This window comes from Spinacia oleracea, chromosome 2 (assembly GCF_020520425.1).
Source record: "Spinacia oleracea cultivar Varoflay chromosome 2, BTI_SOV_V1, whole genome shotgun sequence".
Lineage (NCBI taxonomy): Eukaryota > Viridiplantae > Streptophyta > Magnoliopsida > Caryophyllales > Amaranthaceae > Spinacia > Spinacia oleracea.
In genome coordinates this window covers 15,263,622-15,335,710 of record NC_079488.1, presented here as the reverse complement: position 1 = coordinate 15,335,710, position 72,089 = coordinate 15,263,622, and the positions used below count along the sequence as shown (strand labels likewise).

Genomic DNA, 72,089 nt, shown 5'->3' with positions numbered 1-72,089 from the left:
TTTCTGAGAACCGTGACGCACCTCTCAAGGGTGCGTCGTAATGTGTCCCTTTTCTATGATTTAATTGCTTTCCTCGCCCTTTATGTGATTGTTCTATCACGCCGAATAAATATGATATTTTTGGGAAATTGGATTATCATGCTAGGTCCCTTAATACAATCTAAATCAGATAATCGCGCTCGATCTAGTACTATATGTTGCATATTGCTAAAATCAACTCAGATTAGTTTAATAGTTAACACATGTCCCTTCAATTATTTATGTTGAGCTAGTAAGGATATCCTGCCTCTGGAGTTATCAAAGAGCGAGTACTCCTCTCGGTAGTTACAGTCCCCCGAACCCTCAATCTCTACCTTGCGGATGTATGTTGAGAGATCCCCACACCAGGAATCACAAGGGAACCTACGGCCGTCGTGGTCAAACATAATTGCACTCCCTTTATGTCACGATAACCGGGTTTTGTCAGTTTTTCTCATTGTCGTTAAAAACTGAATGGCGACTCCTATATTACTAGTCAATTGGGTGTAAACTCACAGGATATCCAATTACACTTGATTTGACAAAAAGAAGCGTCAGACCCACGAGGGACGAGGTCACGCATTAGCCTCGTGCTTTTTCGACCCCCTCACAGCTAGGCATTCAGCCCACTTGATCTCACTGAATTATTAACTTGTTAATTAATACTGAACCGCATTTATTAGACTTAATATTATATGCATACTTGGACCAAGGGTATCATTTCCTTCAGTCTCCCACTTGTCCTTAGGGACAAGTGTGCATTTCCTAATTCCTTTGTCGCTCGATGCTTGCTCTTCAACATAAGGTAAGAGTTGTCATCCTTATTATGTCCAGAGGTTTTCTCGGTTTCAGAGTTCAACTGATCAAATAAACAGATAATCATAGCCTATGATTCATCCGAGCACGGCCATGCATTTTACAGTTTCTAGCTCTCCGAGTGGCCTTGTACAACTTTTAAGCATCTCATCCCGATTTATGGGAGGACAATCCCAATCTTGCGATCTTGAGATTAGACTTCGTTTGATAGGTGATTACCTGAGCGTTGCCTTTATAGCCTCCTTTTACGGTGCGTCGGTTGGTCAACGTCAAAGTAACCAGTTCTCAAACAAGTAATCTCAAATCACTCAGGTATTGAGGATTTAGTGTCTGATAATTTTAATAAAATTTACTTATGACAGATTTTCATCTCTTAAAGTAAAGTTTCATAGGTCTGTCCGATACTAGTCTTCCCAAAGTAAGTATCTATGCAAATGATTACGACATTGCCATGTCCACATAGTTCAAGAAACAGAACTACTAGTCATCTTGCATTCTAGTCGTCTAACGTTTTCTATGCGTCCATCTTTATAGAAAACTCCGACCAGGGACCATTTTTAACTTTTGACATTCAAGTTCACTTGATAGACATTTCTTAGTCACAGGACTGGTCCTTACAGTCTATCTTGAATATATCTTCAAATTGAAGGGACTCATCATTTAATACTAAACCAAGATTAAATGGAATATGAAAATACATTTCATATATGATAAATGTTCAACCCCAATGTTTTACAAACATGGGCCTCAAACCCATCTTTAAAACAGTTCATGGAATTCAAAGCTATGCTTTGATTTCCAGTGCTACAATGTGAGTGTTGCTTCTCACTTGTTGCATTGGTTTAGTTATCATGCTTTGCCAATCTTAATATTCTTTTCATCGAATGTCCTTCGAGATATGATGATAAGATCTTTTGAGTATGTTTATTTTGTGATCTAATCTTTCTTGCTACAATAGTGGTTCTACGCATTTCTTAATGAAGAACCATCAAGCCAGCAGATATGTGATCTACCCAAGTTCAGTAAAGAACTCTTTAACATAAACAACCCTGTTTAATTGCTTCTTAGGCAATAAGTACTTCTACTTCAACTGTATAGGTTGCTAGTGATGCTTTGTTTGGATTTACTTATCCAAGCAGTTCACAAATATGTGGAACACTTTCCAGCTGTATCTTAGAACATAGAAATTAATATTTTAATTTCCCACGCAACAACTCATGGTCTCCAATCCATGTTGCCATTTTCAAAACACGATTCTCTACAGCTCGTCCTTGTCAATGGTTAACTCCAAAGGAATCTTGCTTGATCCTTTGCCAGTGTTTATGCGTGTAGATCAATATTTATCATATCTTTATTTCCTTGAATGAAGAACTATTCCTATGTACATTTTCAAGTACCATAAGTTTTTCTTGATCTCGATCTAGTTGATCTTCACTTAGATCGATAGAGATTGGTATATGTTCGTTATGCCTAAAGTCATACGATACGTTTTTGGCGATCCTCATATTATATCATACATGATAATTTCTTTTGCAGAATAATTCCCAATTGAATTCTATTCATGTAACTTTAGCCCATTCAATTTCAGCAGATACTGAATCCAGCTAAATTCTTTGACATATAATATAGGTTTAAGAATCTCACTTAGATCCTTTGATGTTTAACTTAGTAAATGCTTATACATAGTTCAAACATCTTTTACTTAGATTTATTCATATGGATCGAATATCTCCAATGGAGTCTTTCGTATTTGATTTAGTAAATGTCATTACTTAATCCAGAACAATATTATAAGATCTTTGTGAATGGATCTTAATACCCAGTATGCACTAAGTTTCGCCTTGGTCCGTCATTGATGAATAATTTTCAAATCTAAGTCATTAGCATTTGAATGTTATTTCACAATAGAGAGATATGTGTATGACACACATAGGACCAATTAAATTTTTATGTCCTCCCACTAAACTTCTTATATATCTATAAGAGTCATGTACATTTTATGAAACTAAAATACTTATTAGCTTCACTAAAATACAATTCCAATTCCCAATTGCTTGCTTAAATCTGTACTTAGATTTCTTAAGCTAGGATTCATTTCAAGCATTATTTGGATCCACAAATCCTATGACATGCCATGTACATAGTTTTCTTCCAACATTTGACTGAGGAAGATGTTTTGTCATCCAATTTCCATATGTACCAATATGCAATCAGTGCTTGAATTATAGACTTAAGCATTACGATTTTGCATGAGGTTTCAACACAATCCACACCGTGAATTTGCTTGTAACCTTTAGCAACAAATCTAGCTTTGTGTGTGAACACAATTTCATGTTTGATGGTTTTTATCCTTAAAACAAACTTGCAACCAATAGGTGTGAAACTATTCTTGCAAATCAACAAAATTTCAATTTTGTCATCAAAACATTTAGTATGTTTTATGGCCTCTAACCATTTAAAACATTTGAGTCTATATATGGCCTCTAACCATTTTAGGGAATCTGGGTTTCGTCATAGCTTTCTGACAGGTCACAAACTCATGATAATAGTTTGACTGCAAGTTGTAGGTTTCTTCACTATCTAATAGAAGAATCGCATAGCTTCAGTGACCTGAACTCCATGTTTCTTCACTATCTAATAGAAGAATCTCATACTTTCAGTGACTTGAATTCTATGCCTACTTGGGTATAGAACATCAAACAATAGAATATCAATAGCCACTTGAAAGTCCTTTGAATATTCTGTTCTCCTTGAAGCACTTGTAAAGTCTTCTAAGAGATGTCTATTCTTTAAAGCCACTTCTAAAGTCCTTAAAGAATAAGTTCGGATTTTGTGAAGCACTTCGAAAAGCCTCCGGAAAGTCCGTTTATGTTTGTTGTTCGCCTCGAAGACTTTCGAGTTCTATTTTCTCCCACTTGTCATTTTGGAAACGAATCTCCAAAAAGACATTATTTCGAGCAAACAAACATTATGTTCTCAAAAATTCGTGGTAGAAACAATACCCTTGTGTCTCATTTGAATAAATCACAATGAAACATATATCTATACACGGGCCTTAGTTTGTTGAATAACAAACACTAAGCTCCCACTGAGTTTAGGAACTCTTTTAGATACATATTATGAAAAGATATTCTGAAATTGCTTTTCAATAGCTTTGACGAATTTGGTTTAGTTTGGTGGTAGTTGAGCATTTTGTTTTAGAAATTATAGGAAAAGTCTTTTATGATTCATCATTGATCGAATCAAGTACTAATTGACTTCGATCATTCCACTTAGATATGCCATATCTCATGGAGCTAGATTGTGAAATTACAACACACAATCATTGATGATCATTTTTGGTCTCAAGCAATCATTAACATGATCTATCCTAGATCTTTATGATTTCTTACCAAGTGGGATTTATACTTCTGAATGTTTGAACTAGCCAAACAGATTCAAACTTATATCACATTGAGTAAATAAACCTATATTCACTCAAATCTGTGTGAAATAATAAAGTCATAAAACCTTTCTTTAACTTTGAACTCTATTGTCTAGGCGTTCTAACAATAGTTCATATCTTTTGTTACTTTCAACAAGTAAGACTAGTTGTCTTAAATTTATCTAGAAATCAATGAACTTTCAAAAGTCCATCAAAATAGAGCTTTTGAATGTTAACTTGTTGATATGGTCTAAGCAACAATGCCAAAGATTAGTGGAACTCAAATCAATGGGCTGATTTGAACCTAGTAAAGTTCTTATTGTTAAAGAGTTGTTTGTTTTAATCAAGCATATTGACTCAACCCGTAATTGACCATTTCATTCAAACAAACAAACATTGTTTTTGTTTTTCTTGAATGTGTGTCTTTCTGTGTTTGAAAATAGAAATTTAGGTATGCTGATTATGGAACAAAATAGCCATTAAGTTCCAGCCTTTGAAAGGACTTAAAACAAACTAGATGACCCTACAACTAATGTAGCATTGCCATGCTTCATTTCCCACTTGCAGGCCATTAGTGTATCCTAGCTTCCATTGTTTGAGTCATTACCGAAGTAAGAACCTCAAGCGGTATTATAACCAAGGAAGTTTGATTGCTAGGTCACTTTTCTTTGAACATAAACTTACAGGTAGAAACGGAATTGTAAATTCCTTTCATCTGTTCCTTTGTTTTCCTATTTCTTGTACCTTTTCTTATAGCCTTAAGAATTGAATTCTCTAGTGTTGACTTTTATACTTTGTTTACACATGTCTAATGTCACTCCAACAAAGTTCTTACCATTTATGTTGAATATTAAGTTTCAATTAGATGATCTTACCAGAAGCTTCTAAAGTTCTCTAAGCATCGATCTATTCGAATGTCTAGGGAATAGACTCATTCGAGAATTAAATGGACAAAGATATTAGGTTGTTAACCATTGGTAAAGCTGAGCGTTTAAACTCAATGCTTTATGATCTCAAAACTACATCGTATTTTTGAATCCACAAGCACCAATCGGTTCGCCATTCGATTTTGATATTCGAAAACAACCATAAAAGTCGATATAAGAAACGTACATTTTAAATTGCTCACTTTCTCTCATTTCCGTTAATCGTTCTTGGATTCACTACCAATCGAGGAAATTTACTGTTACCTTTCTAAAAGGATTTATTGCAGTGCAAGATATTTAATTATAAACAATACTTAAAACATACATTGAAGCATGCAAAGTCTAAACATTTATCATGAATAATAACTTGAAATTAAAGCAATCGTGCAATTCAAACAAGTTATTAGCATTTTATTCGATTTTATTGTTCCGGTAGGTATGAATAAAATGATTCCAAGACCCTAAAACCATTGAAGAATTAAGCACATTATGTATTTTGAATCAATTCTAAAATATTTTAGGTAAGCAAAAGCCTTTTGCTAATAGTCTAGAAACTACTCTTGGTTGATAGGTACGTCTAAGAACTTATTAGGTAAACCTATCGATTTTGCCACGACATAAAAGGACTCCTTACTTATATCGTTAAGTTTCACCAAAACTAACATGTACTCACAATTATTTGTGTACCTTACCCCTTTAGTATCGATAAGTAACACCTCGCTATGGCGGAAACCTATTACTAAGATCGATGAAAAAAGGATATCCAAGTAAGTGTTATTTTGGCATGGCACCTTTTAACTCAATTTTTAAGTTTGGAACTTAAGGCTCTTACTATGTTGGTTAGATTTTAAGTGAACAAAAATCCTTAATCATGCAACATAATCAAGCTTCGATCTCATGCATATTTAAGACATATTTAAAAGCAATAAATAACTTAAAGCATGTATAAGATAAATGTGATCTAGTATAGCCCGACTTCATCTTGAAGCTTCAACTTCAAAGTCCGTCTTGAAAATGGATTGGAAACTCCGTCTTGAATTTCACCGTGGGAGGTGCCATTTTCTTCAAATAGGATAAGCTATAATTAAACTAATTACAACTATTTGATGGTACGCAGACCATATTTGAATTGAAAAACAAATTTGGTGCTTTAGACCAATTACATTCAAATTAATGGTACGCAGACCATATTTTCTATCCTATTTGGGCCATACTAGTCACTTCATAACCTGCAAAATAGTACATATACAATATATATCATTCACCCATTCATTATCATGAATGGCCCACATAGTTGGTTAGTAAAAACACGTTATGCATCACATAAATATTTGCAGCAATTAATCAAGGGCACCAATAATCTACCAATTATTCAGTCCGTATTAATTCTAATCAAGTTGTTTAACCTTAAAGGATTTGTAGACCTAATCAAGAGTTTATGACTAAAATTGCTCCCACTTAAACCAATAAATTCATATGCTTTACTAATTTTAAACATAAAAATGTATTTCTAGTCTAACCGGAAACATACAAATTTAATTAAAATTTAAAGCTCATATAAATTTATAATTGAATCCACTTATTTAATTTATTTTCAGTCGAATTTAAATTAATTCAAGGTTTTTAATTTTAGTAAAATAATTAGAATAAATTAAAATTTATAATAATTATAATATTCAAAATTAAAATCCAAGAAAACAATTTATATTATTAATTTAAAAATAATTAAAATTACTCGAACTGAAAAACTCAAATTAAAATTTAAAACGATTTAATCGTAACACAAGGTACGCACATCACCACGCAACGCACAGCCATAGGCCACACGCACACGCAGCCATCGCTAGCCACGATGCACGCAGCCTCTGTGCTGTGTCGCGTCTGCTGCTGCTCACCCTCGCAAGGCACCGCTCGCTGCACGTGAGCCAGCACTCGCTGCGCGAGGTAGTGCGCGTTGTGGCGCACCTCGCTTGCTGCCCACACGCGACTGCTCGCTTGCCTTGCCCCTCGCCCTCGCCCATCGCATAGCACACACGGCCAGCTCCTTTGCTTCGCGCGCACGCCACGCTATGTTGCTCGCTGCATTCGTACCGCACGGGCGACGAGCTCCCTTGCTCGTCGTCGCGTGCCCGCACTATACAACACCCCTTAAGGGTAACACGTAGCTTCCATTGCTTTGTGCGTGCAACATTCATGAGCTTTTTAATAAAAATTTAAAATTTTTAATTTAAAATTAATGACGAATTAATAAAACATATTATTTTCATAATTTTAGGGCGAAAAATCGAAAATTTATTAATCAATTAATTTTCGATTTAACATGGATTCAAATCTAGGTCATAAAAATTAAAAATTTAACATAAATTAACAATTTTTATGGTGGATTTTAATCATGGATACCTAATTAAATTATTAATTAATTATGAAAAACAAATAAATTCTAAATTATTCGAATTCCAACAAATTAATCATAATTACAAATTAGGTTGTATAATTAACAAGTCTAGGCATTCATAATTGTTAAACATATACAGTAGGTCAATCAAAACACTCAAGATTTATCAACAAGAATCGCAAATACTTAATTTAACATCTTAAATTTACAAACTTTTGCGTTCGAAAAACTAAAACCTCCGAAAAGTCATAGTTAGGTTTCGAATTTGGGAATTCTGGGTTCGGCCGAAAAATATTAATTTGGTCAAAATTTTAGAATGCCTTTTACATGCGGAATTGACACAAAAATCAATCGATTTGGATGAGTAACGAAGAAACTGCCGAAAAACTGCGTACATATATTTAAATAAACGCAATTTGCAATTAATTACGAAAATTAATCACCCCTTTAATTCTTTGCAAATTTGTAAAATTTAACCATGTTCATGCAATTTAGATTATGAAAATAATAAGAGGCTCGTGATACCACTGTTAGGTTATGATACATATGAATAAACATAAATCATGCGGAAAAACATAAAGCCAGGAAACATATTATTTACACATAATCATTTAGCATAATTCAGATGCATACACTTTGTAGCGTGCCCTCCCTAGCTACGCCCGAACCGAACAAGAACAAGTCTTTAAGACTCCAAGTGTCGTCCCTCCGTAGATAGTCCACAGCACGTCCGGATCCGCCTTAAGATTGACCAACTAGAATCGCCCTTAAGGTTACTTAGGATTTTCGGCTATTTTGGGTTGCAAGTGTTTGGCTGATTTTTGCTTAAAAATCTTACCTTTGAATACTTCAAAATCGTCTGTTAAATATGTGACCCTAGGCCTATATTTATATAGTTTATGGAAAGGAATTATAATCCTACTAGGATATGGATTTATTATTTAGAATCCTATTAGAACTCTAAATAATAAATTTAATCTCTTAGGATTAGGATTAGGATTTAATCAATGCACGAATTCCAATAGGATTAGAATTCGTTACGAACACGAGTGTTGCACGACCACGAGGAACGCACGAACCCGCACAGGCCTTGCGGCCCACACGAGCAGGCGCTGCCTCGCAGCCCACGAGCATAAGCCCGCACGCGCCTATGGCCTTGCTGGGCCTGGCCTTGCGCTGGGCCTGGCGAGGCTGTGGCAGCTCCGTGTTTGGGCGCTTGGCTTGCTGGGCACGGGCCTAGCTTCGTGCTGAGCCTTCGTCTAGCAAGCCTCGTCCGATGATAATTCGTACGATGCGCTTCCGATTAAATTCCGGTTCCGGAATTCATTTCCGATACGAACAATATTTAATATTTCCGATTCCGGAATTAATTTCCGTTTCGAACCACTTTGACTTTGCTATTTCTCCTTTTTATTTAACGAATCTCAAATTATGGGACAGGATACGTTCTGTTCGATTTATGGATCGATTGCAACAGAACGCGTGAACAATTTCGCAGCGTGAGGCTTAGGCTAAGGGTTGGAGTCAATACTCAGAATATGAATTGTGTGTTGTGTCCTTTTCACGTCGAATTTGGGGCTGTATTTATAGGGAAGAGTTCGTGGAAAGATAGAATTACAGAGTTCTAATCCACAAAGAATTAGGGAAAAACACGTACCCAGGTATTTTCAGCGCCCAGGCCTGGGCGCCGAAGATTTCGGCGCCCAGAGCCAGGTGTTGAAAATAGGGTCTGGGCTGTTTTCTTAGTCAGATTCGGATTCCTGAAATCCGTAGTGCTTGAGACTTAATCGAGTCTTTTAGTGCGTATTAACCTTGTGACGGGATGCGTCTGGGCCCGTTACGAACTCTAGGCTCGTTAGGATTTTAATTAATACGTAACTCTTATTTCCGAATCATATTAGGAATAGGATTCTCTCAGTTTTCTATCTCATTTAGGATTTATTTTGGAATGCAACACCTAATTCTGACAGGTTTCTATCTTTTATGACTTGCCACTTTTAGAAGCTACCCTTTACGACAGTTACTATTTTTAGCAGGTTTCGGGTGAAATGAAGAGGGGAATTGAGATTCGTTATTTTATAGGAGATGCGTTGTCAAGTGGAGATTTACGCTTTCATCATCGAACCTTCCCTTTCGGGAATGGGGACAAATGTAGGTGTCTACAGTTAGCCCCCACTGTGACTGAGTCTTGGAGTAGGACGATGGTCAAAGTATTAGACGGAGTGCGTCATACAAGCCATGGTGACCTGTTTTGGCGAGGGTCTCACAAGCCCTCGAGTGATAACATTTGACTTAAGGGTCATCACTTGAAGTGTCGACATATCCCTCACGTGTCATTGGGATTTGTCAACGAATAGTATAGAAACTTCCTCACTTTGTCATTGGAAGGATCTAAAGAAGTGTAGAAACTCCCTCACTTTGTCATTGGGAGTAGCTACAGATGTTTTCGAAATCAAAGCTATTAAGTGAAATTGGGCCTGGCCAATCCCAACCACGAGGTAAAAAATGTTTTTAAAGATTCTCATTTTCAGGGCTAGCTAAACGAGAAAACCCCCTTGTTTTTATGGGACGTAAAACGAAGGAAAATCCAGCACATCGTTCTTTTTTGGAAAAACAGAAAACCAATCCTTTTAATTTTTGGAAAAAGGGAAAACCGAAAAAAGTTTTGCTGCAGCGACTAAGGACCTGCGTGGTTAGTAACGCAGACCCCGCCGGCTAAAGATGGCGAGCCTGTCCGCTAAGGGTGGACACCCCGTCCGATAGAAGTGGACGAATCTGTTTTTGAAATTTGAAAATAAGGACCTACGCGGTTTGTGACGTAGACCCCGCCGGCTAAAGATGGCGAGCCTGTCCGCTAAGGGTGGACACCCTGTCCGATAGAAGTGGACGAATCTATTTTGAAATTTGTTTGTGCTTTTTTAAAAATAAGGACCTACGTGGTTTGTGACGTAGACCCCGCTGGCTGAAGATGGCGAGCTGTTTCATATTGTTTTTTGAAGATTCTATTTTTTGAAAACTGAGGACCTGCGCGGCTAGTGACGCAGACCCCGCCCGCTGAGGGTGGGCGAGCCCATTTTGAATTTCTTATTTTGCCTATGTAGAAGGGCTTTTGTGATTACAACCTGTTGGTGGGCCGCAATATTTCCTGATCAGGTGTGTCCTATAAGTGGGTCCACACTGTGTATATTTTTAACGATATTGCAAAATACCGTTCTTGGGAAAGAAATATCAAGATAACAGATATTTTACACAAAATAGGGGATTGAGCGTGCCCGACAGCGAATACTCGCTGTCTGGGAAGCATTTTCAGCGCCCAGCTCTGGGCGCGAGAATTTCTAACGCCCAGAGCTGGGCGTTGAAAACGCGAAGGGGAGACGGGTCTTTAAATTCACGGACCGTCTCCTTCCGTTCCCATTTCCACCTTTTTCGCTCAAGCTCCTCATTTCTTTCAACTGATTTCTTGCTCGTTTCTTCACTTTTCTTTACGAATTCTACTCCAAATCATTTCCTAATCTTCCCAATGTAAGTAATTTTTAGTAATTTTGAGCTTTTTTGTCAATTTCAGTATTTTTGTCAAGCATTTTTATGCATGAAATTGATTTGGGGGTTTTTGATATTGTGCCCCTTTCCTTCAATTAGATGGTTGGAAATGTTCCTCATAACATGTTAATTAGTTTGTGCATGTTAATTTTCGCAAGTATGTTGATTCTTGTTGAATTTGGGCATTTTCATGCTAGCCCCCAAGTATACCTACGACTCTAGTGTTTTTTTGCAATGTAGGTGTTCTTGGTATATTGCTTGCGTTCCTCATAATTCATGAATGACAAATTATGGAAGAATTTTCATTTTGTTGGAGTTAATTAAAAAATTTTCACTTAGGGCGTTTTTTGCTCGATATGAACTTAGTATCATGTCTTAGGGAACAAAAATTGTATGACTCCATTTTACGAGCGGAATGCACTCCTTTAGTGATTGGTGTGAGTGCCAGTTTTGTTAAAGGTATAATGCCTTATTGTATTATTGATCAGCATGCCTGACGAGTCGTCACCTCCTTCTGGTGGCCACGAGGAGCGTTGCATGACGCGTCAGTCTACTGGCGCGGGTCCCCTATGGGTGGGCCCTGAGCTCTACGACGGTCGTGATCTGCACTACGACCTAGAGCACCACGTGACTTCCCGCCTTCACGCGAGGAGAGAGACTACGGTTCGCAGCTATGGCGCAGCGACGAGTGAGACCGTTTTTAGCTTCCTGAGCTCGGACGCCCAGGCTTTGGTGAGGGCGAGCTCACTGTTTCCGGTGGTCAAGACGTTCTGGGAGATACTGCGGCTTAACATCTCACTGTCCTTTCTGCGGTCGTTCATGAGGTGGTGGTGGGATACCACCAACACCTTCCATTTTCCTTGGGGCAAGATGACGATCACTCCCGAGGACTACACGGCTTTGACGGGCTTGACCTTTACAGGGAACCCCGTTCGTCTGAGGTCGGATTGCCCATCGCCGACTATTGCTGAGGGTACCAGGCTCCTGGGCTCGTGGATGGGTAGGAGATTGCCTTCGTACCAGCCCCGTGGGATACCTTTCGCTGACCTGATGTGGGCCTTAGAGCATGGGGTAGAGGAGTCGCCTTCGAGACAGGCTCGGCTGTTCTACCTCCATTTTATTACTTCCACTTTTCTATCGGGTCCGACTGACACCTTTGACCCGAGGTGGATAGGCATGGTGGAGGACGTGTATACACTGGGTGACTATCGCTGGGGCGATTTGGGCTATGCGACGCTCGTCGGCCAGATGAGTTTGGCGGTGCGCGACTCGGACCCGAGTAGACGTCACTTTGTGATTACATTAGCGGGAGTGCCGCGTTTGATCGAGGTATGTACCTAGACTTTCTTTTGTTTTCTCACTTTTACCGGGCCTCTTTTTTGATGTTTTATTGTTTTTTCTTTTTGCAGCTGTGGGCCTTTGAGCACTTACCTTGGCTGGCTCCCCGAAAGGGGCAGAGGCCTTTGGAGTTCCCTGCCGGTCGCCGTTGGGGTTGGAAGAAGAAGCTGACAGTGCGTCCACCGCCCGATACCGTGTGGGATCTTATTCGGGACGGGAACCCTGAGCATGTACAGAATCTTATCCTCTATCTCGTATTTCGTCATTCTTTTTATTTTCTATGTGCGAGATCTGACCGTGTTTGTACAAAAACAGGTGGTTTGGACCCCATGGCTCTCTTTTAGGGGTACTCATGCTTCGGTCAGGGATAGTTATGCCTTGAGCCAGATGCGGGTTTTGTTCGTTGGCCGCCGGGACCCTGTCTGGTACCTGGGAGAGCGGGTACGTATGCAGACGGTCGGGGCTTTTTTGGTGCCTAGGCCTCCGCCTGCGACCATGCTGTCTACTCGCTCGATAGGCGAGTCGTGAAGGGTCCACTCGAGGACTGGCGTGCCGGCGACGGAGTTGGTGATAGAGGGAGCTAGCTATTATCAGTTTATCCAGGATTCTCTTCGTCTCCCGAAGCCTGGCGCTGTAAGTTGCCCTCTCTTTTCGTATTGAATTTAGTGTTTTCATGCTCGCGCCCATGTGTTTATGTCTACTGTGTTTTGTGCAGGAGGGTCAAGGTCCTGACCCTTCGTTGGGGGGATGGGTGCTTCCCGATGCTCGGATCTCGTATACCGGAGAGAGTGGATCCGAGATTGTGGAGACTTTCCCGGAAGACCGGGTTTTCCATGCTCCGCTCCCTGAGGGAGTACAGGCGGTATGCACCTTATATTTGTGCACTCTTCTTTATATATATATATATATATATATATTTTTATTTTTTTTTGTTACTAACATTCCTGTTTCAGGTTCCGGCCTGTACGGCCAACGCGATGGTGGGGGTGATCAACCGGTTGAAGTCCGCGTTAGTTCGAGCCCGATCTGCACTTTCTTGCAGGAGCCCCCACTCCACTCGGGTAATGTGCCCTCTTTTTTTTCTTTTGATCTGTACCTTTTGTTTGGCTTTCTGTTACTCACTCTCTTTTTGTCTTTTCTTGTAGACGGGTGCTGGACGAGCCGGGGCCGACGGCGCGGGTCCCTCGGGCGGGGGACACGGTCGTGAGAGAGAGAGGGCACGGCACTCGCCCCTACGGCATCGCCGTTCCGACGCGGGGGTGAGTTCTTCCGGGGAGAGGTCCGAGCCGGAGCGTAGGCGACGTTCCTGAAGGAAATAATGCCCTTGGTCCAAGTATGCATTCTATGTTAAGTCTAATAAATGCGGTTCAGTATTAATTAACAAGTTAATAAATCAGTGAGATCAAGTGAGCTGAATGCCTAGCTAGAGGCCGCTTTAGTTCAAGTGGAATTAATGATATTAGTCCACAGCTTACTCTTGACTGAACCCGTAGGATCACACAAATAGTACGTAAACGGATCAAGTATTTAATAGCATTAAATACTCCATCTATGAATATTCGGAACCGACGGATCTTGGTTTCAGTGGGAGCTAAGATCGTCACAGGCAAGGAATGAATACTCCGGAAACGATGATATTGCCGGAAACGGAAATATGGATCGTATCGGAAATATAAATATTATCCAAGTCGTAGATGTTGCCGGAAACGGAAACATGGTACGTGTCGGAAAATATCGGAAATGGAAATATTGCCAGAATCGGAAATATTGCCGGAAACGGAAATATTGTCAGAATCGGAAATATTACCGGAATCGGAAAATAATTCCGGAAACGGAAATATTAAATATTTGTTCGAAACGGAAATTAATTCCGGAATCGGAAATATTAAATATTGTTCGTATCGGAAATGAATTCCGGAATCGGAAAATTTAATCGGAAGCGCATCGTACGAATAAGCATCGGACGAGGCCTGCCGGACGAGGCCCAGCACGAAGCCAGGCCATCGCCCAGCAAGCCAAGCGCGCCGCACAAACAGCCACGCCAGGCCCAGCGCAAGGCCAGGCCCAGCAGGCTGCGCGCAGCGCGCAGCGCGCGCGGGCGCTGAGTGGGCTGCTGCTCGCGCGCACGCATGGGGCCCATCGTGGCTGCCGTGCGTGTGTGTGCAAGTGTTTGTGTTCGTGCACGTTTCCTAAAACATGCAGAGTTCGGTTAATGATTAAATTCCTAATTCTATTTGATAAATTAATTAAATTAGAGTTCTTGTAGGATTCTAGGTTTAATTAATTTGTATCTGAATAGGATTTCGATTCCCTTTCCATACCGCTATAAATATGAGGCTAGGGCTCACAATTTATAACACAAGTTTCAAAGTATTCAAAGTGAGTTTTTGAGAGAAAAATTCAGTCACACATTTGCCTATAAAGTGCCGAAAATAATAGTACCTTAAGGGCGATTCTAGTTGGTCAATCTTAAGGCGGATCCGGACGTGCTGTGGACTATCTACGGAGGGACGACACTTGGAGTCCTAAAGACTTGTTCTTGTTCGGTTCGGGCGCAGCTAGGGAAGGCACGCAACAAAAGTATGCATCTAATCTATGCTAAATGATTATGTGTAAATAATATGTTTTCCTGGGTTTATGGTTTTTCCGCATGATTTATGAATTGTCATATGTATCATAACCTAACAGTGGTATCACGAGCCCCTTATTATTTTCATAATCTAAATTGCATGAACATGGTTAAATATTACAAATTTGCAAGAATTAAAAGGGGTGATTAATTTTCGTAATTGTTAATTAATTGCAAATTGCGTTTATTTAATTATACGTACGCAGTTTTTCGGCAGTTTCTTCGTTACTCATCCGAATTGAGTGATTTTTGTGTCAATTCCGCATGTAAAAGGCATTCTAAAATTTTGACAAAAATAATATTTTTTTGCCGAACCCAGAATTCTCAAATTCGAAGCCTAACTATGACCTTTCGAAGGTTTTAGTTTTTCGAATGCAAAATTTCGTAAATTTAAGATGTTAAATTAAATATTTGCGATTCTTGTTGATAAATCTTGAATTTTTGATTGACCTACTGCATATGTTTAACAAGTTTGAATGCCTAGTCTTGTTAATTATGCAATCTAATTATTAATTATGATTAATTTGTTGAAAATTAGAATAATTTAGAATTAATTTGATTTTCATAATTAATTGTAATTTAATTAGAAACCTATGATTAAAAACCACCATAAAAATTGTAAATTTACGATAAATTTTAAATTTTTATGACCTAGACTTGAATCCATAACAATCGGAAATCAATTGGATAATAAATTTTCGATTTTTCGCCCTAAAATTATGAAATTAATATTATTTATTAATTTGTCATTAATTTTAAATATAAATTTTAAATTTTTATGCGATTCGTTCATAAAACTTGCACGCACGAAGCAATGGACGCTTCGTGTTACCCTTAAGGGGTGTTGTATAATGCGGGCATGCGACGACGAGCAAGGGAGCTCGTCGCCCGTGCGGCACGAATGCAATGAGCAAGGGCGTAGTGCACGAGCACAAGGCAGCAGCCCTGCCTTGTGTCGTGTGCCACGACCAATGGACGAATGGGCATGGGCGTAGGGCGAGCCAAGGCAGTCGCGTGTGGGCAGCAAGCGAGCTGCGCCACAACGCGCGCAGCCTCGCACAAGAGCGCGCAGCCTCGCGCGCAGCGACCGCAAGCTCGCGTGCCACGAGCGCTGCGCCTAGCATTACTCGCGCGCACAGCGAGCGATGTCGCCCGCCCAGCGAGCGATGTCGCGCGCCCAGCGAGCGATGGCTCGCGCGCCCAGCGAGCGATGTCGCGCGCCCAGCGAGCGATGGCTCGCGCGCCCAGCGAGCGATGTCGCGCGCCCAGCGAGCGATGTCGCGCGCCCAGCGAGCGATGTCGCGCGCGCACTGCGAGCGATAGCCCGCGTGAGATGAGCGCTGGCGCGCGCAGCGAGCACCAATGCGTGCGGAGGCTTGCGATAGGGATGCAGCAGCTATGCGACGAGCGCATGGGCTGCGCGCGCATGGCCAGCGATGGCTGTGTGCGTGCGGCCCATGGGCGTGCAACGCGTAGGGTGTTTGCGTTACGATTAGATCGTTTTGAATGTTTAATTTGAAAATTTCAGTTCACGTAATTTTAATTAATTTTAAAATTAATAATTTAAATTATTTTCTTGGATTTTAATTTTGAATATTATAATTATAATAAATGTTATTTATTCTAATTATTTTACTAAAATTAAAATCATGAATTAATTTAAATGCGACTGAAATTAAATTAACTTTTTGGATTCAATTATAAATTTATATGAGCTTTAAATTTTAATTAAATTTGTATGTTTCCGGTTAGACTAGAAATACATTTTTATGTTTAAAATTGGTAAAGCATATGAATTTATTGGTTTAAGTGGGAGCGCTTTTTAGTCATAAACTCTTGATTAGGTCTACAAATCCTTAAGGTTAAAACAACTTGATTAGAATTAATAAGGACTGAATAATTGGTAGATTATTGGTGCCCTTGATTAATTGCTGCAAATGTTTACGTGATGCATAATGTGTTTTACTAACCAGCTATGTGGGCCATTCATGATAATGAATGGGTGAATGGTATATATTGTATATGTACTGTTTTGCAGGTTATGAAGTGACTAGTATGGCCAAATAGGATAGAAAATATGGTCTGCGTACCATTAATTTGAATGTAATTGGTCTAAAGTACCAAAGTTATTTTTCAATTCAAATATGGTCTGCGAACCATTAAATAGTTGTAATTAGTTATAGCTTATCCTATTTGAAGAAAATGGTGCCTCCCACGGAGATTTTCAAGACGGACTTTGAAGTCAAAGCTTCAAGATGAAGTCGGGCCATACTAGATCACAAATATCTTATGCATGTTTTAAGTTATTTATTGTTTTAAATATGTCTTAAAATGCATGAGATCAAAAGCTTGATTATGTTGCATGATTAAGGATTTTAGTTCACTTAAAATCTAACCAACATAGTAAGAGCCTTAAGTTCCAAACTTAAAAATTGAGTTAAAAGGTGCCATGCCAAAATATACACTTGCTTGGATATCCTTTACATCAATCTAGTAATAGTTTTCGCTCAGCGAGGTGTTACTTATTGGTCCTAAAGGGGCAAGGTACACAAATAATTGTGAGTACATGTTAGTTTTGGTGAAACTCAACGATATAAGTAAGGAGTCCTTTTATGTCGTGGCAAATTCGATAGGTTTACCTAATAAGTTCTTAGACGTACCTATCAACCAAGAATAGTTTCTAGACTATTAGCAAAAGGCTTTTGCTTACCTAAGATGTTCTAGGATTAAGTCGACAAACTGTGCTTAGTTCTTCAATGATTTTAGGATCTTGGAATCATTTTATTCACACCTGCCGGAACACATAATTTGAATAAAATGCTTAATAAACATTGAATTATGCATGTATGCTAGAATTTAAGTTTATTAAGAGAAACTGTGAATGGTTATTTATTTGTTTATTCTTTTCAATTGTAGTTTTAATATGGCAAACAACAATCAAAACATCATCATGGGTTCTGAGCTTATGGTCAAGCTGAACCTGACAAATTTTCTTGAATGGGAAGCTAAGCTAGTTGAAATAGTCAAACTCAATGGGCTTGAGTATGTACTGTCACATCCCATGCCAAGCTACTATGCCAGAGACATGACCCCTGAGAGATTTTACGCCTGGGATGCGGATCTCAAAAAGGTTATGAGTCTCATGCTGAACAATATCCCTGATGATTGGGCTAGAAGGTTTGTAGCCTATGAACCTTTTACGCTCATCAAAAATCTGAGGGATATCTGTCGTGGAAGTACGGAGGACAGGGACCTGAACGTCCATGAGTTGATTGAATCAATGTCTGGTCTAAAGGTTAGTTCTCCCAACAGGTGTTATAGGATGGAGGTCCAAGAAACACATGTTCAGCTCCTTCGCACTAAACAAAGGGTAGGCGTCCCACTGAGGTTCCATGTGGATCTTATGTGTTCATATTTTGATCGCCTAAGTCTACTAGGAACACCAATAAGCGAAAGGAAGGCAGTCTCTGTCTTGCTCAATTCACTACACAGTGGGTTTGGTCGCTTCAAGCAACTATACCTAAGTGAACCAAGAGAAGAAACAGTTGCAGAATTTATTCACCTTGTCAGAAAGGCTGAAATAGTACTGGACTGTGAAGCCAAAGATTTACTCAAGGCTAGAAAGAGACCATTCAAGAAAGGTGGAAAGTCCAAGGGCAATGCTAAATCAAAGCAGGACAAGTCCACATCAAGCTGTCTTTATTGTGATGGAATAGGCCATTACAAAAGAGAATGTCCAAAGCTAAAGGAAGATCAGAAGAACGGAACAGTCGTTCCATCTTCAGGTATTTTCGTTATAGACTGTATACTTGCTAATTCAACTTCTTGGGTATTAGATACAGGTTGTGGCTCACACTTATGTTCCAATCCACAGGGACTAAGAAGAAGTAGAAAGTTAAGCAAGGGTGAAGTCGACCTACGAGTGGGAAATGGAGCACGGATTGCTGCATTAGCTGTAGGAACTTACTATTTGTCGTTGCCCTCCGGGCTAGTTTTGGAACTGGAAGAATGTTTCCATGTTCCAAGTCTTACTAAAAACATCATTTCAGTTTCTTGCTTAGATGCTAAGGGATTTTCCTTTATAATAAAAGACAATAGTTGTTCGTTTTATTTTAAAGAGATGTTTTATGGATCTGCTAGATTAGTCAATGGACTTTATTTATTAGATCACGACAAACAATTATATAACATAAATACCAAAAAGGCCAAAAAGGATGATTCAGATCTCACCTATCTGTGGCATTGTCGATTAGGCCATATAAACTTGAAACGCTTAGAAAGACTTCAAAGAGAAGGAATTCTAGAACCATTTGACTTAGAGGATTATGGTAAATGCGAATCATGTTTACTTGGCAAAATGACAAAGCAACCTTTCTCTAAAGTTGGAGAAAGAGCAAATGAACTATTGGGTTTAATCCATACAGATGTATGTGGACCAATGAGTACAAATGCTAGAGGTGGTTTCAGCTACTTTATCACTTTCACTGATGACTTCAGTAGGTATGGTTATGTCTACCTAATGAAGCATAAGTCTGAATCCTTTGACAAATTCAAGGAATTTCAGAGTGAAGTAGAGAATCAATTAGGCAAGAAGATTAAGGCACTGCGGTCTGATAGAGGCGGTGAATATCTGAGCTATGAATTTGATGACCATCTGAAAGAATGTGGAATTCTATCAGAATTGACTCCTCCTGGAACACCACAATGGAACGGTGTGTCAGAACGGAGGAACAGAACCTTGCTAGACATGGTCAGGTCAATGATGGGTCAGGCCGAACTTCCATTAGAATTTTGGGGACATGCACTAAATACAGCTGCACTCACTATAAATAGAGCTCCGTCTAAAGCTGTCGAAAAGACTCCATACGAATTATGGTTTGGAAAGCCTCCAAATGTGTCTTTTCTTAAGATTTGGGGATGTGAAGTATACGTCAAACGATTAATTTCAGACAAACTTCATCCAAAATCTGACAAATGTATCCTTGTGGGCTATCCAAAGGAAACAAAGGGGTATTACTTCTACAATACATCTGAGAACAAAGTGTTTGTTGCTCGAGATGGTGTCTTTTTGGAGAAGGATCACATTTCCAAAATGACAAGTGGGAGAAAAGTAGACCTCGAAGAAATTCGAGTCGAACAACAAACTCTAGAGAATGCTCAAGATGACATTCAGGATGAAACTCAGAGATCTTTAGAAGAATCTGGTGAGAATCATGGTCAATCTAGAAATGTTACCCCGCGTAGATCGCAAAGATATAGATCTCAACCGGAAAGTTACTTAGGTATTTTGACGAACGAGAGCTATGACGTTCTATTACTTGAAAGTGATGAACCTGCGACTTACAAGCAAGCTATGACGAGCCCTAGCTCCAAGCAATGGCAAGAAGCCATGCAATCTGAATTAGACTCCATGTCTGAAAACCAAGTATGGGATTTGGTCGATTTGCCAGATGGCTACCAAGCCATTGGAAGCAAATGGGTTTTCAAACTGAAAAAGGACAAGGATGGGAAACTTGAAGTTTTCAAAGCTAGATTGGTTGCAAAAGGTTACAGGCAAGTCCACGGTGTGGATTACGATGAAACCTTTTCACCAGTTGCAATGCTAAAGTCTATTCGAATAATGTTAGCAATCGCTGCATATTACGATTACGAAATATGGCAGATGGATGTCAAAACTGCTTTCTTAAACGGCGTTTTAACAGAAACTGTGTTTATGACACAGCCTGAAGGTTTTGAGGATCCAAAGAATGCTAAAAAGGTATGCAAGCTAAAGAAGTCAATCTACGGATTGAAGCAGGCATCCAGGAGCTGGAATATACGTTTTGATGAAGCAGTCAGTGACTTTGGTTTCATCAAGAACGCGGACGAATCTTGTGTATACAAGAAGGTCAGTGGGAGCAAAATTGCTTTCCTAGTATTATATGTCGACGACATATTGCTTATCGGAAATGACATTCCTATGTTGAACTCTGTCAAGATTTGGCTTGGGAAATGTTTTTCGATCTAGGAGAAGCACAGTACATATTGGGCATCAAGATTTACAGAGATAGATCTAAAAAGATGATTGGACTTAGTCAAAGCACTTATATCAATAAGGTGCTTGATAGGTTCAAGATGGCGGACTCCAAGCGAGGCTACCTACCCATGTCTCATGGAATGACTCTAAGCAAGACTCAGTGCCCAAAAACACTTGATGAGCGTAGACGAATGAATGGGATTCCATATGCATCATTGATTGGTTCAATAATGTATACTATGATATGTACACGCCCGGATGTTGCGTACGCACTCAGTGCTACGAGCAGATACCAGTCAGACCCAGGAGAGGCGCATTGGACTGCTGCCAAGAATATTTTGAAGTACCTGAAAAGGCGCAAAGATGACTTCCTGGTCTATGGTGGAGATGATGAATTAATTGTTAAAGGCTATACGGACGCAAGTTTCCAAACCGACAAAGATGATTTCAGATCACAGTCTGGGTTTGTCTTCTGCCTCAACGGAGGAGCAGTAAGCTGGAAAAGTGCTAAGCAAAGCACCATTGCGGATTCTACAACTGAAGCGGAGTACATTGCTGCACATGAAGCAGCAAAGGAAGCTATATGGCTAAGGAAGTTCATAGGAGAACTTGGTGTAGTCCCCTCCATTAAAGGACCAATAGCCCTGTATTGTGATAATAACGGAGCTATTGCACAGGCAAAAGAGCCTAGACACCACCAGAGAGTCAAGCATGTACTTCGTAGATTTCACCTTCTACGAGAGTTCGTTGAAAGAAAAGAAGTCGAGATAAGCAAAATTGGAACTGATGACAACATATCAGATCCATTAACTAAACCTCTGCCGCAGGCGAAGCACAACTCGCACACTGCAGCTATGGGAATCAAGCATATTGGAGAATGGCTTTGATGTCTCTGTTTAATGTTTTAAAGTTTTAGAGTTTAAATCTTTGTAAAACATTATTGGTTAATCATTCACAATAAATGAAAAGAATTCATTTTTCCATTTAATTTGTGGTTTATTAAATGATGAGTCCCTTCAATTTGACGATATATTCAAGATAGACTATCAGGACCAGTCCTGTGACTAAGAAATGTCTATCAAGTGAACTTGAATGTAAAAGGTTGAAAATGGTCCCTAATCGGAGTTTTCTATAAAATTGGACGCATAGAAAACGTTAGACGATTAGAATGCAAGATGACTAGTAGTTCTGTTTCTTGAACTATGTGGACATGGCAATGTCATAATCATTTGCATAGATACTTACTTTGGGAAGACTAGTATCGGACGAGACCTATGAAACTTTACTGTAAGAGATGAAAGTCTGTCATAAGTAAATTTCATTAAATTATTAGACACTAAATCCTCAATACCTGAGTGATTTGAAGATTACTTGTTTGAGAACTGGTTGCTTTGACGTTGACCAACCGTCGCACCGTAAAAGGAGGCTATAAAGGCAACGCTCAGGTAATCACCTATCAAACGAAGTCTAATCTCAAGATCGCAAGATTGGGATTGTCCTCCCATAAATCGGGATGAGATGCTTAAAAGTTGTACAAGGCCACTCGGAGAGCTAGAAACTGTGAAATGCATGGCCGTGCTCGGATGAATCATAGGCTATGATTATCTGTTTATTTGATCAGTTGAACTCTGAAACCGAGGAACACCTCTGGACATAATAAGGATGACAACTCTTACCTTATGTTCAAGAGCAAGCATCGAGCGACAAAGGAATTAGGAAATGCACACTTGTCCCTAAGGACAAGTCGGAGACTGAAGGAAATAATGCCCTTGGTCCAAGTATGCATTCTATGTTAAGTCTAATAAATGCGGTTCAGTATTAATTAACAAGTTAATAATTCAGTGAGATCAAGTGAGCTGAATGCCTAGCTAGAGGCCGCTTTAGTTCAAGTGGAATTAATGATATTAATCCACAGCTTACTCTTGACTGAACCCGTAGGGTCACACAAATAGTACGTAAACGGATCAAGTATTTAATAGCATTAAATACTCCATCTATGAATATTCGGAACCGACGGATCTTGGTTTCAGTGGGAGCTAAGATCGTCACAGGCAAGGAATGAATACTCCGGAAACGATGATATTGCCGGAAACGGAAATATGGATCGTATCGGAAATATAAATATTATCCAAGTCGTAGATGTTGCCGGAAACGGAAACATGGTACGTGTCGGAAAATATCGGAAATGGAAATATTGCCAGAATCGGAAATATTGCCGGAAACGGAAATATTGTCAGAATCGGAAATATTACCGGAATCGGAAAATAATTCCGGAAACGGAAATATTAAATATTTGTTCGAAACGGAAATTAATTCCGGAATCGGAAATATTAAATATTGTTCGTATCGGAAATGAATTCCGGAATCGGAAAATTTAATCGGAAGCGCATCGTACGAATAAGCATCGGACGAGGCCTGCCGGACGAGGCCCAGCACGAAGCCAGGCCATCGCCCAGCAAGCCAAGCGCGCCGCACAAACAGCCACGCCAGGCCCAGCGCAAGGCCAGGCCCAGCAGGCTGCGCGCAGCGCGCAGCGCGCACAGCGCGCACAGCACGCGCAGCGCACAGCGCGCACAGCACGCGCAGCGCGCAGCGCGCAGCGCGCGCGGGCGCTGAGTGGGTTGCTGCTCGCGCGCACGCATGGGGCCCATCGTGGCTGCCGTGCGTGTGTGTGCAAGTGTTTGTGTTCGTGCACGTTTCCTAAAACATGCAGAGTTCGGTTAATGATTAAATTCCTAATTCTATTTGATAAATTAATTAAATTAGAGTTCTTGTAGGATTCTAGGTTTAATTAATTTGTATCTGAATAGGATTTCGATTCCCTTTCCATACCGCTATAAATATGAGGCTAGGGCTCACAATTTATAACACAAGTTTCAAAGTATTCAAAGTGAGTTTTTGAGAGAAAAATTCAGTCACACATTTGCCTATAAAGTGCCGAAAATAATAGTACCTTAAGGGCGATTCTAGTTGGTCAATCTTAAGGCGGATCCGGACGTGCTGTGGACTATCTACGGAGGGACGACACTTGGAGTCCTAAAGACTTGTTCTTGTTCGGTTCGGGCGCAGCTAGGGAAGGCACGCAACAAAAGTATGCATCTAATCTATGCTAAATGATTATGTGTAAATAATATGTTTTCCTGGGTTTATGGTTTTTCCGCATGATTTATGAATTGTCATATGTATCATAACCTAACAGTTCCGTGTCGGTGGCCCGAGAGCCTAGCCCCGAGTTGCAGTCACAGCCTCATTTTTGGGGTGATTCTGGCTGGGGGCCCTCATACCACGGGGAGTGGAGTGGGTGGACCGGCGAGGCTTGGAGACATGGAGCCGATGACGAGTCTTAGGCTTACCTCCTGTTTTGTACATATTCATTCTTGTATTCCGCATGTATATATATTTTTTTGCGATTTTTGGTGCAAGAATGTTTTGAGCCTTCCGTGGGCTTTGCTTTAACATATTATAGTAATATTAGCTTTCTAAACCAACGACGAATTTTGAAAAGGGAAAGAATTTCGTAAAAATAATGAGTTCATACAAGAGTGCACACATATGTTTAGACTAACAGACTGCTTGGGGTATTACATATGCATGTTCACTATTTTTTTGTTTTTTTGCCGACTCGTGCCATACTCCTTTGTTGGGCTTGTTCCTGAAAATTCTTGTGGCTTTGTTTTTCATTCTATTTGGTCTTGCCCGTGCATGGGTTGGGGTATAGTGCCCTTTGCAATATCTTTTCTTCTTGATGCGTTGCATGACTTTATTATTTTTTTGATTTTTATTGGACAGAATCCTTGATAAGGATTGCCTACGTATCTTGTCAGATTCAGGTCGCGCGTAGTTCTAGCTTTTTGAAAAAAAAATAAAAAATTTGAAAGGGTGTTCATTACACGTCTTCTTCCCCCCCAAGTGTTCGTGGTTCTTTTGATGGTTCGAAAAAGGAGTACGAACACTTGCAGAATCGGGAGGATAGGTGGCAAGAGAGAATGACGCCCGTTCAAGGGCGAAAGAAATATCGGCGCCCAGGCCTGGGCGTGAAAAATAACAGCGCCCAGTCATGGGCGTTGAAGTTTTGTCCTTCGCTTTTCCTACTTTATCGAGTTTTATGCCGTTTGCTTAGAGTAATGTGCAGAATGCTTGCTTAGGAGTCTTAACGTGTTTTATTAGATGCCTTAACTCCGGACCGAATCTTATTAAATATAGTACTTTTTCAATTGGTCTAAGTTCGTGAGGTTAGCGAATTCCGCCCCATCTATGTCAGCTAGTTGGACTGCTCCGCCAGGTAGAATGGTCTTTACAAAATATGGTCCTGTCCAGTTAGGCCGGAATTTTCCTCGAGGGTCCGTAGTAGGTGCGCGGACTTCTTTTAATACAAAATCGCCTTCTTTGATATTTCGAGGTTTGACTCTTTTGTTGAATTGCCTTGCGATGCGCTTTTGATACACTTGCACGTGATGTAAAGCTCTCAGCCTCCGTTCGTCTAGAAGGACGAGCTCGTCGTACCTAGCTTGAACCCAATCAGCCTCGGGTAACTTGCTTTCTAGGACGATCCGGAGGGAGGGAATTTCCAACTCGATCGGTTGAACTGCTTCCATTCCGTATACCAAGGAGTAGGGTGTTACTCCAATGGAGGTGCGGATTGAGGTTCGATAGCCCCATAATGCGAAGTGTAATTTGTTGGGCCAATCCTTATAATTTTCGGCCATTTTTTCGATTATGACTTTAATATTTTTGTTGGCCGCCTCTACCGCGCCGTTCATTTTTGGCCTGTAGGGAGAGCACTTATGGTGTTTGACATGATATTTTTTGAGCAGGTCTTGGACTTCGGCCCTAAAGTGGGAACCTTGGTCACTTATGATTTCATGTGGAACCCCGTATCGACAAAATATGTTCTTTTCTAGGAATCGAGCGACATGTTTGGCCGTTAATTTTACATAGGAGACTGCCTCTACCCATTTAGTCAAGTAATCAATTGCGACTAAAACGTACTCGTGTCCCCCTACGCCTGTTGGTGTTACCTTGCCGATTATATCTATACCCCAGGTGGAAAAGGGCCATGGAGAAGTGAAGGTGTATAGTTCTGAGGGAGGAAAATGGTTAAGGTTACTGAAGATTTGGCATTTTAGGCAAGTTTTTACAAAGTGATGGCAATCGGTTTCCATAGGGGTCCAATAGTACCCTGAGCGGGATATTTTCAGGGATAGAATTTTTCCGTTCATATGGGGTCCGCACACGCCGTTATGGTATTCTTCCATTAGTCTTTGGGCTTGGTTTTGGTGGACGCAAAGTAACTTGATTTTATTCGGCGTGTACTTGTACAGTTCTCCCAGAATTATGCTATATTGTGAAGCGAGGAGGCGTAGGGCAGGTGTTTGGGGGTAATTCCCCACTTGTTTTGTAACGAAGGATGTCTATATACCATGGTTCTTCTTCGGTGTTTTCAGGTTCGGAGTCTATGGCACAGCAATAAGCCGGCTCTTTCCTTCGCTCGACCCGAAGGGTCATCCCGTCCCATTCATTCGGGATGATGAGCATTGAAGCTAGTGTAGACACCTACTTTTGTCCCCGTTCCCGCAAGGGAAAGGTTCGATGATGAAAGCATAAAAACTCCACTTGACAACGCATCTCCTATAAAATAAACGAATCTCGATTCCCCATTTCATTTCACCCGAAACCCGCTATTTATGGAAACCTGCTAAAAATAGTAACTGCCGTAAAAGGTACCTTCTAAGAGTGGCAAATCATAAAAGATAGAAACCTGTCAGAATTAGGTGTTGCATTCCAACATAAATCCTAAATGAGATAGAAAACTGCGAGAATCCTATTCCTAATATGATTCAGAAATAAGAGTTACGTATTAATTAAAATCCTAACGAGCCTAGAGTTCGTAACGGGCCTAGACGCATTCCGTCATAAAATTGATACGCGCTAAAAGACTCGAATTAATCTCAAACTCTACGGATTTCAGGAATCCGAATCTGACTAAAGAAAACAGCCCAGACCCTATTTTCAACGCCTGGCTCTGGGCGCCGAAATCTTCGGCGCCCAGGCCTGGTCGCTGAAAATACCTGGGTACGTGTTTTTTCCTAATTTTTTGTGGATTAGAACTCTACAATTCTATCTTTCCATGAACTCTTCCCTATAAATAGGCCCCTAAATTCGACGTGAAAGAACACAACAACACACAATTATATTCTGAGTATTGACTCCAACCCTTAGCCTAAGCCTCTCGCTGCGAAACTGTTCACGCGTTCTGTCGCAATCGATCCATAAATCGAACAGAACGTATCCTGTCCCATAATTGAGATTCGTTAAATAAAAAGGAGAAATAGCAAAGTCAAAGTGGTTAGTTTTCTGAGAACCGTGACGCACCTCTCAAGGGTGCGTCGTAATGTGTCCCTTTTCGATGATTTAACTGCTTTCCTCGCCCTTTTTATGAACTGTTAAACTAACCTAATCTGATTGTTCTATCACTCCTAACAAATATAATATTTTTGGGAAATCGGATTATCATGCTAGGTCCCTTAATGCTATTTAAATCAGATAACCAGGATCGAATTAGTATTATATGTTGCATATTGCTAAAATAAATTCAGATTAGTTTAATAGTTAACGCATGTCCCTTCAATTATTTATGCTGAGCTAGTAAGGATATCCTGCCTCTGGAGTTATAGACGAGCGAAGTACTCCTCTCGGTAGTTACAGTCCCCCGAACCCTCAATCTCTACCTTGCGGGTGTATATTGAGAGATCCCCACACCAGGGATCACAAGGGAACCTACGACCGTCGTGGTCAAACATAATTGCACTCTCTTTATGTCACGATAACCGGGTTTTGTCAGTTTTTCTCATTGTCGTTAAAAACTGAATGGCGACTCCTATATTACTAGTCAATTGGGTGTATACTCACAGGAAATCCAATTACACTTGATTGAATAAAAAGAATCGTCACACCCACGAGGGACAAGGTCACGCATTAGCCTCGCGCTTTTTCGACCCCCTCACAGTGGCGACTCCACTGGGGATAGTGAAGGAAATACTCGTGCTTGTAGGTAATCAAAATAGCCAAAGGGTGAAACGATCCTACCCCGCGTTTATTTCCCCATCAAGTTGGGACGACCTGAAAATCAGCATATTAATGTGAACGGGAAGAACATCATAACGAATCTCGGCTCCCTCGGGAGTTGGGACTAAGGATACCTTTTTTCGCCAATAGGGGGTGCATACGCCGCGCATGTTTCCCACTCGATACTTGTGCAGGTAGTATACCCATCCCGAACCCAATCGCTCGCTCATTAGGTCCCTCTCGCCTGCATGCCCCCTTGGCTTGCACTTGCGGGTTGGCCTTCTGTTGAAGACACTACCTCGACCGGGGCATGTGTTGGATCTACGATAGAAGCGGTACCAAGCCAGGCACAAATAAACTACCCATAGAAGCCTATCATAAACTACGTGGCATATTTAATTTTCAAATCCATGTTTGTAATGTAGTTATGTGTAGCGAAATATGTGATTGTGTGTGACAAACTATCCTAGAAAACCAACGACCTTAAAAATTGCCCAAACATTCATAGACTAATTTGCCAAAGAGTTATACCGAAACACGTGTTCCGCAAACCCGAATGATCGCCACAAAATAAGCGACGCTCGGGATGGCCTGTAATGAATCCCACAAACGCTGTTACGCGTAAAGGACGTTATTAGGCAAGCACGCAAGTCGAAGTTGCATAAACAGAAGACAGAAAACGAGAACCAGCCAGGGACGCATTATCAGCGCCCCTGGCTGGGCGCAAGAAATTCTCACGCCCCTCGCTGGGCGCTGAAGTTGCTGCTTGGCCTTCTGGTCAGGCACAGCAGCCTCGGTACCCGCGCGAAAGGAAAATGCGTAGCGCAAAAAATGTTCGTAAAAAGAACTGCTACGAGGGCGTGAGGAAAGCACTCGATTTCAAAAGCGACTCGTGAAAAAATTAATAACTCTTTGCGTCATTGTTAGGCCTCCTACGACGGTAATGATCGACACTAAAAGTCGACCATGCAAATAATCATGAATGTCACACGGGCAGAGATTTTCGGAAACATAAAGAGTTCAAAGTGCACACATAGCAGTCCAAATATACTAGTCCGACTTAAGGGTAGTCATAGAATGTCTAAAAAACCGACTCACGAAACAAACTAATGTGTCTCCTACTCCACAACAATAATGCAGGGCCCCTAAGTACTTGCCCGTGATAGCCATCAAGAAACGCGATGGAAGAAGCATATCCCGAACATCTGTACCTAGAGGTCGCACAAACCCAAGAGATGCATGCTCTGGGACACCATCCTTTACGTTCTCAAATGCCACTCGCCCCAAAGAACCATGCTATGCCAAAAACGCTCCCCAACTCACACGCTTTCGGGCTATTGTTTGGGTTAGAAAAGAAAAGAGCGAAGAAAGAAACAGAAATTATGGCATTAGCCCTCCAAGATGAAGTGTTCGATCCTACTAAATTGATCGCTCCATCACCCTAAAAAGATGACCAAATCCAACGAGGGTGGCGCAAGACTTTCAAATGGACTAATGCTCGTGGGATGAAGTTCAAGATATCTGCGGGAGAGGGTCCGATGTACGAAGAATTAGAGTCTGAATCCGAGTCTGACTCCGAGTCCGAACCTAGCAAAATTGTGACCCCTCCCAAAAATAGTTTAGACCCGGAAATCTCTACTCCGGGAGATCTTTTTGATGTAATGCTTCATGACTTTAATAAGATAAACAAAACTTTTGAGTATGTAAATCAGAGTAATAATGCAGAATGTCTCGCCACTAATGAGCACGAAAAAGAGCCAGAAGAGGAATATACCGAACTAATAAAAGCTGTAAGTGAACAAGAACTCAAAACTCCTATAATTGAGGACACAGAATCGGTAAATATTGGGACAGAAGAAAATCCTAAAATTATTAAAATTGGCCTCACCTTAACTCCCACTGAAAAGGCCGATCTAATCTCCACTTTGCGGGAATTCGAGGGTGTCTTTGCTTGGTCCTACAAGGACATGCCAGGAATAGAGCGAGAAATCGCTGAGCATAAAATTCCGCTAGATCTCAAAATGTCGCCAGTAAAACAAAAGCTACAGCGGCTCAAACCAGAGATAGCCTTGAAAATAAAAGAAGAAGTCACTAAACAATTAGACGCCGGCTTTATAAAAGTCTCCAACTACCCAGAATGGGTGGCCAATATTGTCCCCGTAGCTAAAAAAGATGGACGAGTGCGAATGTGCGTAGACTTTTGAGACCTCAACAAAGCCAGTCCTAAAGATGACTTCCCTCTACCTCACATTGACATACTAGTAGACAACACCGCAGAACACGCGCTCCTCTCCTTTATGGACGGGTACGCCGGATATAACCAAATACTCATGGCAGAAGAAGACATGGAGAAAACAACTTTCATTACCCCTTGGGGAACATATTGTTACACTGTAATGCCTTTTGGTTTGAAAAACGCGGGGGCCACCTATCAAAGAACAGCCACCACGTTACTCCATGACATGATACATAAAGAAATCGAGGTCTATGTGGACGACATGATCGTCAAATCTAAAGACCGGCGCGGTCACCTCCCGGCACTTAAAAAGTTCTTCACCCGAATCTTGAAATATAACATGAGACTAAATCCACAAAAATGTGTGTTCGGGGTAACCTCGGGAAAATTGCTAGGATATGTTGTTAGTACGCGAGGAATCGAGATTGACCCATCCAAGATCAAAGCCATTACCGAAATGCCCCCACCAAAAACTGAAAAACAGATAAGGGGCTTCCTAGTAAAGCTGCAATACATTAGTAGGTTCATTTCCAAGCTTACTATGACTTGTGAGCCAATATTCAAAAAATTAAGAAAAGAAGAAAAGGCCGAATGGGATGAACAATTCCAAACTGCCTTCGATAAAATCAAAGAATACCTAAGCAAACCACCCTTCCTCTCCCCGCCTTTGCCTGGAATCCCTTTACGCCTATACCTAACCGTCACGGATACTGCAGCAGGAGCTATGCTCTCACAGTGTGTACATGGATCCGAGCGAGCCATTTACTACTTGAGCAAGAAGTTCATACAGTACGAGACAAGATACACAGAACTTGAGAAAACCTGTCTCGCCCTCGTCTGGGCATCCAAAAAACTCAGACATTACCTATTGGCCCACACTGTTCATATAACGTCACAACTAGATCCCTTAAAATACATGTTCGAAAAGCCCGCCCTAAGTGGTCGCCTGTCCAGGTGGCTAGTCATGCTCTCAGAATTCGACCTAAAATTCATGCCGGAAAAAACAATCAAAGGAAGAGCGGTAGCCGAATTCCTGGCCGAGCATGCCACGAATGAGGAAACCACGGAAGCTTACCTCCTCCCCGACAAGGAGCTTCTGATGATACAAGACGACTATTGGACACTATACTTCGATGGCGCGTCCAACCAAAAAGGATGCGGCGTCGGAGTTCTCCTAGTCAGTCCCGAAGGAGCCCATATACCAATTTCCGTCCAACTTGACTTCGAGGCCACAAACAATGCCGCCGAATACGAGGCCTGCATAGTTGGGCTAGAGGCCGCAGTTAGCCTCGGAGTCAAACACCTACAAGTCTTCGGGGATTCTTCCCTAATAATCAACCATATATCCAAAAGATGGAAGGTCCGAAGCACTAGCCTCTCAAAATATCAAGCTCACTTGGACCAAATAGTCGAGCAATTTGAAAAAATCGAGTATACGTACTTGCCAAGAGACGACAACCAATTCGCGGATGCACTAGCGAAGCTAGCTTCAATGCTCAACATCCCGAATGAATGGGACGGAATGACCCTTCGGGTCGAGTGAAGGAAAGAGCCGGCTTATTGTTGTGCCATAGACTCCGAACCTGAAAACACCAAAGAAGAACCATGGTACACGGACATCCTTCGTTACAAAACAAGTGGGGAATTCCCCCCAAACTGAAGGAAATAATGCCCTTGGTCCAAGTATGCATTCGATGTTAAGTCTAATAAATGCGGTTCAGTATTAATTAACAAGTTAATAATTCAGTGAGATCAAGTGAGCTGAATGCCTAGCTAGAGGCCGCTTCAGTTCAAGTGGAATTAATGATATTAATCCACAGCTTACTCTTGACTGAACCCGTAGGGTCACACAAATAGTACGTAAACGGATCAAGTATTTAATGGCATTAAATACTCCATCTATGGATATTCGGAATCGACGGATCTTGGTTTCAGTGGGAGCTGAGATCGTCACAGGCAAGAAAAGAATACTCCGGAAACGATGATATTGCCGGAAACGGAAATATGGATCGTATCGGAAATATAAATATTATCCAAGTCGTAGATGTTACCGGAAACGGAAACATGGTACGTATCGGAAAATATTATCGAAAATGGAAATATTGCCGGAATCGGAAATATTGCCGGAAACGGAAATATTGTCAGAATCGGAAATATTATCGGAATCGGAAAATAATTCCGGAAACGGAAATATTAAATATTTGTTCGAAACGGAAATTGATTCCGGAATCGGAAATATTAAATATTGTTCGTATCGGAAATGAATTCCGGAATCGGGAATTTAATCGGAAGCGTATCGTACGAATTAGCATCGGACGAGGCCCGCTAGACGAAGGCCCAGCACGAAGCCAGGCCATCGCCCAGCAAGCCAACACGCACCATCGCATGCCAAGCCTCGACCAGGCCCAACGCAAGGCCAGGCCCAGCCAAGGCCTGGGGCGCGCGCGCGAGAGCACAGCAGTGGGCCGAGCGCTGTGCGCCTAGCGTGGGCCGCAAGGCTTGCGCGGGTGTACGGTGCTCATGCAATGCTTGTGCGGGAATCCTAAAGCAATCGGGATTCGAAATATGATTAAATCCTAAAACTATTAGATAATGATTATTTAATTAGAGTCCTAGTAGGATTATAATTAAATAAATTAGTATCCTAATAGGATTCCAAAACCTTTTCCATAACTCTATAAATAGGTGCCTAGGGTCACATATTTACATAGATTATTGAAGTATTCAAAGTGAGTTTTTGAGAGAAAAATTCAGTCACATACCTTGCCTAAAAGTGCCGAAATTATTAGTACCTTAAGGGCGATTCTAGTTGGTCAATCTTAAAGCGGATCCGGACGTGCTGTGGACTATCTACGGAGGGACGACACTTGGAGTCCTAAAGACTTGTTCTTGTTCGGTTCGGGCGCAGCTAGGGAAGGCACGCAACAAAGAGTATGCATCTAAACTATGCTATATGGTTATGTGTAAATAATATGTATTCCTGGCTAAATGGTTCTTCCGCATGATTTATGAATTGTCATATGTATCATAACCTAACAGTGGTATCACGAGCCTCTTATTATTTTCATAATCTAAATTGCATGAACATGGTTAAATATTACAAATTTGCAAGAATTAAAAGGGGTGATTAATTTTCGTAATTGTTAATTAATTGCAAATTGCGTTTATTTAATTATACGTACGCAGTTTTTCGGCAGTTTCTTCGTTACTCATCCAAATCGAGTGATTTTTGTGTCAATTCCGCATGTAAAAGGCATTCTAAAATTTTTCTGCCGAACCCAGAATTCTCAAATTCGAAGCCTAACTATGACTTTTCGAAGGTTTTAGTTTTTCGAATGCAAAATTTCGTAAATTTAAGATGTTAAATTAAATATTTGCAATTCTTGTTGATAAATCTTGAATTTTTGATTGACCTACTGTATATGTTTAACAAGTTTGAATGCCTAGCCTTGTTAATTATGCAATCTAATTTGTAATTATGATTAATTTTTTGAAAATTAGAATAATTTAGAATTAATTTGATTTTCATAATTAATTATAATTTAATTAGATACCTATGATTAAAAACCACCATAAAAATTGTAAATTTATGATAAATTTTAAATTTTTATGACCTAGACTTGAATCCATGTTAATCGGAAATCAATTGAATAATAAATTTTCGATTTTTCGCCCTAAAATTATGAAATTAATATTAATTTATTAATTTGTCATTAATTTTAAATATAAATTTTTTAAATTTTATGCGATTCGTTCATATAACTTGCACGCACAAAGCAATGGACGCTACGTGTTACCCTTAAGGGGTGTTGTATAGTGCGGGCATGTGACGACGAGCAAGGGAGCTCGTCGCCCATGCGGCACGAATGCAATGAGCAAGGGCATGGTGCACGAGCACAAGGCAGCAGCCTTGCCTTGTGTCGTGGGCTATGAGCAATGGACGAATGGGCATGGGCGAAGGCAAGGCACGGCAGTCGCGTGTGGGCAGCAAGCGAGCTGCGCCACAACGCGCACTGCCTCGCGCGCAGCGAGCGCAAGCTCGCGTGCCACGAGTGCTGCGCCCAGCGTCTATGACGCGCGCAGCGAGCGCTAGCTCGCACCAAGCGAGCGCTAGCGAGCGCGCACAGCATGCGCTGGCGAGTGCACGAAGCGAGCGCTAGCCCGCGTGCAGCGAGCGCTAGCGAGCGAACGCAGCGAGCGATGGCTCGCGTGCATCGAGCGCTGGCGCGCGCGCAGCGAGCACCAGCTCGCGCGATGGCTTGCGAAGGGTAGAAGCAGCAGCTATGCGACGCAGCGCATGGGCTGCGCGCACATGGCCAGCGATGGCTGTGTGCGTATGGCCCATGGGCGTGTGATGCGTGAGGTGTTTGCGTTGCGATTAGATCGTTTTGAAATTTTAATTTGAAATTTTCAGTTTACGTAATTTTAATTAATTTTAAAATTAATAATTTAAATTATTTTCTTGGATTTTAATTTTGAATATTGTAATCTTAATAAATTTTATTTATTCTAATTATTTTACTAAAATTAAAATCATGAATTAATTTAAATACGACTGAAATTAAATTAAACTTTTTGGATTCAATTATAAATTTATATGAGCTTTAAATTTTAATTAAATTTGTATGTTTCCGGTTAGACTAGAAATACATTTTTATGTTTAAAAATTAGTAAAGCATATGAATTTATTGGTTTGAGTGGGAGCCCTTTTTAGTCATAAACTCTTGATTAGGTCTACAAATCCTTAAGGTTAAAACAACTTGATTAGAATTAATAAGGACTGAAAAATTGGTAGATTATTGGTGCCCTTGATTAATTGCTGCAAATGTTTACGTGATGCATAATGTGTTTTATTAACCAGCTATGTGGGCCATTCATGATAATGAATGGGTGAATGGTATATATTGTATATGTACTGTTTTGCAGGTTATGAAGTGACTAGTATGGCCCAAATAGGATAGAAAATATGGTCTGCGTACCATTAATTTGAATGTAATTGGTCTAAAGTACCAAAGTTGTTTTTCAATTCAAATATGGTCTGCGTACCATCAAATAGTTGTAATTAGTTTTAATTATAGCTTATCCTATTTGAAGAAAATGGTGCCTCCCACGGAGATTTTCAAGACGGACTTTGAAGTTAAAGCTTCAAGATGAAGTCGGGCCATACTAGATCACATTTATCTTATGTATGTTTTAAGTTATTTATTGCTTTTAAATATGTCTTAAAATGCATGAGATCAAAAGCTTGATTATGTTGCATGATTAAGGATTTTAGTTAACTTAAAATCTAACCAACATAGTAAGAGCCTTAAGTTCCAAACTTAAAAAATTGAGTTAAAAGGTGCCATGCCAAAATATACACTTGCTTGGATATCCTTTACATCAATCTAGTAATAGTTTTCGCTCAGCGAGGTGTTACTTATTGGTCCTAAAGGGGCAAGGTACACAAATAATTGTGAGTACATGTTAGTTTTGGTGAAACTCAACGATATAAGTAAGGAGTCATTTTATGTCGTGGCAAAATCGATAGGTTTACCTAATAAGTTCTTAGACGTACCTATCAACCAAGAATAGTTTTTAGACTATTGCACTACTACAAAAGGCGTGGAATCTCGACGCAAGGTCCTCGACACCGTGGTAAACTGTCATTGCAAAATACCAGTCCGCGCTATTTCTCGACGCTTTCCCTCGTCTACTGAAATTCTCGACATGGAAAAGCGTCGAGATATTGTAAATATCACATGACAAGCACGTGATCCACTAAATTGGCAGCATGTTTTCCTTAACTCCCTTGATTCATTATTTGGGAAAAGGAAAAACCGTCCTAGTAAACCCTAACATTCGCTACTCGTTTCTCACTCACCGTATCTCCGCTACCTTTGTTGAAGAAATCCCCAAATTATCATTTCTCACAGATCTACTATCAATGGCTTGCAAGTTCTTAGACCTCCTGATTGGGTTTCTACGAGGTTTATATTTATATCTCTCCTCTCCAATTCTAGGTTTAAATTTGTGTATTTAGGGTTTGCTTTTCCATTCGGATGAATTTTCGGCTCAACAAATATGGGTAGTTAGATTTCTATTACAATTCTGATCTATTTTATTCAATGTTTGTTATGTGAAGGATCTAACGGAGGTAGCTGCGGAAACTCCTATTGAGTTTTAGGTTTTTTGATTTCCCTAAAACCTGTTTTTTGTGTTGAGTCGGTGTTAAGTTGATGAAATCCCGCATTTAACTGCCAATCAGGGGTTGATGATCGATTACCTAGGTTCATAATAGACCTCTCCATCTCTAGAATCAAAGTTGCATGTCACTTCAGGTATTTTCTTCTCTCTTCTTTCAATTTCGGATTATTTTCCGTTTTCTGGGTAGAGGTTAGTTTATTGTTTTTACTTAATTGTTAAAAGATTTATAAGTAGTTTGCATGCTTTAAAATTTTAGCAAATGGCATTGTCTTCCTTTTAAATGTAATTTACTCGTATTACTTGCAAAAAAGTTTCATTGAATTTGAAGGCTTCTTCTTGCTGAATATATATTATTATATCTCAATCCTTGAATCTATAGACCATATAAATGAAAGTTATTGGCAAATTTCTCTAGTTATAAATTTAGACTTGAGTATAATATTATCTATTTTCTGAGGTACCAGGTCTATTGCATTCAGTTGCTTTCATTTTGGATAGTTTAGAGCATCAATGGTTAGGACTCCATGTAATACCTTTATCTATGCTCTTGTTGTTTCTTTTTTCTGTTGAGTTTTCTTGTTTATATATCTAACAAAAATAAAATAGTTTTAGACACTTTTATGATCATATCTATTGTTGAGGTGACAGAGCATACTGAATATAGGTGGAGTACGTATTGTAATAGCATTATTGACATGATGATAATACTAAGAATTTGTAGCATGTTTATCTTTGCAGTCAGATAACACTAGAATATTGAACAAATGCCTTATGTTCTTATCTAAGAATCAACTTAGCAGCTTGTTTCTTACTCACGACTGTATAGTTCGAAGTATCTAGAGCTCTATAAATATGTACTCCAGATCATATAATCATCTCTTGTCTCACTACTATAACTGGCATGTTTTCTCGACTCTTCACCCTCGACACTTCACTTGACCCGCCAGGATTAAAATAACAATTATTTTAGCGCCTATTGGCCATGACTTTCAGTAATCCCCACTAATTTATTGTATAACCTTTTTATTAAGGTGCTTTGTTGATGTTAACCTTTTTCCACTAGTGAACCATGGAATATCCACAGTGAAAAAGTTAAAGGTTGTAGGGAGTGAACCAAATCTAAGCCATTAAACAATCTAGGAATTCTTTTCGAAACTAAACTTCAGGAAGCAAGGAAGCATTTTTTGGACATCTATGATCATGTTCTCCCAAATAGAATGAACAGATGCACAACCTTGATGCTCATAATGTTAATGTCAGACCGCTTTGCCATCTTGTTGAGGAAATAATCCACCGTGCTACCCAAACAGATTGAAGCGCCTTCACTGGCACGCGTAGAAATCATTTGTATGATTTCACTTAATTATATATTTATTTTTTTGGGTGCAAACTTAATAATATTTGTAAAAGTCTTATGTTGTTCCTATTGACCCTTGCATGCTTACTGATAACCACATGTGTTTTGATCTCTGTATAGAGTAAGAGGGAAGGAGAAGGGAGCAGACTTACCCTAAATGGTCTTGAAGAAATTCCTTATTTGCCACTAATTGTTAAACGCTTATCGCCTGAGGTATTTATCAGTTGTACCTTCTTCCAGACGTGCTACATCCCTGAAAAACAGCTTAGTATAAGATCATACTATTCTGTTGTTACAGATTAACTTAAACATGAATCTGGTGCTTCTTGGATTTACTTTTACTCTAGCCATATTATACATGCTAGCTATTACGGAGTATTATCTATTGCTATTATTAAATTTACAAGGGGACTGCATTGTCAACATTGTTTTTCCAACTTCTTATCACATTTCTTCATGCCTTCTTCTTTTGGCAGTGCACTTAGGCATCAAGAAACTCCTTCCCGAGGAGGGTTAAAAATGAAGTTGTTCAAAAAAACTGCAAGTATTATGCTGTTGGTGCATAAAATTTTAATTATTGACATAGGTTGTTTGATGCAGATTAGGCTGTTGAATTGAAGTTTCAATTATAGTCGTGCTACGACTGTAGGTGTCAGACTTTGTTCTTGGTAGAAGAAGCTTAACTTCCATTGGATCCTTACAACATACCATGGAGCATAGGAGGGTGCACCGTGTTTACGAATCCAACAAGTGAGTTATCTATCGTAATCTGATACTTGCTTTAAGCCACTACTTTATGATCTCATTCATTTGGTCATCTCTACTACTGACATTTACCAGGACACATGAGGTGGCGAGCTTTGCTTGAAAAAACCCTACAGGATTCCATTCCCGTGAAGGGTTGGATTGGGGTTGTTTGAAAAATTTCGCCAAGTTGAACTTAATGAGACCTTACTATTTCGAGGGGAAAGCAGAGTACATAGAAATTTTGAGGAATAGTATGTCAAGGCAATCAAAGAGATCAACAATGTTGTCATTATTAGTAGCTTAATGGTTCATGTACTCGTTGCCTCGTTGGTTGTATTGGATCCGGAAAACTTATTACTTTGAATATTGTACTAGTATGATTTTTATGACTAACTATTTAAAGTGTACAGATATTGATCTATGTTACATAATAAAATATTTCCTTTTGCTTCAATTATGTTTTTTTTGTAATACTTAGTAGAAAAATAGAAATATCTTTTTTTAGTGTGACGTTTTATTGATCGATCTTGTATATATATATATATATATATATATATATATATATATATATATATATGTGTGCGATACAGGAATAGGTGGGAAAAAAAAGCTTATACAAAAAAATCTTGTGGCGTCTAAGCTGAAGAAAACATGACGCGAAAAAGCGTCGAGGACATTGATTAAGAAAAGATAGGCTGAAGAAAACATGGACGACAAAAAGCGTCTAGGACATTGATTAGGAAAAGACCTGTGGACGCATATAAGCGTCTAGGCTGAAGAAATTATGGACGCCAAAAAGCGTCGAGGACAATGATTAGGAAAAGGGTGGGGCAAAGCGGGAAAATCTTGCGGACGGCGAAAAGCGTCGAGGTTGTCGACGCTGAAGGATGAAAGTGGACGCCAAAAAGCGTCCCCGTGCACGACGCCAAAAAGCGTCGAGAATATTCTCGACTTTAATTTTCTCGACGCTTCCTTAAAGCGTCGAGGGCTAATTTATCGACGCTTTTTAGCGTCGAAAAATGGTCCAAAAAGCGTCTCCAAAAGGCGGGATTTGTAGTAGTGTTGGCAAAAGGCTTTTGCTTACCTAAGATGTTTTAGGATTAAGTCGACAAACTGTGCTTAGTTCTTCAATGATTTTAGGATCTTGGAATCATTTTATTCACACCTGCCGGAACAATAAATTCGAATAAAATGCTAATAACTTGTTTAAATTGCATGATTGCTTTCATTTTCAAGTTATTATTCATGATAAATGTTTAGACTTTGCATGCTTCAATGAATGTTTTAATTATTGTTTATAATTAAATATCTTGCACTGCGGTAAATCCTTTTAGAAAGGTAACAGTAAATTTCCTCGATTGGTAATGAATCCAAGAACGATTCACGGAAGTGAGAGAAAGTGAGAAATTTAAAATGTACGTTTCTTATATCGACTTTTATGGTTGTTTTCGAGTATCAAAGTCGAATGGCAAACCGATTGGTGCTTGTGAATTCAAAATACAATGTAGTTTTGAGATCATAAAGCATTGAGTTTAAACACTCAGCTTTACCAATGGTTAACAACCTAATATCTTTGTCCATTTAATTCTCGAATGAGTCTAGTCCCTAGACATCCGAATAGATCGATGCTTAGAGAACTTTAGAAGCTTCTGGTAAGATCATCTAGTTGAAACAGAATATTCAACATAAATTAAATGGTAAGAACCTTGTTGGAGTGACATTGGACATGTCTAACAAAGTATAAAAAAAGTCAACACTAAAGAAATCAATTCTTAAGACTATAAGAAATGGTACAAGAAATAGGAAAACGAGGAACAAATGAAAGGAATTTACGATTCCGTTTCTACCTATAAGTTTATGTTTAAAGAGAAGTGACCTAGCAATCAAACTTCCTTGGTATCATATACCGCTTGAGGTTCTTACTTCGGTAATAACTCAAACAATGGAAGCTAGGATACACTAATGACCTACAAGTGGGAAATGAAGCATGGCAATGCTACATTAGTTGTAGGGTCATCTAGTTTGTTTTAAGTCCTTTCAAAGGCCGGAACTTAATGGCTATTTTGTTCCATAATCAGCATACCTAAATTTCTGCTTCAAACACAGAAAGACTCACATTCAGAAGAACAAAAACAATGCTTGTTTGTTTGTTTATTTGAATGAAATGGTCAATTACAGGTTGAGTCAATATGCTTGATTAAAACAAACAACTCTTTAAAGAACTTTACTAGGTTCAAATCAAACCCTTGATTTAAGTTCCATTAATCTTTGGCATTGTTGCTTAGACCATATCAACAAGTTAACATTCATAAGCTCTATTTTGATGGACTTTTTGAAAGTTGGTTGATTTCTAGATCAACTTAAGACAAGCTAGTCTTACTTGTTGAAAGTAACAAAGAATATGAACTATTGTTAGAACGCCTAGACGATAGAGTTCAAAGCTAAAGAAAGGTTTTATGACTTTATTATTTCACAAGGATTTGAGTGAATATAGGTTTATTTACTCAAATGTGATATAAGTTGAATCTGTTTGGCTAGTTCAAAGATTCAGAAGTATAAAATCCACTTGGCAAGAAATCATAAAGATCTAGGTTAGATCATGTTGATGATTACTTGAGACCAAATATGATCATCAATGATTGTGTGTTGTAATTTCACAATCTAGCTCCATAAGATATGGCATATCTACGTTGGAATGATCGAAGTCAATTAGTACTTGATTCGATCAATGATGAATCATAAAGACTTTTCCTATAATTTCTAAAACAAAATTCTCAACTACCACCAAACTAAACCAAATTCGTCAAAGCTATTGAAAAGTAATTTCAGAATATCTTTTCATAATATATCTAAAGAGTTCCTAAACTCAGTGGGAGCTTAGTGTTTGTTATTCAACAAACTAAGGCCCAAGTATAGATATATGTTTCATTGTGATTTATTCAAATGAGACACAAGGGTATTGTTTCTACCACGAATTTTTGAGAACATAATGTTTGTTTGCTCGAAATAATGTCCTTTTGGAGATTCGTTTCCAAAATGACAAGTGGGAGAAAATAGACCTCGAAAGTTTTCGAGGCGAACAACAAACATAAACGGACATTCCGGAGACTTTTCGAAGTGCTTCAGAAAATCCGAACTTATTCTTTAAGGACTTTAGAAGTGGCTTTAAAGAATACACATCTCTTAGAAGACTTTACAAGTGCTTCAAGGAGAACAGAATATTCAAAGGACTTTCAAGTGGCTATTGATATTCTATTGTTTGATGTTCTATACCCAAGTAGGCATAGAATTCAAGTCACTGAAACTATGAGATTCTTCTATTAGATAGTGAAGAAACATAGAGATCAGGTCAATGAAACTATGAGATTCTTCTATTAAATAGTGAAGAAACCTACAACTTGCAGTCAAACTATTATCATGTAGATTAATGAGTTTGTGACTTGTAAGAAAGCTATGACGAAACCTAGATTCTCTAAAATGGTTAGAGGCCATATATAGACTCAAATGTTTTAAATGGTTAGAGGCCATAAAACATACTCAATGTTTTGATGACAAAATTGAAATTTTGTTGATTTGCAAGAATAGGTTCACACCTATTGGTTGCAAGTTTGTTTTAAGGATAAAAACCATCAAACATGAAATTGTGTTCACACACAAAGCGAGATTAGTTGCTAAAGGTTACAAGCAAATTCATGGTGTGAATTGTGTTGAAACCTCATGCATAATCGTAATGCTCAAGTCTATAATTCAAGCAATGATTGCATATTGGTACATATAGCAATTGGATGACAAAACGTATTCCTCAATCAAATGTTGGAATAAACTATGTACATGGTATGTCATAGGATTTGTGGATCCAAATAAATGCTTGAAAGAGAAAGCTAGCTTATAAAATCTAAGTACAGATTTAAGCAAGCAATTGGGGATTGGAATTATATTTTAATGAAGCTAATAAGTATTTTAGTTTCATAAAATATACATGATTCTTATAGATATATAAGAAGTTCAGTGGGAGTACATAAAAACTTAATTGGTCCTATGTGTATCACACACATATCTCTCTATTGTAAAATAACATTGAAATGTTAATGACTTAGATTTGAGATTATTCATCAATGATGGACCATGGCGAAACTTAGTACATACTGGGTATTAAGATCTATTTACAAAGATCTTATGATATTGTTTTGGATTAAGTAATGGCATTTACTAAATCAAACACGAAAGTCTCCATTGGAGATATTCGACCCATGTGAATAAATCTAAGTAAAGGATGTTTGAATTATGTATAAGCATTTACTAAGTTAAACATCTAAGAGTCTAAATGAGATTCTTAACCTATATTATATGTCAAAGAATTTAGCTGAATTTAGTATCTACTGAAACTAGATAAGCTAAAGTTACATGAATAGAATTCAATTGGGAATTATTCTGCAAAAGAATTTATCATGTATGATATAAAATGAGGATCGCCAAAAACATATCGTATGACTTTAGCCATGACGAACATATACCAATCTCTATTGATCTAAGTAAAGATCAACTAGATTGAGATCAAGAATACTTATGGTACTTGAAAAGGTACATAGGAATAGTTCTTGATTCAAGGAAATAAAGATATGCTAAATATTGATGCTACACGCATAAACACTGGCAAAGGATCAAGCAAGACCCTTTGGAGTTAACCATTGATAAGGACGAGCTATAGAGCATCGTGTTTTGAAAATGGCAACATGGGTTGGAGACCATGAGTTGTTGCGTGGTAAATTAGAATAATAATTTCTATGTTCTAAGATATAGTTGGAGAGTCTTCCACATATCTATAAACTGCTTGGATAGGTAATTCCAAACAAAGCATCACTAGCAACCTATACAGTTGAAGTAAAAGTAATTATTGCCTAAGAAGCAATAAAACAGGGTTGTTTAAAGTTCTTCACTGAACTTGGGTAGATCACCTATCTGCTGGCTTGATGGTTCTTCATTGAAAAATGCGTAGAACCACTCTTGAAGCAAGAAAAACGTCTGCTAACTTGATGGTTCTTCATTGCAAAATGAGTAAAACCACCATCGAAGTAAGAAAGACTAGATCACATAATAAACAAACTCGAAAAGATCTTATCATCATATCTCGAAGAACATTCGATGAAAAGGATATTAAGATTGGCAAAGCATGATAACTAAACCTATGCAACAAGTGAGAAGCAACACTCACGTTGTAGCACTGGAAATCAAGCATAGCTTTGAATTCCATGAAATGTTTTAAAGATGGGTTAGAGGCCCATGGTTGTAAAACATTGGGGTTGAACATTTATCATATATGAAATGTATTTTCATATTCCATTTAATTTGTGGTTTATTAAATGATGAGTCCCTTCAATTTGACAATATATTCAAGATAGACTGTCAGGACCAGTCCTGTGACTAAGAAATGTCTATCAAGTGAACTTGAATGTCAAAGGTTGAAAAAGGTCCCTAGTCGGAGTTTTCTATAAAATTGGACGCATAGAAAACGTTAGACGATTAGAATGCAAGATGACTAGTAGTTCTGTTTCTTGAACTATGTGGACATGGCAATGTCATAATCATTTGCATAGATACTTACTTTGGGAAGACTAGTATCGGACAAGACCTATGAAACTTTACTGTAAGAGATGAAAATCTGTCATAAGTAAATTTCATTAAAATTATTAGACACTAAATCCTCAATACCTGAGTGATTTGAGATTACTTGTTTGAGAACTGGTTGCTTTGACGTTGACCAACCGTCGCACCGTAAAAGGAGGCTATAAAGGCAACGCTCAGGTAATCACCTATCAAACGAAGTCTAATCTCAAGATCGCAAGATTGGGATTGTCCTCCCATAAATCGGGATGAGATGCTTAAAAGTTGTACAAGGCCACTCGGAGAGCTAGAAACTGTGAAATGCATGGCCGTGCTCGGATGAATCATAGGCTATGATTATCTGTTTATTTGATCAGTTGAACTCTGAAACCGAGAAACACCTCTAGACATAATAAGGATGACAACTCTTACCTTATGTTCAAGAGCAAGCATCGAGCGACAAAGGAATTAGGAAATGCACTGTAACACCCCAAAATTTGGACCTTTTATATAATCAAAAACCCTGTTTTTATATCATAAAACAATCGTCCAAACCTTGGGAGTGTCACTGCTACATTTATTCTCCATAGAAAATAAATGCAAAGCAACAAAACCATTTACAATCATTAAAGTCAAAATTAACTAAGTGGTCTAAAAGGTGCCCCATAAAAACTACAACCAATTCCCATAAAATGAATAACAAAAACCAACTTAAACTTAAACTGAAATAGAAATTGTCTCTTGACTAGGTGGTTATTCTAAGCGTCTCCTCACTCGTAGCCAAGTACCTTTACCAACCTGCAAAAATAAATAGAAAAGAGACAAGAGAGACGAACTCCCAAAAATCAGATAAACTGAGTAATTCCAACTCCATCCCGTAAAATAAATAATTTTAGTTTGAAAACATTTTGAGTACATAAAATAGACAAATAAACAACCAGTACCAATTTAATAACTCCATTATTAAACTTATCACATAAAGATCAATATTAATTAAGTGAGGGAAAAAGAACGCTAAGGGTCGCGCGTAACCCTTGAGAATGGCCAAAGTAAGATGAGTACAGAATGTCCCTAGTGTGCACACCCCTCACTAATTGACTATGGGTCTCCGCGACCGCGCACCAATAGAATTAGGAGGAAGACTAAGCAGAAAGTTTATTGCAGAATAATAGAAACCTACTAGAAGCCTACCGGGTCTCCACTAAAGTGCACCGATAGAACAACATCTAGAAGGGCAACCTGTTCCTAACCCTTACGGGCTTTTCCCTCTGAGATTACACTTTACGTTATTAGTATTTTGATTAGGTTCGAAACAATATATGAGTAAACATATATAAGCAAATAATTATAGATCCTCCATTTACATTAAGTTATACGAGTTGTTATTCATCAAGGTCATCAAAACTCATAACATCATATACCTGACACAATCCAACAATGCATTACCATTCTTTTACCAATAATCAAGATCACACCTAAGTTATCAAATCATAAAATATAAATCGAATACTTATTTTCGCAAAATAATCTTAGTAGTACTACTGTACTAATAGTAAAATCAAGGCTTGTATTAAGAGAAGACATGCTTTAATATTATCACATTACTCACACATCTATCGTCCTATCATATACTACGACGTTTATAATCACGGCGACCAACATCCAACACTTGCGTACTCCACATTATAAACATATTCAAACTAATTATTTCATAAATAATTATAGGCGCACATCGTATTCTCAAAACACTACTACTATTAGATGTGACTATATACTCAAATAACATAGTCTATATACATAACACTATATTTTCCTAACACATAATAACACATAAATATATCCAAAATATTTTCCAACGGGACCTAAAGATGATAGACATTAGAGATTACCTTGAACACGCACGTACTCAAACTAGTAGTCTCCTCGCGTGGTTCCTAAGTAGTCTCCGTCTACGATTACACAAAATAAATAACCTAAGTTAGTCATAATATTTGCCCAACCTAACTTAATCTATGCGTAGTAATAGTTAGAGAATATAAACAAGAATTAGTCTAATAAATCAACTTTCATTATTTTATTTTATTTTAATCAAAGCACACCATTGCTGTATGAACCTATTCCTAAAGAACGTACAATAGAAAAACCCAAAACAATGTTAGTTAATGAGTTAAACAATCCCCACTCCCAATTGTCAGCCATAATTGTCAATTAGCAGTGACGAGAAAACACTAAATCGAAGATAGATTTCAAAAGTGAAAAGCTTGGAAATGATAAACATCTATTACTTACCGAGAGGAAGGGTACTGTGACAACGGCGGAGATTATTGAGAGGAGGGGTTTACTATCAGTTAATGTAACGAGAGATTTTTTTTGTGAGGTTTGGGTTATATATACTTAGGGTATTAGGTTTAACTAGGAGACTAATTTCAGAAAATATATAAATTAATTCTGAAAATATACTTAGGGTATTAGGTTGAACTAGGAGACTAATTTCAGAAAATTTATAAAATAAATCTGAAAATATACTTGTAGTGACTATTAGTTAAAACTCATTAAAAACTTTATTTTAATTGTAAAATTATCTTAATTTATCAAAATAATTTATTAGAAAATACCCGAAAATTCGGGATATTACATGCACACTTGTCCCTAAGGAGAAGTGGGAGACTGAAGGAAATAATGCCCTTGGTCCAAGTATGCATTCGATGTTAAGTCTAATAAATGCGGTTCAGTATTAATTAATAAGTTAATAATTTAGTGAGATCAAGTGAGCTGAATGCCTAGCTAGAGGCCGCTTCAGTTCAAGTGGAATTAATGATATTAATCCACAGCTTACTCTTGACTGAACCCGTAGGGTCACACAAATAGTACGTAAACGGATCAAGTATTTAATGGCATTAAATACTCCATCTATGGATATTCGGAATCGACGGATCTTGGTTTCAGTGGGAGCTGAGATCGTCACAGGCAAGAAAAGAATACTCCGGAAACGATGATATTGCCGGAAACGGAAATATGGATCGTATCGGAAATATAAATATTATCCAAGTCGTAGATGTTACCAAAAACGGAAACATGGTACGTATCGGAAAATATTATCGGAAATGGAAATATTGCCGGAATCGAAAATATTGCCGGAAACGGAAATATTGTCAGAATCGGAAATATTATCGGAATCGGAAAATAATTCCGGAAACGGAAATATTAAATATTTGTTCGAAACGGAAATTGATTCCGGAATCGGAAATATTAAATATTGTTCGTATCGGAAATGAAGCCAGGCCATCGCCTAGCAAGCCAACACGCACCATCGCATGCCAAGCCTCGAACAGGCCCAGCGCAAGGCCAGGGCCAGCCAAGGCCTGGGGCGCGCACGCGAGAGCACAACACTGGGCCGAGCGCTGTGCGCCTAGCGTGGGCCGCAAGGCTTGCGCGGGTGTACGGTGCTCATGCAATGCTTGTGCGGGAATCCTAAAGCAATCGGGATTCGAAATATGATTAAATCCTAAAACTATTAGATAATGATTATTTAATTAGAGTCCTAGTAGGATTATAATTAAATAAATTAGTATCCTAATAGGATTCCAAAACCTTTTCCATAACTCTATAAATAGGTGCCTAGGGTCACATATTTACATAGATTATTCAAGTATTCAAAGTGAGTTTTTGAGAGAAAAATTCAGTCACATACCTTGCCTAATAGTGCCGAAATTATTAGTACCTTAAGGGCGATTCTAGTTGGTCAATCTTAAGGCGGATCTGGACGTGCTGTGGACTATCTACGGAGGGACGACACTTGGAGTCCTAAAGACTTGTTCTTGTTCGGTTCGGGCGCAGCTAGGGAAGGCACGCAACAAAGAGTATGCATCTAAACTATGCTATATGGTTATGTGTAAATAATATGTATTCCTGGCTAAATGGTTCTTCCGCATGATTTATGAATTGTCATATGTATCATAACCTAACACAAACACTTCCCCGCGAGCACAAAAGGCCCTACGCCTCCTCGCTTCACAATATAGCATAATTCTGGGAGAACTGTACAAATACACGCCGAATAAAATCAAGTTACTTTGTGTCCATCAAAACCAAGCCCAAAGACTGATGGAAGAATACCATAACGGCGTGTGCGGACCCCATATGAACGGAAAAATGCTATCCCGAAAAATATCCTGCTCGGGGTACTATTGGACCACTATGGTAACCGATTGTCATCACTTTGTAAAAACTTGCCCAAAATGCCAAATCTTCAGTAACCTTAACCATTTAACTCCCTCAGAACTATACACCTTTGAAGGAAATAATGCCCTTGGTCCAAGTATGCATTCTATGATAAGTCTAATAAATGCGGTTCAGTATTAATTAACAAGTTAATAATTCAGTGAGATCAAGTGAGCCGAATGCCTAGCTAGAGGCCGCTTCAGTTCAAGTGGAATTAATGATATTAATCCACAGCTTACTCTTGACTGAACCCGTAGGGTCACACAAATAGTACGTAAACGGATCAAGTATTTAATGGCATTAAATACTCTATCTATGGATATTCGGAATCGACGGATCTTGGTTTCAGTGGGAGCTGAGATCGTCACAGGCAAGAAATGAATACTCCGGAAACGATGATATTACCGGAAACGGAAATATGGATCGTATCGGAAATATAAATATTATCCAAGTCGTAGATATTGCCGGAAACGGAAACATGGTACGTATCGGAAAATATTATCGGAAATAGAAATATTACCAGAATCGGAAATATTGCCGGAAACGGAAATATTGTCAGAATCGGAAATATTACCGGAATCGGAAAATAATTCCGGAAACGGAAATATTAAATATTTGTTCGAAACGGAATTTAATTCCGGAATCGGAAATGTTAAATATTGTTCGTATCGTAAATGAATTCCGGAATCGGAAATTTAATCGGAAGCGTATCGTACGAATAAGCATCGGACGAGGCCTGCCGGACGAGGGCCCAGCACGAAGCCAGGCCATCGCCCAGCAAGCCAAGCGCGCCACACAAACAGCCACGCCAGGCCCAGCGCAAGGCCAGGCCGTGGCAGCGCGCACAGCGCGCGCAGCGCGCGCGGGTGCTTGCGTGGGCCTGTGGCTCGCGCAGGCCTCGCTGCGTGGGCTGCTGCTCGCACGCACGCATGGGCGGCCCATCGAGGCTGCCGTGTGTGTGTGCGTAAGTGTTTGTGTTCGTGCACGTTTCCTAAAACGTGCAGAGTTCGGTTAATGATTAAATTCCTAATTCTATTTGATAAAATAATTAAATTAGAGTTCTTGTAGGATTCTAGGTTTAATTAATTTGTATCTGAATAGGATTCCAATTCCCTTTCCATAACCCTATAAATATGTGGCCTGGGTTCACAATTTATAACGAGTTTCAAAGTATTCAAAGTGAGTTTTTGAGAGAAAAATTCAGCCACACATCTTGCTCAAAAGTGCCGAAAATTCTAGTACCTTAAGGGCGATTCTAGTTGGTCAATCTTAAGGCGGATCCGGACGTGCTGTGGACTATCTACGGAGGGACGACACTTGGAGTCCTAAAGACTTGTTCTTGTTCGGTTCGGGCGCAGCTAGGGAGGGCACGCAACAAAGAGTATGCATCTAAATTATGCTATATGATTATGTGTAAATAATATGTATTCCTGGGTTAATGGTTGTTTCCGCATGATTTATGTAATATCATATGTATCATAACCCAACAGTGGTATCACGAGCCCCTTATTATTTTCATAATCTAAATTGCATAAACATGGTTAAATATTACAAATTTGCAAGAATTAAAAGGGGTGATTAATTTTCGTAATTGTTAATTAATTGCAAATTGCGTTTATTTAATTATACGTACACAGTTTTTCGGCAGTTTCTTCGTTAATCATCCAAATCGAGTGATTTTTGTGTCAATTCCGCATGTAAAAGGCATTCTAAAATTTTGACAAAAATAATATTTTTCTGCCGAACCCAGAATTCTCAAATTCGAAGCCTAACTATGACTTTTCGAAGGTTTTAGTTTTTCGAATGCAAAATTTCGTAAATTTAAGATGTTAAATTAAATATTTGCGATTCTTGTTGATAAATCTTAAATTTTTGATTGACCTACTGCATATGTTTAACAAGTTTGAATGCCTAGTCTTGTTCATTATGCAATCTAATTTGTAATTATGATTAATTTGTTGAAAATTAGAATAATTTAGAATTAATTTGATTTTCATAATTAATTGTAATTTAATTAGAAACCTATGATTAAAAACCACCATAAAAATTGTAAATTTATGATAAATTTTAAAATTTTATGACCTAGACTTGAATCCATAACAATCGGAAATCAATTGGATAATAAATTTTCGATTTTTCGCCCTAAAATTATGAAATTAATAATATTTATTAATTTGTCATTAATTTTATAAATTTTATAAATTTTAAAATTTTTATGCGATTCGTTCATACAACTTGCACGCACAAAGCAATGGACGCTTCTTGTTACCCTTAAGGGGTGTTGTATAATGCGGGCATGCGACGACGAGCAAGGGAGCTCGTCGCCCGTGCGGCATGAATGCAATAAGCAAGGGCGTAGTGCACGAGCACAAGGCAGCAGCCCTGCCTTGTGTCGTGGGCCACGAGCAATGGACGAATGGGCATGGGCGAAGGGCGAGCCAAGGCAGTCGCGTGTGGGCAGCAAGCGAGCTGCGCCACAACGCGCACTGCCTCGCGCATGAGCGCGCAGCCTCGCGCGCAGCGAGCGCAAGCTCGCGTGCCACGAGCGCTGCGCCCAGCGTTGCTCGCGCGCACAGCGAGCGATGGCTCGCGCGCACAGCGAGCGATGTCGCGCGCCCAGCGAGCGATGGCTCGCGCGCACAGCGAGCGATGTCGCGCGCACAGCGAGCGATGTCGCGCGCCCAGCGAGCGATGGCTCGCGCGCACTGCAAGCGATGGCTCGCGTGCGACGAGCGCTGGCGCGCGCGCAGCAAGCACCACAGCGTGCGATGGCTTGCGATGGAGATGCAGCAGCTATGCGACGAGCGCATGGGCTGCGCGCACATGGCCAGCGATGGCTGTGTGCGTGCGGCCCATGGGCGTGCAATGCGTAGGGTGTTTGCGTTACGATTAGATCGTTTTGAATGTTTAATTTGAAAAATTTCAGTTCACGTAATTTTAATTAATTTTAAAATTAATAATTTAAATTATTTTCTTGGATTTTAATTTTGAATATTGTAATTATAATAAATGTTATTTATTCTAATTATTTTACTAAAATTAAAATCATGAATTAATTTAAATACGACTGAAATTAAATTAAACTTTTTGGATTCAATTATAAATTTATATGAGCTTTAAATTTTAATTAAATTTGTATGTTTCCGGTTAGACTAGAAATACATTTTTATGTTTAAAATTAGTAAAGCATATGAATTTATTGGTTTAAGTGGGAGCGTATTTTAGTCATAAACTCTTGATTAGGTCTACAAATCCTTAAGGTTAAAACAACTTGATTAGAATTAATAAGGACTGAATAATTGGTAGATTATTGGTGCCCTTGATTAATTGCTGTAAATATTTACGTGATGCATAATGTGTTTTACTAACCAGCTAAGTGGGCCATTCATGATAATGAATGGGTGAATGGTATATATTGTATATGTACTGTTTTGCAGGTTATGAAGTGACTAGTATGGCCCAAATAGGATAGAAAATATGGTCTGCGTACCATTAATTTGAATGTAATTGGTCTAAAGTACCAAAGTTATTTTTCAATTCAAATATGGTCTGCGTACCATCAAATAGTTGTAATTAGTTATAGCTTATCCTATTTGAAGAAAATGGTGCCTCCCACGGAGATTTTCAAGACGGACTTTGAAGTTAAAGCTTCAAGATGAAGTCGGGCCATACTAGATCACAAATATCTTATGCATGTTTTAAGTTATTTATTGCTTTTAAATATGTCTTAAAATGCATGAGATCAAAAGCTTGATTATGTTGCATGATTAAGGATTTTAGTTCACTTAAAATCTAACCAACATAGTAAGAGCCTTAAGTTCCAAACTTAAAAATTGAGTTAAAAGGTGCCATGCCAAAATATACACTTGCTTGGATATCCTTTACATCAATCTAGTAATAGTTTTCGCTCAGCGAGGTGTTACTTATTGGTCCTAAAGGGGCAAGGTACACAAATAATTGTGAGTACATGTTAGTTTTGGTGAAACTCAACGATATAAGTAAGGAGTCATTTTATGTCGTGGCAAAATCGATAGGTTTACCTAATAAGTTCTTAGACGTACCTATCAACCAAGAATAGTTTCTAGACTATTAGCAAAAGGCTTTTGCTTACCTAAGATGTTCTAGGATTAAGTCGACAAACCGTGCTTAGTTCTTCAATGATTTTAGGATCTTGGAATCATTTTATTCACACCTGCCGGAACACATAATTTGAATAAAATGCTTAATAAACATTGAATTATGCATGTATGCTAGAATTTAAGTTTATTAAGAGAAACTGTGAATGGTTATTTATTTGTTTATTCTTTTCAATTGTAGTTTTTGATATGGCAAACAACAATTCATTCAACATTCGATCAATTCTCGAAAAGGAGAAGTTGAACGGGAAAAACTTCCTTGACTGGCAAAGGAACTTGCAAATAGTTCTTATGCAGGAAGAAAAGGAGTATGTCCTAGATGAGGCGATGCCCGAAGCTGCTGGCGACGGGGTCACTCAGGCAGCCCTAAATCGTTGGATTGATGCCAACAAGGATGTGAAATGTCTAATGCTCGCCACCATGAGTGCGGATCTGCAGAAAACGTTCATCAACTCAGATGCTTTCACAATCATCAGTGAGTTGAAGAACATGTTCCAAGATCTGGCTCGAGTCGAAAGATTCGAGACTCATAGGCAAATTCTTGAGACCAAACTTAAGAAAGGCGAGCCCGTAAGTCCACATGTTCTCAAAATGATTGGACTCATTGAGAATATGAGTCGGCTGGATCAGCAATTTTCTCAGGAAATGGCTATAGACACCATCCTCCATTCTCTTCATAGCGGGTATGATCAGTTCAAACTGAACTACAGTATGAATAGTCTGGACAAAACGCTCACTGAGCTTCACGGTATGCTGAAGACCGCTGAAAAGACGCTCAAAAGTGATAAGCAGGATGTGCTTATGGTGCGTGGGGGCAAGTTCAAGAAATCTGGAAAGAAGAGGAATGCTAAGAAAGGTGGCAACAAGGCCAGCCCAACTAAGCAAACTGGCGCCAAATCTGCAAAGAGGAAGGTCAGTCAACCCACTTCTGAATCCGAATGCTTCTACTGCAAGAAGAAGGGGCATTGGAAGAGCGATTGCTTGAAGCTAAAGGAAGATCAGAAGAACGGAACAGTCGTTCCATCTTCAGGTATTTTCGTTATAGACTGTATACTTGCTAATTCAACTTCTTGGGTATTAGATACAGGTTGTGGCTCACACTTATGTTCCAATCCACAGGGACTAAGAAGAAGTAGAAAGTTAAGCAAGGGTGAAGTCGACCTACGAGTGGGAAATGGAGCACGGATTGCTGCATTAGCTGTAGGAACTTACTATTTGTCGTTGCCCTCAGGGCTAGTTTTGGAACTGGAAGAATGTTTCCATGTTCCAAGTCTTACTAAAAACATCATTTCAGTTTCTTGCTTAGATGCTAAGGGATTTTCCTTTTTAATAAAAGACATTAGTTGTTCGTTTTATTTTAAAGAGATGTTTTATGGATCTGCTAGATTAGTCAATGGACTTTATTTATTAGATCACGACAAACAAGTATATAACATAAATACCAAAAAGGCCAAAAAGAATGATTCAGATCTCACCTATCTGTGGCATTGTCGATTAGGCCATATAAACTTGAAACGCTTAGAAAGACTTCAAAAGGAAGGAATTCTAGAACCATTTGACTTAGAGGATTATGGTAAATGCGAATCATGTTTACTTGGCAAAATGACAAAGCAACCTTTCTCTAAAGTTGGAGAAAGAGCAAATGAACTATTGGGTTTAATCCATACAGATGTATGTTGACCAATGAGTACAAATGCTAGAGGTGGTTTCAGCTACTTTATCACTTTCACTGATGACTTCAGTAGGTATGGTTATGTCTACCTAATGAAGCATAAGTCTGAATCCTTTGACAAATTCAAGGAATTTCAGAGTGAAGTAGAGAATCAATTAGGCAAAAAGATTAAGACACTGCGGTCTGATAGAGGCGGTGAATATCTGAGCTATGAATTTGATGACCATCTGAAAGAATGTGGAATTCTATCAGAGTTGACTCCTCCTGGAACACCACAATGGAACGGTGTGTCGGAACGGAGGAACAGAACCTTGCTAGACATGGTCAGGTCAATGATGGGTCAGGCCGAACTTCCATTAGAATTTTGGGGACATGCACTAAATACAGCTGCACTCACTATAAATAGAGCTCCGTCTAAAGCTGTCGAAAAGACTCCATACGAATTATGGTTTGGAAAGCCTCCAAATGTGTCTTTTCTTAAGATTTGGGGATGTGAAGTATACGTCAAACGATTAATTTCAGACAAACTTCATCCAAAATCTGACAAATGTATCCTTGTGGGCTATCCAAAGGAAACAAAGGGGTATTACTTCTACAATACATCTAAGAACAAAGTGTTTGTTGCTCGAGATGGTGTCTTTTTGGAGAAAGATCATATTTCCAAAATGACAAGTGGGAGAAAAATAGACCTCGAAGAAATTCGAGTCGAACAACAAACTCTAGAGAATGCTCAAGATGACATTCAGGATGAAACTCAGAGATCTTTAGAAGAAACTGGTGAGAATCATGGTCAATCTAGAAATGTTACCCCGCGTAGATCGCAAAGATATAGATCTCAACCGGAAAGGTACTTAGGTATTTTGACGAACGAGAGCTATGACGTTCTATTACTTGAAAGTGATGAACCTGCGACTTACAAACAAGCTATGACGAGCCCTAGCTCCAAGCAATGGCAAGAAGCCATGCAATCTGAATTAGACTCCATGTCTGAAAACCAAGTATGGGATTTGGTCGATTTGCCAGATGGCTATCAAGCCATTGGAAGCAAATGGGTTTTCAAACTGAAAAAGGACAAGGATGGGAAACTTGAAGTTTTCAAAGCTAGATTGGTTGCAAAAGGTTACAGGCAAGTCCACGGTGTGGATTACGATGAAACCTTTTCACCAGTTGCAATGCTAAAGTCTATACGAATAATGTTAGCAATCGCTGCATATTACGATTACGAAATATGGCAGATGGATGTCAAAACTGCTTTCTTAAACGGCGTTTTAACAAAACCTGTGTTTATGACACAGCCTGAAGGTTTTGAGGATCCAAAGAATGCTAAAAAGGTATGCAAGCTAAAGAAATCAATCTACGGATTGAAGCAGGCATCCAGGAGCTGGAATATACGTTTTGATAAAGCAGTCAGTGACTTTGGTTTCATCAAGAACGCAGACGAATCTTGTGTATACAAGAAGGTCAGTGGGAGCAAAATTGCTTTCCTAGTATTATATGTCGACGACATATTGCTTATCGGAAATGACATTCCTATGTTGAACTCTGTCAAGATTTGGCTTGGGAAATGTTTTTCGATGAAGGATCTAGGAGAAGCACAGTACATATTGGGCATCAAGATTTACAGAGATAGATCTAAAAAGATGATTGGACTTAGTCAAAGCACTTATATCAATAAGGTGCTTGATAGGTTCAAGATGGCGGACTCCAAGCGAGGCTACCTACCCATGTCTCATGGAATGACTCTAAGCAAGACTCAGTGCCCAAAAACACTTGATGAGCGTAGACGAATGAATGGGATTCCATATGCATCATTAATTGGTTCAATAATGTATGCTATGATATGTACACGCCCGGATGTTGCGTACGCACTCAGTGCTACGAGCAGATACCAGTCAGACCCAGGAGAGGCGCATTGGACTGCTGCCAAGAACATTCTGAAGTACCTGAAAAGGCACAAAGATGACTTCCTGGTCTATGGTGGAGATGATGAATTAATTGTTAAAGGCTATACGGACGCAAGTTTCCAAACCGACAAAGATGATTTCAGATCACAGTCTGGGTTTGTCTTCTGCCTCAACGGAGGAGCAGTAAGCTGGAAAAGTGCTAAGCAAAGCACCATTGCGGATTCTACAACTGAAGCGGAGTACATTGCTGCACATGAAGCAGCAAAGGAAGCTATATGGCTAAGGAAGTTCATAGGTGAACTTGGTGTAGTCCCCTCCATTAAAGGACCAATAGCCCTGTATTGTGACAATAACGGAGCTATTGCACAGGCAAAAGAGCCTAGACACCACCAGAGAGTCAAGCATGTACTTCGTAGATTTCACCTTCTACGAGAGTTCGTTGAAAGAAAAGAAGTCGAGATAAGCAAAATTGGAACTGATGACAACATATCAGATCCATTAACTAAACCTCTGCCGCAGGCGAAGCACAACTCGCACACTGCAGCTATGGGAATCAAGCATATTGGAGAATGGCTTTGATGTCTCTGTTTAATGTTTTAAAGTTTTAGAGTTTAAATCTTTGTAAAACATTATTGGTTAATCATTCACAATAAATGAAAAGAATTCATTTTTCCATTTAATTTGTGGTTTATTAAATGATGAGTCCCTTCAATTTGACGATATATTCAAGATAGACTGTCAGGACCAGTCCTGTGACTAAGAAATGTCTATCAAGTGAACTTGAATGTCAAAGGTTGAAAATGGTCCCTAGTCGGAGTTTTCTATAAAATTGGACGCATAGAAAACGTTAGACGATTAGAATGCAAGATGACTAGTAGTTCTGTTTCTTGAACTATGTGGACATGGAAATGTCATAATCATTTGCATAGATACTTACTTTGGGAAGACTAGTATCGGACAAGACCTATGAAACTTTACTGTAAGAGATGAAAATCTGTCATAAGTAAATTTCATTAAATTATTAGACACTAAATCCTCAATACCTGAGTGATTTGAGATTACTTGTTTGAGAACTGGTTGCTTTGACGTTGACCAACCGTCGCACCGTAAAAGGAGGCTATAAAGGCAACGCTCAGGTAATCACCTATCAAACGAAGTCTAATCTCAAGATCGCAAGATTGGGATTGTCCTCCCATAAATCGGGATGAGATGTTTAAAAGTTGTACAAGGCCACTCGTAGAGCTAGAAACTGTGAAATGCATGGCCGTGTTCGGATGAATCATAGGCTATGATTATCTGTTTATTTGATCAGTTGAACTCTGAAACCGAGGAACACCTCTGGACATAATAAGGATGACAACTCTTACCTTATGTTCAAGAGCAAGCATCGGGCGACAAAGGAATTAGGAAATGCACACTTGTCCCTAAGGACAAGTGGGAGACTGAAGGAAATAATGCCCTTGGTCCAAGTATGCATTCTATGATAAGTCTAATAAATGCGGTTCAGTATTAATTAACAAGTTAATAATTCAGTGAGATCAAGTGAGCTGAATGCCTAGCTAGAGGCCGCTTCAGTTCAAGTGGAATTAATGATATTAATCCACAGCTTACTCTTGACTGAACCCGTAGGGTCACACAAATAGTACGTAAACGGATCAAGTATTTAATGGCATTAAATACTCTATCTATGGATATTCGGAATCGACGGATCTTGGTTTCAGTGGGAGCTGAGATCGTCACAGGAAAGAAATGAATACTCCGGAAACGATGATATTACCGGAAACGGAAATATGGATCGTATCGGAAATATAAATATTATCCAAGTCGTAGATATTGCCGGAAACGGAAACATGGTACGTATCGGAAAATATTATCGGAAATGGAAATATTACCAGAATCGGAAATATTGCCGGAAACGGAAATATTGTCAGAATCGGAAATATTACCGGAATCGGAAAATAATTCCGGAAACGGAAATATTAAATATTTGTTCGAAACGGAAATTAATTCCGGAATCGGAAATGTGAAATATTGTTCCTATCGGAAATGAATTCCGGAATCGGAAATTTAATCGGAAGCGTATCGTACGAATAAGAATCGGACGAGGCCTGCCGGACGAGGGCCCAGCACGAAGCCAGGCCATCGCCCAGCAAGCCAAGCGCGCCACACAAACAGCCACGCCAGGCCCAGCGCAAGGCCAGGCCCAGCAGGCCGTGGCAGCGCGCACAGCGCGCGCAGCGCGCGCGGGTGCTTGCGTGGGCTTGTGGCTCGCGCAGGCCTCGCTGCGTGGGCTGCTGCTCGCACGCACGCATGGGCGGCCCATCGAGGCTGCCGTGTGTGTGTGCGTAAGTGTTTGTGTTCGTGCACGTTTCCTAAAACGTGCAGAGTTCGGTTAATGATTAAATTCCTAATTCTATTTGATAAAATAATTAAATTAGAGTTCTTGTAGGATTCTAGGTTTAATTAATTTGTATCTGAATATGATTCCAATTCCCTTTCCATAACCCTATAAATATGTGGCCTGGGTTCACAATTTATAACGAGTTTCAAAGTAGTCAAAGTGAGTTTTTGAGAGAAAAATTCAGCCACACATCTTGCTCAAAAGTGCCGAAAATTCTAGTACCTTAAGGGCGATTCTAGTTGGTCAATCTTAAGGCGGATCCGGACGTGCTGTGGATTATCTATGGAGGGACGACACTTGGAGTCCTAAAGACTTGTTCTTGTTCGGTTCGGGCGCAGCTAGGGAGGGCACGCAACAAAGAGTATGCATCTAAATTATGCTATATGATTATGTGTAAATAATATGTATTCCTGGGTTAATGGTTGTTTCCGCATGATTTATGTAATATCATATGTATCATAACCCAACAACCTTCACTTCTCCATAACCCTTTTCCACCTGGGGTATAGATATAATCGGCAAGGTAACACCAACAGGCGTGGGGGGACACGAGTACGTTTTAGTCGCAATTGATTACTTCACTAAATGGGTAGAGGCAGTCTCCTATGCAAAATTAACAGCCAAACATGTCGCTCGATTCCTAGAAAAGAACATATTCTGTCGATACGGGGTTCCACATGAAATCATAAGTGACCAAGGTTCCCACATCAGGGCCGAAGTCCAAGACCTGCTCAAAAAATATCATGTCAAACACCATAAATCCTCTCCCTACAGGCTGCAAATGAATGGTGCGGTAGAGGCGGCCAACAAAAATATTAAAGTCATAATCGAAAAAATGGCCGAAAATTATAAGGATTGGCCCAATAAATTACACTTTGCATTATGGGGCTATCGAACCTCAATCCGCACCTCCATTGGAGTAACACCCTACTCCTTGGTATACGGAATGGAAGTAGTCCAACCGGTCGAGTTGGAGATTCCCTCCCTCCGGATCGTCCTAGAAAGCAAGCTACCCGAAGCTGATTGGTTTCAAGCTAGGTACGACGAGCTCGTCCTTTTAGACGAACGGAGGTTGAGAGCTCCACTTCACGTGCAAGTGTATCAAAAGCGCATTGCGAGGCAATTCAACAAAAGAGTCAAACCTCGAAACATCAAAGAAGGCGATTTTGTATTAAAAGAAGTCCGCGCACCTACTACGGACCCTCGAGGAAAATTCCGGCCTAACTGGACAGGACCGTATTTTGTAAAGACCATCCTACCTGGCGGAGCAGTCCAACTAGCTGACATAGATGGAGCGGAATTCGCTAACCTCCCAAACTTAGACCAATTAAAAAGGTACCATACTTAAATTCAATCCAGAGTTAAGGCATCTAATAAAACACATTAAGACTCATAAGCAAACATTCTGCGCATTACTCTAAGCAAACGGCCTAAAACTCGATAAAGTAGAAAAAGCGAAGGACAAAACTTCAATGCCCAGGACTGGGCGCTGTTATTTTTCACGCCCAGGCCTAGGCGCCGATATTTCCTTCGCCCTAGATCGGGCGTCATTCTCTCTTGCCACCTACCCTCCCGCTTCTGCAAAGTGTTCCTACTCCTTTTTTCTAACCCTCAAAACAACCACGAACACTTGGGGGGGAAGCAGGCGTGTAATGAACACCCTTTCAAAAAAAAAATCAAAAGCTAGAACTACGCGCGACCTGATTCTGACAAGATACGTAGGCAATCCTTCTCAAGGATTCGGTCCAATAAAAATTAAAAAAATAATAAAGTCATGCAATGCATCAAGAAGAAAAGATATTGCAAAGGGCACTCTACCCTAACCCATGCACGGGCAAGACCAAATAGAATGAAAAAACAAAGCCACAAGAATTTCCAGGAACAAGCCGAACAAAGGAGTATGGCACGAGTCGGCAAAAAACAAAAAAATAGTGAACATGCATATGTAATACCCCAAGTAGTCGGTTAGTCTAAAAATGTGTGTGCACTCTTATATGAACTCATTATTTTTACGAAATTCTTTTCCTTTTCAAAATTCGGCGTTGGTTTAGAAAGCTAAATATTGCTATAATATGTTAAAACAAAGCCCACGGAAGGCTCAAAACATTCTTGCACCAAAAATTGCAAAAAATATATATATACATGCGGAATACAAGAATGAATATGTACAAAACAGGAGGTAAGCCTAAGACTCGTCATCGGCTCCATGTCTCCAAGCCTCGCCGGTCCATCCACTCCACTCCCCGTGGTATGAGGGCCCCCAGCCAGAGTCACCCCAAAAATGAGGTTGTGACTTCAACTCGGGGCTAGGCTCTCGGGCCACCGACACGGAACGTCGCCTACGCTCCGGCTCGGACCTCTCCCCGGAAGAACTCACCCCCGCGTCAGAACGGCGATGCCGTAGGGGCGAGTGTCGTGCCCTCGCTCTCTCACGACCGTGTCCCCCGCCCGAGGGACCCGCGTCGTCGGCCCCGGCATGTCCAGCAGCCGTCTGCAAAAAAAAAAGAGGCCCGGTAAAAGCGAGAAAACAAAAGAAAGTCTAGGCACATACCTCGATCAAGCGCGGCACTCCCGCTAATGTAATCAGAAAGTGACGTCTACTCGTGTCCGAGTCGCGCACCGACTAACTCATCTGGCCGACAAGCGTCGCATAGACCAAATCGCCCCAGCGATGGTCACCCAGTGTAGACACGTCCTCCACCATGCCTATCCACCTCGGGTCAAAGGTGTCAGTCAGACCCGATAGAAAAGTGGAAGTAATAAAATGGAGGTAGAACAGCCGAGCCTGTCTCAAAGGCGACTCCTCCACCCCATACTCCAAAGCCCACATCAGGTCAGCGAAAGGTATCCCACGGGGCTGGTACGAAGGTAATCTACTACCCATCCACGAGCCAAGGAGCCTGGTACCCTCAGCAACAGTCGGCGATGGGCCATCCGACCTCAGACGAACGGGGTTCCCTGTAAAGGTCAAACTCGTCAAAGCTGTGTAGTCCTCAGGAGTGATCATCATCTCGCCCCAAGGAAAATGAAAGGTGTTGGTGGTATCCCACCACCACCTCATGAACGACCGCAGAAAGGACAGGGAGATGTTAAGCCGCAGTATCTCCCAGAAGGTCTCAACCACCGGAAACAGTGAGCTCGCCCTCACCAAGGCCTGGGCGTCTGAGCTCAGATAGCTAAAAACGGTCTCACTCGTCGCTGCGCCATAGCCGCGAACCGTAGTCTCTCTCCTCGCGTGAAGGCGGGAAGTCACGTGGTGCTCTAGGTCGTAGTGCAGATCACGACCGTCGTAGAGCGCAGGGCCCACCCATAGGGGACCCGGGCCAGTAGACTGACGCGTCATGCCACGCTCCTCGTGGCCACCAGGAGGGGGTAACGACTCGTCAGACATGCTGATCAACAATACAACAAGGCATTATACCTTTGACAAAATCGGCACTCATACCGATCCCTAAAAAGAGTGCATTTCACTCATGAAATGGAGTCATACAATTTTTGTTCCCTAAAAACATGATACTAAGTTCATACTTAGCAAAATTCCCTAAGTAAAAATTAACTCCAGCAAAATCAAAATTCTCCCATGATTTGTCACCCATGAATTATGAGGAACGCAAGCAATATACCAAGAATACCTACATTATAAGAAAATACTAGGGTCGTAGGTATACTTGGGGGCTAGTATGAAAATGCCCAAATTCAACAAAAATCAACATACTTGCAAAAATTAACATGCACAAACTAATTAACATGTTATGTGGAACATTTCCAACTATCTAATTGAAGGAAAGGGGCACAAAATCAAAAAAACCCCAAATCAATTTCATGCACAAAAATACTTGACAAAAATACTGAAATTAACAAAAAAAGCTCAAAATTACTGAAAATTACTTACATTGGGAAGGTTAGGAAGTGATTTGGAGTAGAATTCGTGAAGAAAAGTAAAGGAAACGAGCAAAAATCAGTAGAAAGAAGAGAAGAGTTTGAGCGAAAATGGTGGAAATGGGAAAGGAAGGCGACGGTCCGCGTATTTAAAGACCAGCCTCCCCCTTCGCATTTTCAACGCCCAGCTCTGGGCGTTAGAAATTCTAGCGCCCACAGTTGGGCGCTGAAAATGCTTCCCAGACAGCGAATATTCGCTGTCGGGCACACGTACTCCCCTATTTTTGTGTAAGATATCCGTTATCTTGATATTTCTTTCCCAAAAAAAAAACGGTATTTTGAAAAAAAATATATATATATATATATATATATATATATATATATATATATATATATATATATATATATATATATATATATATATATATATATATATATATATATATATTGTTAAACAAAAATATACACAGTGTGGAACCACTTATAGGACACATCTAATCAGGAAATATTACGACCCACCAACAGGTTGTAATCACAAAAGCCCTTCTACATAGGCAAAATAAGAAATTCAAAATGGGCTCGCCCACCCTCAGCGGGCGGGGTCTGCGTCACTAGCCGCGCAGGTCCTCAGTTTTCGAAAAAATAAAGTCTTCAAAAATTAAAACAGGCTCGCCATCTTCAGCCGGCGGGGTCTACGGCGCAAATCACGTAGGTCCTTATTTTCAAAAAAGCAAAATAAATTTCAAAATAGATTCGTCCACTTCTATCGGACGGGGTGTCCACCCTCAGCGGACAAGGTTCGCCATCTTCAGCCGGCGGGGTCTACGTCACAAACCGCGTAGGTCCTTATTTTCAAAACATCAAAACAGATTCGTCCACTTCTATCGGACGGGGCGTCCACCCTCAGCGGACAGGCTCGCCCACCTTCAGCGGGCGGGGTCTGCGTCACTAACCGCGCAGGTCCTTAGTCGCTGCAGCGATAACCTTTTTCGGTGTTCCCTTTTTCCAAAAATTAAAGGATTGGTTTTCCGTTTTTCCAAAAAAGAACGATGTGCTGGATTTTCCTTCGTTTTACGTCCTATAAAAACAAGGGGGTTTTCTCGTTTAGCTAGCCTTGAAAATGAGAATATTTAAAAACGTTTTACCTCGTGATTGGGCTTGGCCAGGCCCAATTACACTTTACATCTTTAATTTCGAAAACATCTGTAGCTATTCCCAATGACAAAGTGAGGGAGTTTCGACGCCCCTTTAGATTTTTCCAATGACAAAGTGAGGAAGTTTCTATACTATCAGTTGACAAATCCCAATGACACGTGAGGGATATGTCGACATTTCAAGTGATGACCCTTAAGTCAAATGTTATCACTCGGGGGCTCGTGAGACCCTCGCAAAACAGGTCACATACACCATGGCTTGTGTGACGCACTCCGTCTAATACTTTGACCATCGTCTTACTCCAAGACTCAGTCAAAGTGGGGGCTAACTGTAGACACCTACTTTTGTCCCCATTCTCGCAAGGGAAAGGTTCGATGATGAAAGCATAAAAACTCCACTTGACAACGCATCTCCTATAAAATAAACGAATCTTGATTCCCAATTTCATTTCACCCGAAACCTGCTATTTATGGAAACCTGCTAAAAATAGTAACTGCCGTAAAAGGTAGCTTCTAAAAGTGGCAAATCATAAAAGATAGAAACCTGTCAGAATTAGGTGTTGCATTCCAACATAAATCCTAAATGAGATAGAAAACTGCGAGAATCCTATTCCTAATATGATTCGGAAATAAGAGTTACGTATTAATTAAAATCCTAACGAGCCTAGAGTTCGTAACGGGGCCAGACGCATCCCGTCACAAGGTTAATACGCACTAAAAGACTCGATTAAGTCTCAAGCACTACGGATTTCAGGAATCCGAATCTGACTAAGAAAACAGCCCAGACCCTATTTTCAACGCCTGGCTCTGGGCGCCGAAATCTTCGGCGCCCAGGCCTGGGCGCTGAAAATACATGGGTACGTGTTTTTTCCTAATTCTTTGTGGATTAGAACTCTGCAATTCTATCTTTCCACGAACTCTTCCCTATAAATAGGCCCCTAAATTCTACGTGAAAGAACACAACAACACACAATTATATTCTGAGTATTGACTCCAACCCTTAGCCTAAGCCTCTCGCTGCGAAACTGTTCACGCGTTCTGTCGCAATCGATCCATAAATCGAACAGAACGTATCCTGTCCCATAATTGAGATTCGTTAAATAAAAAGGAGAAATAGCAAAGTCAAAGTGGTTAGTTTTCTGAGAACCGTGACGCACCTCTCAAGGGTGCGTCGTAATGTGTCCCTTTTCGATGATTTAACTGCTTTCCTCGCCCTTTTTATGAACTGTTAAACTAACCTAATCTGATTGTTCTATCACGCCTAACAAATATAATATTTTTGGGAAATCGGATTATCATGCTAGGTCCCTTAATGCTATTTAAATCAGATAACCACGATCGAATTATTATTATATGTTGCATATTGCTAAAATCAATTCAGATTAGTTTAATCGTTAACGCATGTCCCTTCAATTATTTATGCTGAGCTAGTAAGGATATCCTGCCTCTGGAGTTATCGACGAGCGAAGTACTCCTCTCGGTAGTTACAGTCCCCCGAACCCTCAATCTCTAACTTGCGGGTGTATATTGAGAGATCCCCACACCAGGGATCACAAGGGAACCTACGGCCGTCGTGGTCAAACATAATTGCACTCCCTTTATGTCACGATAACCGGGTTTTGTCAGTTTTTCTCATTGTCGTTAAAAACTGAATGGCGACTCCTATATTACTAGTCAATTGGGTGTATACTCACAGGAAATCCAATTACACTTGATTGAATAAAAAGAATCGTCACACCCACGAGGGACAAGGTCACGCATTAGCCTCGCGCTTTTTCGACCCCCTCACAGCTAGCTTCGCTAGTGCATCCGCGAATTGGTTGTCGTCTTTTGGTAAGTACGTATACTCGATTATTTTCAAATTGCTCGACTATTTGGTCTAAGTGAGCTTGATATTTTGAGAGACTAGTGCTTCGGACCTTCCATCTTTTGGATATATGGTTGATTATTAGGGAAGAATCCCCGAAGACTTGTAAATGTTTGACTCTGAGGCTAACTGCGGCCTCTAGCCCAACTATGCAGGCCTCGTATTCTGCGGCGTTGTTTGTGGCCTCGAAGTCAAGTTTGACGGAAATTGGTATATGGGCCCCTTCGGGACTGACTAGGAGAACTCCGATGCCGCATCCTTTCTGGTTGGACGCGCCATCGAAGTATAGTGTCCAATAGTCGTCTCGTATCTTCAGAAGTTCCTCGTCAGGGAGGAGGTAAGCTTCCGTGGTTTCCTCATCCGTGGCATGCTCGGCCAGGAATTCGGCTACCGCTCTTCCTTTGATTGTTTTTCCTGGCATGAATTTTAGGTCGAATTCTGAGAGCATGACTAGCCACCTGGACAGGCGACCATTTAAGGCGGGCTTTTCGAACATGTATTTTAAGGGGTCTAGTTGCGACACTATATGAACAGTGTGGGCCAATAGGTAATGTCTGGGTTTTTTGGATGCCCAGACGAGGGCGAGGCAGGTTTTCTCAAGTTCTGTGTATCTCGTCTCGTACTGTATGAACTTCTTGCTCAAATAGTAAATGGCTCGCTCGGATCCATGTACACACTGTGAGAGCATAGCTCCCGCTGCAGTATCCGTGACGATTAGGTATAGGCGTAAAGGGATTCCAGGCAAAGGCGGGGAGAGGACGGGTGGTTTGCTTAGGTATTCTTTGATTTTATCGAAGGCAGTTTGGCATTGTTCATCCCATTCGACTTTTTCTTCTTTTCTTAATTTTTTGAATATTGGCTCACAAGTCATAGTAAGCTTGGAAATGAACCTACTAATGTATTGCAGCTTTCCTAGGAAGCCCCTTATCTGTTTTTCAGTTTTTGGTGGGGGCATTTCGGTAATGGCTTTGATCTTAGATGGGTCAATCTCGATTCCTTGCGTACTAACAACATATCCTAGCAATTTTCCCGAGGTTACCCCGAACACACATTTTTGTGGATTTAGTCTCATGTTATATTTCAAGATTCGGGTGAAGAACTTTTTAAGTGCCGGGAGGTGACCGTGCCGGTCTTTAGATTTGACGATCATGTCGTCCACATAGACCTCGATTTCTTTGTGTATCATGTCATGGAGTAACGTGGTGGCTGTTCTTTGATAGGTGGCCCCCTCATTTTTCAAACCAAAAGGCATTACAGTGTAACAATATGTACCCCAAGGGGTAATGAAAGTTGTTTTTTCCACGTCTTCTTCTGCCATGAGTATTTGGTTATATCCGGCGTACCCGTCCATAAAGGAGAGGAGCGCGTGCTCTGCGGTGTTGTCTACTAGTATGTCAATGTGAGGTAGAGGGAAGTCATCTTTAGGACTGGCTTTATTGAGGTCTCGAAAGTCTACGCACATTCGCACTCGTCCATCTTTTTTAGCTACGGGGACAATATTGGCCACCCATTCTGGGTAGTTGGAGACTTTTATAAAGCCGGCGTCTAATTGTTTAGCGACTTCTTCTTTTATTTTCAAGGCTATCTCTGGTTTGAGCCGCCGTAGCTTTTGTTTTACTGGCGTCATTTTGGGATCTAGCGGAATTTTATGCTCAGCGATTTCTCGATCTATTCCTGGCATGCCTTTGTAGGACCAAGCAAAGACACCCTCGAATTCCCGCAAAGTGGAGATTAGATCGGCCTTTTCAGTGGGAGTTAAGGTGAGGCCAATTTTAATGACTTTAGGATTTTCTTCTGTTCCAATATTTACCGATTCTGTGTCCTCAATTATAGGAGTTTTGAGTTCTTGTTCACTTACAGCTTTTATTAGTTCGGTATATTCCTCTTCTGGCTCTTTTTCGTGCTCATTAGTGGCGAGACATTCTGCATTATTACTCGGATTTTTAAGCGACATATACTCAAAAGTTTTGTTTATCTTATTAAAGTCATGAAGCATTACATCAAAAAGATCTCCCGGAGTAGAGATTTTCGGGTCTAAACTATTTTTGGGAGGGGTCACAATTTTGCTAGGTTCGGACTCGGAGTCAGACTCGGATTCAGACTCTAATTCTTCGTACATCGGACCCTCTCCCGCAGATATCTTGAACTTCATCCCACGAGCATTAGTCCATTTGAAAGTCTTGCGCCACCCTCGTTGGATTTGGTCATCTTTTGAGGGTGATGGAGCGATCAATTTAGTAGGATCGAATACTTCATCTTGGAGAGCTAATGCCATAATTTCTGTTTCATTCTTCGCTCTTTTCTTTTCTAACCCAAACAATAGCCCGAAAGCATGTGAGTTGGGGAGCGTTTTTGGCATAGCACGATTCTTTGGGGCGAGTGGCCTTTGAGAACGTAAAGGGTCGTGTCCCAGAGCATGCATCTCCTGGGTTTGTGCGACCTCTAGGTATAGATGTTCGGGATATGCTTCTTCCATCGCGTTCCTTGATGGCTATCACGGGCTGGTACTCAGGGGCCCTGCATTATTGTTGTGGAGTAGGAGACACATTAGTTTGTTTCGTGAGTCGGTTTTTTAGACATTCTATGACTACCCTTAAGTCGGACTAGTATATTTGGACTGCTATGTGTGCACTTTGAACTCTTTATATTTTCGAAAATCTCTGCTCGTGTGATATTCATAATTATTTGCATGGTCGACTTTTAGTGTCGAGCATTGCCGTCGTAGGAGGCCTAACAACGACGCAAAGAGTTATTAATTTTCTCACGAGTCGCTTTTGAAATCGAGTGCTTTTCTTACGCCCTCGTAGCAATTCTTTTTACGGACATTTTTTGTGCTATGTATTTTCCTTTTGCGCGGGCACCGAGGCTGCTGCGCCTGACCAGAAGGCCAAGCAGCAACTTCAGCGCCCAGCGAGGGGCGTGAGAAATTCTGGCGCCCAGCCAGGGGCGCTGAAAATGCGTCCCTGACTGGTGCCCGATTTCTGTTTGCGTATATTTTTTGTTTATGCGACTTGATTTTGCGCGCTTGCCTTATAACGTCCTTTACGCATTGTACAACGTTTGTGGGATTCGTTACGGGCCATTCCGAGCGTCGCTTATTTTTGTGGCGATCGTTCGGGTTTGCGAAACGCGTATTTCGGTATAAATCTTTGGAAAATTGGTTTATGAATGTTTGGGCAATTTTTAAGGTCGTTGGTTTTCTAGCATTATTTGTCTAGCATTATTCGTACGCACAATCATAACATAGTCACATAGTTCGCTACACATAACTACATTACAAACATGGATTTGAAAATTAAATATGTCACGTAGTTTATGATAGGCTTCTATGGGTAGTATTTGCGCCTGGCTTGGTACCGCTTCTATCGTAGATCCAACACATGCCCCGGTCGAGGTAGTGTCTTCAACAGACGAATTTCGCTCAAGAGGCCAACCCGCAAGTGTAAGCCAAGGGGGCATGCAGGCGAGAGGAACCTAATGAGCGAGTGATTGGGTTCGGGATAGGTGTACTACCTGCACAAGTACCGAGTGGGCAACATGCGCGGCGTATGCACCCCCCTATTGGCGAAAGAAGGTATCCTTAGTCCTAACTCCCGAGGGAGCCGAGATTCGTTATGCTGTTCTGCCCGTTCACATTAATATGCTGATTTTCAGGTCGTCCCAACTTGATGGGGAAATAAACGCAGGGTAGGATCGTTTCACCCTTCGGCTATTTTGATTACCTACAAGCACGAGTATTTCCTTCACTATCCCCAGTGGAGTCGCCACTGTGAGGGGGTCGAAAAAGCATGAGGCTAATGCATGACCTCGTCCCTCGTGGGTGTGACGCTTCTTTTTTATTCAATCAAGTGTAATTGGATTTCCTGTGAGTTTACACCGAATTGACTAGTAATATAGGAGTCGCCATTCAGTTTTTAACAACAATGAGAAAAACTGACAAAACCCGGTTATCGTGACATAAAGGGAGTGCAATTATGTTTGACCACGACGGCCATAGGTTCCCTTGTGATCCCTGGTGTGGGGATCTCTCAACATACACCCGCAAGGTAGAGATTGAGGGTTCGGGGGACTGTAACTACCGAGAGGAGTACTTCGCTCGTCGATAACTCCAGAGGCAGGATATCCTTACTAGCTAACCATAAATAATTAAAGGAACATGCGTTAACTATTAAACTAATCTGAGTTGATTTTAGCAATATGCAACATATAATACTAGATCGATCGCGATTATCTAATTTAGATAGCATTAAGGGACCTAGCATGATAATCCAATTTCCCAAAAATATAATATTTGTTAGGCGTGATAGAACAATCAGATTTAGTTAGTTTAACAGTTCATAAAAAGGGCGAGGAAAGCAGTTAAATCATCGAAAAGGGACACATTACGACGCACCCTTGAGAGGTGCGTCACGGTTCTCAGAAAACTAACCACTTTGACTTTGCTATTTCTCCTTTTTATTTAACGAATCTCAAATTATGGGACAGGATACGTTCTGTTCGATTTATGGATCGATTGCGACAGAACGCGTGAACAATTTCGCAGCGTGAGGCTTAGGTTAAGGGTTGGAGTCAATACTCAGAATATGAATTGTGTGTTGTGTCCTTTTCACGTCGAATTTGGGGCTGTATTTATAGGGAAGAGTTCGTGGAAAGATAGAATTGCAGAGTTCTAATCCACAAAGAATTAGGGAAAAACACGTACCCAGGTATTTTCAGCGCCCAGGCCTGGGCGCCGAAGATTTCGGCGCCCAGAGCCAGGCGTTGAAAATAGGGTCTGGGCTGTTTTCTTAGTCAGATTCGGATTCCTGAAATCCGTAGTGCTTGAGACTTAATCGAGTCTTTTAGTGCGTATTAACCTTGTGACGGGATGCGTCTGGCCCCGTTACGAACTCTAGGCTCGTTAGGATTTTAATTAATACGTAACTCTTATTTCCGAATCATATTAGGAATAGGATTCTCGCAGTTTTCTATCTCATTTAGGATTTATGTTGGAATGCAACACCTAATTCTGATAGGTTTCTATCTTTTATGACTTGCCACTTTTAGAAGCTACCCTTTACGACAGTTACTATTTTTAGCAGGTTTCTACAAATAGCAGGTTTCGGGTGAAATGAAGAGGGGAATTGAGATTCGTTATTTTATAGGAGATGCGTTGTCAAGTGGAGATTTACGCTTTCATCATCGAACCTTCCCTTTCGGGAATGGGGACAAATGTAGGTGTCTACACTTACCGGATCCAAGACATGGAGGGACGCCCCATTGTACGCACTTGGAACGCGGACAACTTAAAGAAATACTATTTCTGAGCCTAAGTCTATGTTTTATTTATTTATTTATTATTATATAGCTTGTAAAAACAAAGACGTCCACACAAAAGACGCACCGTGTAGCATGGCTTGACATTTTCTAATGAAAAATCTCTCCGCAAGCCGGACTTGCAGTGGGATCCTTACTTTTGTTGCTAAGATTGATTTAAATGGCCCAAAAGCGGTCCAAGTACTGTCACATTCTTCTAAGAATAAACTAAAGACTAATCGTTTAAAGGCCTAAGAAGTGTCCCGGATTAGCACCCTGACTAGGCTCATCACCTAGAACACAGGGGATACATTTCAAAAAGCTATATACTAAAGAAGTATAACAACTTAAGACCTTAGCAAAATGCATAAAGCTAGGCACAACGTTGTCGTCCCTGCCTAGGGGGAGGACCATATCAAGCTGTATAAACAACACAACAAAAATGAACAGGAACAACAACTTATATGGGCAAAACTTCCATTCCATGGTTAAAACACATCCCATTAACAAAAGTTAGTAGTAATTACAAATCATATACAAAATGACTTCCAAAGGGGCGTTAAAACCAAAAAAGAGGCATTTCAGTCAAAGAATCCATTGAGCGTCTCATGTGTCACCGTCCTCGGGAACAAACACGGGGGGAGGACGTCCTTCTTTCAAAGCCTTCTCCACCTCCACATGATGATCAATGATTCTTTCAAACCAGCTGAAGGGGCGCATGTCTGCGAATTCCTGATTCCAGGCAAGCTCAATACCTCCCTTGATTGACCGCTCCCCCAGAGTAACGGACTGATTGCGCACTTCTTTGGAGTTGGCCGCCTCTCTACGAACCTCCTCCGGTTGTAACTGCATTTGGGTAAACTTGGAGTTAAGCAGCAGCAACTCGTCCTCCTTCTGCTTGCACTTCTCAAAAATATCCTCCATCTCCTGAAAGTTCTTCTCAATCTGCTGAAGACGCTTCTTGTTCTCAGCACGAAGGGAAGCCAAAGATTTGGCCAAAGAATCGACCATCTCCTTCCTGGTAAGATGAAGCTCTTCCAAGGAGGCAAAATGTTGGTCACCACATTGACTGGCAAGGGTGCGAGCTCTAGTCCCCTCCAACACCGCGCGCCATTTCTTCAGCGAATCCAGCTGGATAAACTTCTGTAGAGCAGCAGAAGTGAAATTCCGAAACACGAGGATAATAAGATGACTACTCAACTAAGAAAAGAACAAAACTTACATCTAGTGCGCAGGATTGTAGAGCAGCTAGATGAGTTTCAGCCG

General features: G+C 40.2%; 2 long non-coding RNA genes across 2 annotated transcripts; one reads left to right on the top strand and one right to left on the bottom strand.

Annotated features, from left to right (window-relative positions):
- Positions 1 to 38,309: 38,309 nt before the first annotated feature.
- Positions 38,310 to 38,834, top strand: LOC130466796 (uncharacterized). The gene is made up of 2 exons (XR_008926946.1): positions 38,310 to 38,696; positions 38,787 to 38,834. It is a non-coding gene; the product is annotated as an uncharacterized lncRNA (long non-coding RNA).
- A 5,974-nt stretch (positions 38,835 to 44,808) lies between these two features.
- On the bottom strand, positions 44,809 to 46,747 carry LOC130466795 (uncharacterized). Its single transcript, XR_008926945.1, has 3 exons — positions 46,584 to 46,747; positions 46,184 to 46,243; positions 44,809 to 45,092 (listed from the first exon to the last, which is right to left on the bottom strand). It is a non-coding gene; the product is annotated as an uncharacterized lncRNA (long non-coding RNA).
- Between the last annotated feature and the right edge of the window lie 25,342 nt (positions 46,748 to 72,089).